The sequence below is a fragment of the Lathyrus oleraceus genome, chromosome 7 (assembly GCF_024323335.1).
Source record: "Lathyrus oleraceus cultivar Zhongwan6 chromosome 7, CAAS_Psat_ZW6_1.0, whole genome shotgun sequence".
NCBI lineage: Eukaryota > Viridiplantae > Streptophyta > Magnoliopsida > Fabales > Fabaceae > Lathyrus > Lathyrus oleraceus.
This window is the reverse complement of record NC_066585.1, coordinates 244,373,928-244,446,016: the sequence shown is the minus strand read 5'-3', so window position 1 is coordinate 244,446,016 and position 72,089 is coordinate 244,373,928. Positions and strand designations below refer to the sequence as shown.

Below are 72,089 nucleotides of genomic sequence, written 5' to 3'. Positions count from 1 at the left end.
CCTCTCCGTTGGTGTCGATAAACGTCGAGTTTTTCCCGATCATCCGTTGATGATTTGGTTGTGTTCACTCTCCCCAGTAGAGTTTCCTCCTCTCCGTTGGTGTCGATAAACGTCGAGTTTTTCCTATTCGTCCTATGACGTCTAGTTGTACCTGTCCCCACGTGGATTTACCTCTCCGTTGGTCTTGGTAAACGTTGAGTTTTTCCCATTTCGTCCGTTGATGTATGGTTGTATCCCTTCCATTCATTCATTAATGTCTGGTTACCTCTCCGTTGGTCTTGGTAAACGTTGAGTTTTTCCTAGTTGTCCGTTGGCATCTAGTTGTGATTTCTATTCCCATTCGTCATCATTGTGATGTCTGGATGTGGCCGTACCCTTTGAAAAAACAAAACAAAAATACCCAGTAATAAGTAAGTCCCAGTGGACGTTTCCATTGGTGGATCCCTGTTGTGCAAATTCTACGGTTCTTGGTATTCAATCCCTGTTTACCCTGAAAGTCTGACAGCCGTTGCTCTCATCCATCCGGGTTCCCAGCTGATTGAATAGGGGCAGCTGTAGCACCTCAAATTTGCACCCATCATTGTACATACATTTTCATATTAGGTCATAGCATATCATGGTCCACTGCATAACATTGCATTGTCCCATTTACCTCAAGTGCAAGCCAATCAAGAAATTAGGTCAAACTGGTCAGGAGATCAGTCAGTCAAGCAAGCAAGCACAATTCTCAAGGAGCCAAGGCCCTAGGGTTGGTCCAACATGTTCACATGACTTGGGGATCCATTTGAAGTGTTTTGGTCAAGGATTGGATGTTCAGAAGTCAGCAGTCAATGCACAGTCAGTCAGAAACCCTAAAAGTCAACTGTTGGTCAATTGTCCATTTAATCAGTGATTTGATGATGGAAATTGGTTTGAGAGGTCTCATTCATGTCCAAATAGTCTTCATATATCATGTCAAACACCATCATGGAAGAATTTGAAGCCAAATCATAAATTTCCAAAAATGGAAATTGGACCTGTAACTGAAACTTACCAAAAATGGAAAGTCTTGATCCTCAAACTTACATCATGATACAAGCTTCAAATGATTTTTTGCCCAACATGAAAGTTGAAGATCTTGTTCTCCCATTTCCAAAAAGTCCAAGAACACTCAATTCCCATGTATGGTTGGCAAGTTATGATCAATTCATTTTCAAAAATTCTTGAACTTCAAAAGGCCATATCTCTCAAACCATTTGGCCAATTTTGGTGGGGTTTTTTCCTACAAGTCACATTTGATCCCCTCTTTCCAAAAATATAACTTTCATGTACCAAAACTTCACCAATCAAAATGCCATTTTTGAACTTGCCTTAATTAATTTCAAGTGAGTGAAATGTTGACTTTTCAAAATAAACCTTTTCCATCATTTTGGCCATTGGGAATTGATCTGAAAATGCATTTATGACATGTTACCAAGTCCTTTTTGTGCAGTACATGTTGCCATGCCTAACTTGCTTGAATTTTGGGAAGAAAGTACAAGTTTCACCAAACCTATCCCACATATCCATGGACCATGCTTTGTACCAAAAGACAGCAAATCTTTTCCTCATTTTCTGTCATTGTGAACACTACTAGCAGCCATCAATTGCAGCCTCTAACCACAGAAAATCCTCACTCTCTCTCATTTTTGCATTTTGACCAAATTGCAAATTCTATTCAAAACAACAAGCAACACAAAACAGAAGATCAAAACATCATTTCCTGTCAAAAATGAAACCAGAAGCAGCCATCAAACACATCTAACACAGAAAAAAACTCATTCTCTCAAAAATCACACTTTTGGCCATTTCTCAAAATCTGTCCAAAACTTCCAAAGAACAAAACTTTTCCTGGCTTGAAACATCATCCAAACTACATTGTAAACCTGTTGCAACCATATTTCTCCACCTGTAGAAGCTTCTTGCAGCACTGTTTTTGCAGAGCATTCATCCATGGCAGTCCCAGTTTGAAGCTATCCCAAGCCATCTCAAGCCAAGTTCCTTGCATCATTCAACTGTGGGAAGCTTCTAGCTCATCTGTTTCACCATTAAACCACCAAACAACAACTGTTTCGTGGATTTTTTCAAAAATAAGTAAGATTTCGAATCCTCCTTTTTCCAAAATCATGGTATGTAATGCGTAGATCTCTTTATCCTGATCATTATGAGCCTTGAACCACTAAAAATGGTTGGTTATTTTGGATGTTATGCCATGTTTAAGTTTGATGATGATTTATGTTTGTGCTCGATTCATGAGCTTGGTTGTGTTTTAATGGAAGTTGCTGTTGGATTCTTGTTTGCCTTGCCGTGCTGGTCATGTCTGTATATTTAATTGCCATTTCTGGAAAAAATTTGGAGGAACTCGAATTGGGGATGAAGATGGTCCACTGTTCCCAGAAACCCTAGAACCTGTTCTTGCCTGGCCCAGATTTCGCGTGTGCATGGCCAGTAATTCCATCAACCAATAGGAACATTTCGTTCCTTGGCCCAAAACGGCAGCGTTCCAATAAGTGGCCCAAAAAATTACAGCTTTGCCATTCTCCATTTAATAAATCCATTTCAATTCATTTAATTTTAATTTTTATTTCATTTGTGATCTTCAACTTGCAAAAATCATAACTTGCTCATTTTAAATCCAAAATTCATGGGGTTTTTTGCATCATGTCCATCTTGATCTCTAGTTTTTTGTCATATATTTTCCAGAAATTTTACATGGTCGAATTTTAAATAGTGCTAGGGTTTGTGACATGTATGCATTTTTTGTACACTTGGCCAAAACATTTGTGAAATGGTGATACTTTATCCAATGGCTCCCAAATTTTTTGTGCTTAAACTAGACACACTCATGGTGATTTTGGTGTAGAGTTTGTGAATTTATCATTGCTGGTTTGTGAGTTATGAATTTTTGAATTAGGGTGTGACAATTTGTGTCACACCATTGATGTCCAACTTCATGATTTTCATTACCATGCTTCTTGACCTCCAATTGATCTGATTTTTTGCATGAACCTACTCTTGTATGTCTAGTTTACATGTGAATTTGCTTGGATTTATTTGTGGCATTTCCTAATTGTTTGAGATTTTCTCCCCTGTCTAGTCAAATGTTGACTTTGTGTGACACATGTTCCCATTTCATTTGTGAAATTCTCATACTTTATTAGATGGACATGAAATTTTACATGAGATAACTAGACATCCTCATCTTTGCCATGGTTTTAGTCCCATTCATTTATCATACACCATCTCTGATTTATGATTTTTCTAAGTTGATGCATGTTTGTTTGACTTCTTTGAGCATGTTCAAAATTGCTTTGACTTTCTGATTTTTATTGACTGCCTTCCACTTGTCCAAATGGGATGAAATTTGACATGCTTACCATGCTGTGGGTTGTGATTGATCATGATTTATTTGGTGATTTTTGGAAATGTTTGAGATTGGTTTTGATGCAAGTCTTGCTGTTGACTTCTATGAGCTTCTGTTTGCTATACCTTGACCTAATTTGTTCATGAAATGATGATGATGATTGATATGAATGTGAACCCAATTGAGTTTGTTTCTTGAATGTTTAAACTTGACTTTGATTGGATATCCCTTGCTGTTTTGACTTTCTTATTCTCTTTTGACCCTAGGCTTGCCCTAGTGGTCCTGTTACTCACCTTTGAGCTCATGTTTCAGGTTGATCAGCAAATGACCAATGAGACCAATTCTTTTTGATTGAGCTTGCTTAAATATCATTGTCTAACTTGTTTGTTTTGTAGGTGGCTTGGCTCACATGCCTTGAGCCCTGTGCCTTGCATATTCACTTGCTTGTGTTGACTGGTTGACATCTGTTTCATTTTGATTTAACTTTGACTTGTATACTGATCTGTTTGACCATTTCAGGTACCTTTAGTTGCTTAGTTCTTTGAACTTGCTTTGCTTTGCTTGTATAAGCAATTTGCATTGAGGTATGCTTTCCATCTTCATGTAGTCTGGAAGACCTGGTCTGTTACTTGGCCAGGCAACTGTCTGAAGTCCTCCTTAAGAGGCAATGTTTGTGGATGTTTAATTTTGTCCTTGCATAGAGTCAAAGACCTCCTAAGTGAAGAGGCAATTGGCAGAACCCAAGGGATATGCAACCTATCCCCTGCTATTCAGTGTGTCATCTGCCTTGCTCACACCACTGTGTTGATGCATTACAGATAAAACCCAAGATCTTGTGCAATTGCACAGTTGAGTCAGTTTTAAATGTGTAGAAGGGTTCCCACTTTCTGAACCCACACATTCTTGTCTTAAGCTCTCCCAGGCCAGGGATAAGAGCTATGAAGTCCTATCTTCACTCACCTTTCATCAGCTTCACCTTAGCCCCTCAATGGCAAGGTTAAGAGCTAACTTTACCCAGTTCCAGAGGTTTGTTTGTTGAGGTTGATATGACCCCTCGACTAAAACCTAACCCTTGTGTGAGCCACTTGCTTGTGTATATTGTGTGCTATCTGTGCTTGTATGTTTGACTTGCTTCCTGTGCAAGTTAGGATTGTTTGACTTGCTTCCTGTGCAAGTTAGGATTGTTTGACTTGCTTCCTGTGCAAGTTAGGATTGTTTGACTCGCTTCCTGTGCAAGTTAGGATTGTTTGACTTGCTTCCTGTGCAAGTTAGGATTGTTTGACTTGCTTCCTGTGCAAGTTAGGATTGTTTGACTTGCTTCCTGTGCAAGTTAGGATTGTTTGACTTGCTTCCTGTGCAAGCTAGGATTGTTTGACTTGCTTCCTGTGCAAGTTAGGGTTAGTTTAGACTTGCTTCCTGTGCAAGTTAGGTTTTGCTTGGCTTGCTTCCTGTGCAAGTTAAGTGTGTGTGTGGCTTGCTTCCTGTGCAAGTCATGATTAGGATAGGCTGGCTCCCTGTGCCAGTTAGCTAGAAACCTTAACTTAGGGACGATTTTGCATGACAACATCTAGGCTCGAGTCGTAGTCTCCCTAGAGTTGTGTCTCCCTCTGTTATCTGGTTAGGCTAGTCCTTTATCCCTCCGTAGGGGAACTACATCGCCCTGATCTTCATACCAGATGAAGTATGTAGGCAGGAGATTGAGCTGATCTCTCCGGGCGCCTTTTTTCTTTTTGTGTGTGTTGTTTAACAGTTGCTAGGCTTGAGTGCCTGACTCCTTAGCAACTTGTTGTCTGGGTGTGTGCTTGACAGTTATAGGCTCGAGTCCCCGACTCCCTATCAACTTGTTGTGTCGTTGTGTGCTTGGAAGCTGATGTAAGTCCATCGAGTGGCAGTTAGGTTCCAGTGTGCGTGTGTTTGGTTCGGATACTGATGTAAGTCCAGTGATTGGCATTCAGGCTCCACGTTTGCCTTTGCCTGTGTTTGTTTGTGTGCGTGTCAGCCGAGCTACGAATGCTCTGATTCTTCTCTCGTCCGAGAAGATACGTATGCATAGGATGCGATATCCTAGCGAGCATGTGTCGTTTCCCCAGTCCGAACTACTTCGACTCTGATGTCTATGCCTGATAGACTAAGTAGGCCCAGGATGCGACATCCTGCCGAGTCAGTTTCAGTCTGTTTTCTTGTGTCTTTTTCAGCCAGTGTGTGTGTGAGTTTGAGCAGTGTTTAGCAACCAATATTCCTTCCTTTTGTGCATGGATCCCGTAGAGTACTACGGATGCGTAGGGGTGCTAATACCTTCCCTTCGCATAACCGACTCCCGAACCCATTCTCTTTGGTCGCGAGACCATGTTCTTTCCAGGTTTACTCTGAGCGTTTCCTTTCCCCCTTTTGGGATAAATAACGCACGGTGGCGGCTCTGTTGTTCTTGTTTTCCCGCCGGTTTTTCGCGTGATGCGACAGTACCCAGCTGCAGGGTATGTCTCAGAAGTCTAGCGAAGGGTTTAAAGAGTATGCTTAAAGGTGGAGGGAGTTGGCTGCCAGAGTTCAACCTCCATTAGTGGACAGGGAGATGTCAAATTTGTTCATGGGTACCCTGCAGGGGGCATTTGCTGAGAGGATGGTCGGTTGTCCAGTGACCAACTTAGCTGATATTGTGGTGGCTGGTGAAAGGATTGAGAGTTGGTTGAAGCTCGGAAAAATCCAGGGGGGTAATGCTTCGTCATCAGGATCGAAGAAGCCCTTCGGAAATGGCCAGAGAAAGAAGGAGGGTGATACAAGTGTTGTGTATACTCAGAGAGGACAGAGTAGGGATCATTACTTTCAGCACACCGCTGCAGTAACTATTCCTGCTGACAATCAGCCTGCACAACAGCAACAGCAACAACCACAACAACAAAGACAACCATTTCAGCAGAGGCCACAGAGGGATGGATACCAAGTCAGGGGGAGAATGAACGATCGGCAGTTCGACAGGCCGCATGTGACTTATTCCTTCCTGTTGAAGAAGCTGAAAGACTTGGGGTTGGTTCAACTGAGAACTCTGGCACCTTTGAGACCTGATCAGAGGCCAGCCAGTTTCGATGAAAATGCTAAGTGTGAATTCTATTCAGGTGCTCCCGGGCATAATGTAGAAGACTGCAAAGCTTTTAAGCATGTAGTTCAAGACCTGGTGGATTCAAAGGCGATTAACTTTGCTCCGTCTCTGAATGTGAATGCTAATCCCATGCCTACGCATGGTCAAAGGGGGGTGAATGCCATCTCTGAGGAGGGCAGAATCGGGCTGTTGAATGTTGATCAGTTGAAGACTCCTTTGGCTGAGGTCAAGAGGCAGTTGTTGTTGAATGGGGTCTTTCCGGGCTGTGATAATTCTTGTGTTGCGTGCATTGTCGCCCCTGATGGGTGTATACTCTTGAGAGGGGCTGTCCAGAGGCTGATGGACGAGGGAAGTATCCGGTTTGAGAAGGCTGGTTTGGGGAGAGATGATGTCTCCACCATAACGATTTACTTCGACCCGATTGATTTGTCAACTCTGGATGAGGCGACTCCAGTTACTATCACGGTACCTGGGCCAATTCCCTATGATAAAGATGATGCCGTGCCGTGGCATTATGGTGGGGAAGTATATTGCAATGGAGAGAAAGTGGAGGACCAAGCTGCAAGTGAAACCACCGTTTCAAAGGTGGATAATGCCGGACCTAGTGGTTTCACTCGCAGTGGAAGATTGTTTGCTCCTGATGCTTTGAGGGGAGGAGAAGGAGAAAAAGAAAAGAAAGAAAAGGCTGAGGCTTTAGCCAGGGCGAAAGGAAAACAAGCAGTGGTGAATGATGGTACTCCCGTAGTGACACCGGCGCCTGGTGGGCCGGAAAAAGAACTTGATGATGATGCGGAGGAATTTCTAAGAATCATCAAGAAGTCTGAGTACAAGCTTGTGGATCATCTGCAGCAGACTCCATCTAAGATCTCAATTCTGTCATTGCTGTTAAGCTTTGAAGGGCATAGAGAGGCTTTGCTGAAAATTTTGAAGAAGGCCTATGTTCCTCAAGAGATAATGATCAATCAATTGGAGACGGTGGTGTCTAATGTTCATGCCAGCAATGGGTTGGGTTTCACCGATATGGATTTGACTGTGGATGGAAGGAATCATAATCGGGCTTTACACATTGCAATGGAATGTAAAGGGGTTGTGCTTTCACATGTGCTGGTTGATACTAGCTCCTCATTAAATGTGTTGCCAAAGAAAGCCCTGGCAAAGCTGAATTGTGAAGGGTTGATCCTGACGCCCACTGATCTGATAGTAAGGGCTTTCGACGGGTCGAAACGGGTTGTGTTTGGAGAGGTTGAGCTCCCGGTGAAGATTGGACCTGAGGTGTTCAAGTCTGTTTTCTATGTCATGGACATTCAGCCGGCATACAGTTGCCTGTTGGGTCGCCCATGGATTCATGCTGCTGGGGCAGTGACCTCGACTTTGCACCAAAAATTGAAATATATCTGGGATGGACAGGTCGTCACCGTTTGTGGAGAAGAAGATATCTTTGTCAGCCACCTTTCATCTTTCAAATACGTGGAGATGGACGGTGAGATATGGGAGACGCCAAGTCAAGCATTTGAAACCGTTAAGGTGGAGAATGCTCTTTTTGCAAAGGAAGAGGAGAAACCGTCCATTTCTTCGTATAAGCAGGCCGCTGAGGTGGTGAAGAGTGGGGAAGCTCCTGGTTGGGGGAAGATGATGGACATCTCCGCCAAGAAAGACCGCTTTGGAGTGGGTTATCATCCGGGCCGAGGCTCGTCAGGACAAGGCAGAGGACGTCGTCCGTCAGTCACGTTCACCAGTGCTGGAATGTTGGATCCAGATCACATCTGTATGGTGGATGGAGAAGTCGACAGTGACTGCGAGATGGATCGGTGGATAAAGCCGTGCGCGCCAGGGATGGGAGTCCAGAACTGGAAGGCTGAAAAGATCATCAGGGTCACTCTACTTGAAGAGTAATAATTTCTGTTTTTCAATTTTATCTGCATGAAAGCCATACGTGTTGCCCGACACGTAATGGTTCATTGTAAGGGCCACCTCATGTTTCATTTTGCAAATTTGCATCATAAATAAAAGGATGTTTTTCAATTAAAAGTGGTGTTCCCTGTTTTTCATTTATTTTTGCAGTTTAAAAATAAAAACAAAATAAAAATGGCAATGTTTTCATTTTTCTTTTTTCAATTTGTCTCGCTCCGGTTCTAAAGCAATGCATGAATCAACATTCATGCAGATGCGATTTCTCTCCGGATCTCATTGATAACAATCCTGTTACACCCTCATATGACTTCGACAATCCAATCTATCATGCTGAAGAACAAGGCGAAGAAGATTGTGAACTGCCAGGGGAATTAGCCAGGTTGTTAAAACAAGAGGAGAAGGTGATTCAGCCGCACAAGGAGCAAGTCGAGATTGTGAATCTGGGTACCGCCGAGGTCAAGAAAGAAGTGAAAATCGGGGCTGCTTTGGAGGAAAGTGTCAAGAGCAGAATGGTGGCATTGTTGAAAGAGTATGTCGACATCTTTTCCTGGTCTTATCAAGATATGCCAGGGTTGGATACCGATATTGTTGTGCACAAGCTACCGTTGAGAGCAGATTGTCCTCCAGTGAAGCAGAAGTTGCGCAGAACTCGACCTGACATGGCAATGAAAATTAAAGAGGAAGTGCAGAAGCAGTGGGATGCTGGGTTCCTTGCTGTCACTAATTATCCGCCTTGGGTCGCAAATATTGTGCCAGTCCCGAAGAAAGATGGGAAGGTGAGAATGTGTGTGGACTATCGGGATTTGAACAGAGCTAGCCCAAAGGATGATTTCCCATTACCTCACATTGATGTGTTGGTAGACAATACAACTCAGTTCTCGGTGTTTTCCTTCATGGATTGCTTTTCTGGCTATAATCGAATCAAAATGTCGCCAGATGATATGGAGAAAACAACGTTCATCACACCATGGGGCACTTTTTGTTACAAGGTGATGCCATTTGGTCTCAAGAACGCCGGTGCTACTTATCAGAGAGCCATGATGACTTTGTTTCATGATATGATTCATCATGAAATTGAATGCTATGTTGATGACATGATAGCAAAGTCCCAAACAGAAGAGGGGCATTTGGTAGATCTGGCCAAGTTGTTCGACCGACTGAGACAGTTCAGACTGAGGTTGAATCCGAACAAATGCACTTTCGGAGTGTGGTCCGGTAAATTGCTGGGGTTCATTGTAAGCGAAAAAGGAATCGAGGTTGATCCTGCTAAAGTAAAAGCGATAAGAGAAATGCCTGAACCGAGAACAGAGAAGGAGGTTCGTGGTTTCTTAGGTAGATTGAACTACATTTCACGGTTCATATCTCATCTAACAGCCACGTGCGAACCGATTTTCAAGTTGTTGAGAAAAGATCAGACAGTCAGGTGGAATAATGATTGCCAAGCGGCATTTGAAAAGATAAAAGAGTATTTGCAGGAGCCTCCGATTCTGATGCCTCCTGTGGAGGGACGACCGTTAATCTTGTACTTGGCAGTCCTCGAGGGGTCTATGGGGTGTGTATTGGGGCAGCATGACGAGTCTGGTCGAAAAGAGCATGCCATATACTACCTTAGCAAAAAGTTTACCGACTGTGAAACAAGATATTCACTGCTCGAGAAAACTTGTTGTGCTTTGGTCTGGGCTGCTCGCCGACTGAGACAGTATATGCTGGTTCATACCACTTTATTGATTTCCAAGATGGATCCAATCAAGTATATTTTTGAGAAGCCAGCATTGACCGAACGGGTTGCAAGGTGGCAAATGATTTTGACAGAATATGTTATACAGTATACCTCTCAGAAAGCAATCAAGGGGAGTGTATTGTCTGATTACCTCGCTCAGCAACCCATTGAGGATTATCAACCGATGAAGTTTGATTTCCCTGATGAGGACATCATGTTTCTCAAATCAAAAGATTGCGAGGAACCAATCCCGGAGGAGGGGCCTGACCCTGAATCTGAATGGATTCTGATGTTTGATGGGGCCGTTAACGTGAATGGAAGCGGTGTTGGTGCTGTTTTGGTTACGCCGAAAGGATCCCACATTCCTTTTGCTGCCCGGCTAACATTTGAATGCACCAACAACGTGGCTGAATACGAAGCTTGCATATTGGGGATTGAAGAGGCGATTGATTTGAGGATCAAGAACCTTGTCATATATGGAGATTCAGCTCTGGTTGTGAATCAGGTTAACGGAAAATGGTATACGCATCAATCTCATTTAGTTCCATACCGGGATTATACGAGGAGATTGTTAACGTTTTTCACCAAGGTGAAGATGCATCATGTGCCTAGAGAGGAGAATCCTTTGGCAGATGCTTTGGCTACTCTGGCCGCCTTGATTAAGGTACAGTGGTGGAATCAGTTCCCCAGTGTGGAAGTGGGACGTCTGGATAGACCGGCTTATGTGTTTGCTGTTGATACAGCGCCTGATGATGAGAAGCCGTGGTATTATGATATCAAGCGCTATCTGGAAACTCAAGAGTATCCTGAGGGAGCATCTAAGAAGGACCGAAAGACTCTACGAAGATTGGCCATGGTGTTCTACTTGAATAAGGATGGGGTTCTGTACAAGCGAAATTTTGATTGGGTCTTGCTCAGATGTGTTGATGATAAAGAAGCAAGCCAATTGATGAAAGAGGTTCACGAAGGATCGTTCGGTACCCATGCCAGTGGGAATGCAATGGTGAAAAAGCTGCTGAGAGCAGGTTATTATTGGATGACAATGGAGGCCCAATGTTTCAATTTCGTGCGGAAGTGTCATAAATGCCAGATTTATGCTGACAAGGTGCACGTGCCTCCAAATCCGTTGAGTTTGATGTCGTCTCCGTGACCGTTTGCTATGTGGGGCATTGATATGATTGGGAAGATTGAGCCTACGACTTCAAATGGGCATCGGTTCATATTAGTAGCTATTGATTATTTCACCAAGTGGGTGGAAGCAGCCTCTTATACGAACGTGACGAAGCAGGTCGTCGCCCGATTTCTCAAGAGAGACATCATTTGCAGATATGGGGTTCCCGAAAGAATCATTACGGATAATGGTTCTAATTTGAACAACAAAATGATGGCAGAACTGTGCCGGGAATTCAAGATCGAACATCACAATTCTTCTCCTTATCGTCCGAAGATGAATGGGGCGGTTGAGGCAGCCAATAAGAATATAAAGAAGATTGTGCAGAAGATGGTTGTAACCTATAAGGATTGGCATGAGATGTTGCCGTTTGCAATGCATGGGTATCGAACGTCGGTGCGTACATCTACTGGGGCAACGCCTTTCTCTTTGGTGTATGGAATGGAAGCGGTGCTACCAGTTGAGGTCCAGATTCCCTCTTTGAGAGTCCTGATGGACGTGAAATTGTAAGAGGCTGAGTGGGTAAGGACCCGGTACGAAGAGTTGAGCCTGATTGAGGAAAAGAGGTTGGCAGCCATTTGTCATGGGCAGTTATACCAGCAACGGATGAAGCGTGCTTTTGACCGAAAGGTGCGACCTCGTGTATATCACGTAGGTGATATGGTGCTGAAAAGGATCCTCCCTCCTCAAAACGATCGTAGGGGCAAGTGGACACCCAATTATGAAGGTCCATTCGTGGTCAAGAAGGTTTTCTCTGGCGGAGCCTTGTTGTTAATGACCATGGATGGTGAGGGTTTTCCATCCCCTGTGAATGCGGACGCAGTTAAAAAATACGTCGTATAAAGAGACCCGCTGGACGAAAAGAATAAAATAGTCCAGGCAAAAATGGGCATCCCGGCGAACCAAAAAAACAGAAAGAAAAGGTTCGGGCAAAAATTAGTGATAAAAAAAAATGTACACCCGGCAAGTTGAAAACCTGAAAAGGCGACTTGGGCAAGAAAGGGTATCCCGGTGGATTGAAAACCCGAAAGAGCGGTCCAGGCAAAAGAGAGATTGAAACGAACAACTGCGTCTGGCATGATCGTTTGTACTTTGGATATGATATGGATAATACCCGGTAGGGATCAGTCGGAAACGTCTTGTTCAGAAGGCAGAAGCACGGAGAGTCTGAGGACATATGGGGTGTAACCGAGTTGGAACTCGATGAGATCACGGTTTCACGTTGCCATTAGGATAGATTTTTCCTTTTGTGTGCAATTACCTCTTTTCAGGAATTGCTTCCTTTGTATTGCTCATTTGAGCCACACTTTTCAATCAATAAAATGCATATTCAGTCAAATAATTTTGTTTTTGTTTTCATTACCGCTTTGATTGCAAAAAAACATCCGATTATTCTTGATAAAGAATCTTGCATTTTAAGACATACAGGTCTCTTCCAATGCATGCTTATAAGATTGCAAACTTGAAATCTTATTCGGAAGGTTGAGTGACCCAAGTGTTGAAATCTTGACACGCCTGGGGCACGATTTTATCTAACAATCTCTTTTGCAGGTGCTGTTAGGTATTTTCACTCACTTGCAGGTTGTGATGTGGAAGCTTTAACGAGGAATCCCCACGGAGTCCAATCAGGGACGAACAAATTAAGGAACGGTGAAAAGACGGCGATAGACAAACGAAGATCCTGGATTTTAATCAAGAAGACTCTTCAAAGTTTGAAGATTAAAAAGGTTGTATAAATCCCAGGAGTTCACTCTCCGTCGAGTACGAAGCGGTTGGGAATACAAGGTGATGAATCAGAAAAGTCCAGACGAGTCTGGGAGTTCTCAAAATTGGAAAGCTGACAGTGGATTTGGATGATGAATGCCATGGTTCGACGAGTCGACGGGTGTTCAGTACAAAAATTTCCTCATCTCCCCAAACAGAGTCGTGAGGATTAATTCCCCAGCAGATTCAAGGTCTGTGGCTTCCATAGCAGGGTCATGACGGTTATCTTCCCCGACGGGTTTGAGATTGATAGTTCCTCAGCAGCCAGGCCTGAAGGTTGCTGTTTCCCAGCGGAGGTATCTATTGGTAGTGGTTTTTCCAAGCAGAGTTGGGATTGTTGTATCCCCAGCAAGTCAGAGACCGTTGTTTCCCCACAGAGTGTGTTGGTGGTTCTTTCCCCAGCGAGGTCCCCAAGCAGATCGGGTGCAGAGGAGGTTTCCCCAGCAAGGGTTGCCTTTTCCCAGCAGCAGCGCTATTCCCCAGCAGGGTGGAGGTCGGAGTGTTGTCGAGTTCCTCAGCAGAGTGCCTCGAGCTCCCCAGAAGAGTCCCTTGAGGGGGATACTTTTTTATGCATTCATCATGTAGATAAGCATAGCATATTGCATAAATCGCGTAGCATTTCCATGATTATGGAGCATTACGCTGAAAAAATATCATGCATCATTATTGCAAGCATAAGCTAGTCTCAAGCCGTGGTTACTGTTTGAGAGGTGGTTTCGCCCGAAGGTGAAGGTGTTACTCCGAGGAGTTTGGCGTCATGATTTTAATCAACAGTGTTCCCCAGTAGTGCGATATTGGAGGAAGAGTTTCTGTCGAGCCGAGATGGGAATGTTAATCAAGAAAGTTTCGGGGTTCAAAAAAAAACAAGAGAAGGAATAATCCCCCAGCTAAACGGACATTGTTCGTCTGTTTGGGATTGAATAGAGAATAGCCGGCTCGTGGATTGTTATCCCCAGCATGGGTCGTTGGCACGCGTGCTGACTCACTTGTCACTGTTTTGTTATCTCTGTCGATGCTGATAGGCATGAACAGTTTCCGGTATCCAGACCAAGGTGGTGTTCAGGCCAGTTGTTGTGGTATTCAGACCAGTTATCCGGTGTTCAGACCGAGGTGGTATTCAGACCAGTTATCCGGTGGTCAGACCGAGGCGGGTGATCAGACCGATGTGGTATTCAGACCGAGTTACCGATTTTCAGATCGAAGAAGTTTCCAACAATCAGGTTGAAGAACTTGTGGTGCTCAGGCCAGTTACCGATTTTCAGATAGAAGAGGTTTCCAACAATTAGGTTGAAGAGCTTGTGGTATTCAGACCAGTTTTCCGGTGCTCAGGCCGAGGGTGGTATTCAGGCCAGTTTTCCGGTGTTCAGACCGAGGCAGGTATTCAGACCGGTACGGCACTCAGGCCAATTTTCCGATACTCAGGTCGAAGAAGCTTCCGAAGTTCATATCGATGCAGCTTGTGGCACTCAGGCCAGTTTTTCGGTATCCAGGCCGAAGTGGTGATCAGACCAAAGTGGCGTTCAGGCCAATCTCTCGGTGTTCAGACCAATATCAATACTCTCATACTAGGATGTGCAGTATGCAGACTGATGAGTGGTGTTCAGGCCATGGTTATCCCTGTGTTACCCTTTATTTTGGTATACAAGTCAACATTTTTTCTATTTCGGTATTCAGGCCGATGTTCTCCGTACCAGACGGATTTTTCTTCAGAGATTGCTTCTTCGCCGATTCTGACAGACACTGTTAATTATTTTCCCATCAGAGTGCAAATTGTTCATTTGTTCTTGGTATTCAATCACTCTTCACCCTGATCATCTGAAAGCCGAGGCTATTCATATCGACAGGTTCACAGTGGATTGAATAGGGGCAGCTGTAACACCTCAAAATTTGCCCTCCTCTCTTGGGACTAGCTTAACATATTGCATTTCATTTTTTAGGTCATTAGGCATTGCATATTTGCATATCATGTGGCAACATTGAGCAAGCCATCCTCCTAAGTCTTGTTCAGAAGATAAAGAGGTTAAGATATTCAGGCTGAAGGTCTCATTGGATTGATCACTAGCCATCTGAGGGTTTGTGCTTCAAATTAGGGTTTCTTGGTTCCTCAAGGAGATTGATCTTTATCTTGGTTGAAGTGGTACATCATCATCATCATGGTCTTATCATCACCAAGAGGTTCATTGTGCTTGATCAGCTTCCTTGGGATTAGGGTTTTGACCTCTGGTCAACCCTAATCATCTGCATTATGCCAATCATAGCTTATCAAGAAGATGAGGTCTTTCATTAAGATGGGGATCATCCTATGATTATATGGAGCTTGTGGAAGCTAGGGTTTCATGTTTGAGCCATTTCATCAGGAGATTGGGGCTCAAATTCATCTATGCATAGCCCAGTCATCTGTCAGTCAACAAAAGTCAACCAAAAGTCAACTGATGGATTTGGAGGTGGGAGAGGGTTAGAGACACTTCATTCATGTCCAAACAAGTTTCATTTGACATTTCAAACATCAACAATGAAGAAAATAAAGTCAGATGAAAACTTTCCAAAAATAGAAAGTGACTTGTAATTCAAAATTGCCAAAAATGGAAAGGTTTTCTCCTCAAGATTACATGTCCAAATATGCTTCAAATGAAACTTTGTCAAACATGAAAGTTGTAGATCTTGTTCTCCCATTTCCAAAAAGTCCAAGAACATGAATTTCTCATGTGTGGTTGAGAAATTATGGTCAAATCATGGTCAAGCAAATTTGAACTTCAAAAGTGCATAACTTTTGAACCAAAAGGCCAAATGGAGTGGGATTTTTTGCCACATTCTTGTTTTGACATGCTCTATCCAATTCAAGCATCACATATCATGAATTTTGATCACAAAAAATTTGGACTTTTCATTTGAAATTTGGAGGGAAAAGTCAAGTTCAAAAATAATTCATTGAATTCACTTCCAATCACTTGCCTTGGCTTAGAAACAACATTTTGAGGTGAATTGGAGTGAAAAACGAGTACTGTTCCATTGGTATATGCACATGAGGGTGAATTGCAAAGTTGGTCATAAAACTTGCATTTCCTTAATCCACTTGTATTTTGGCTAATTGTGATTAGCAACCTTATTAACAGAACATATAAAAGCTAAATCATAACTGTTTTTGGGATTAACATAACAGAATTCAGATCTAGATCTAGTTTTCCAAAATCTTCACAAATTTCTCTCTCAACTTTTCTCCAAAATTCTTGACAAGCCTTGCATTGTTCTTGATCCAAGCATCATCCATAAGCATAATTGAAGCCATTGGAAGCAAGAATCCTTCATTTTCGAGCAGCTTTTGGAACTGTTGAAGCATGTGTTCATCAATGGAAAATGGAGATTTAAGCTAGATCGTGCACAGTTAACAATCAAGCCTTCATCCATTCATTCACATGAACACTGGAGATCATCTGTTTTTGCTTACCAAGGCCTGAATACACGTGTTTCACTTCTGCCATTCAATTGAGGTTAGAATTCGACCATCATGATTCATGAAATTGATTGATGTATCTTGTAGATCTTTCTTAGGTGGTTAATCTGCAATTTGAATCACTGAAATCCATGGAGAAATGAGGTAGTTACATTGATTAGAAGATTGATGCATGAAAATGTTTTGCTTCGAAACTTTGAACCTAGGTCAAATTAGGTTAAAATAAGCTTGGATTGATGATGTACGTTGAAAGAGGATTCCAATGGTATAGGTTTCATGAATTTCTGAGCACAATTGTTCTTGAGCACATGAATGTTGATGAACACATGAAGAACCCTAGGTTTTCTTCTCCAGAATCGTGTTTAATCTGTTTTTGCGCTTGCTGCATGTGTTATGGTGTTAATTGGCCATGCATTGGACCACGTGTTCTGGCCTTTAAATGAAACAGAGTGTTTCATCCCCTGTAGCGCGCACAATTTCAAAACCATACTCCCTTCGATTCTGGCCGAGGACAACTTCATTAGGCCATGTGCATTTTTAGTTCATTATTTCAATCATGTTCCATGTATGCTTCCATGTGTTTTTTAATTTTTTCTCTTCATTCCAAAAATCATATCTCTATGATTATTAATCCAAATGAGCTGGGATTTTTTGCATGATGATCCTCAAGATTTCTAGTATTTTATGATGATTTTTCCAGAAATTGTGCACGCATGGATTTTAACTTTGGCTAGGGATTGTGTGTACATGTGTTTTCTTGACATGCCTTGCCACTTTGATTGTAAAATGATGATATTTTATCCAACATTCTTGAAATTTTGCATGCTTAAAATAGACACCTTAATGGACATTTTGGTATAGAGTTTTCATTTTTCTCATTTCTGGTTGATGAGTTATGATATGATTAATGGAGGTGTGACAATGTGTGTCACACCATTGCTTGCTCAACTTGTGGATTTTATTTACCATGCCAATTCAATGCCAAATGATGTGAATTTTTGCATGATGCTACTTCTAGATGTTAGGATTGCTTGTGAATTTATGTGGAGTTTTTGAGTACATTTCCAATTTGTTTGAGATTTTCCTTGCTGATTGGTCATGTTTGGACGTTTGATGAGTCATGAATTTAAAATATTTGTGAAATGCTGGTTGTGTATCCTATGAGCTTGAAATTTTGCACATTGATTTTAGACACTTTGAAGTTTGTTTTGGCTTTGGTTTGATACATTTATCATGTGTAGATTCTGTTTTAGGCTTGTGTGAAGTTGATGCATCTATTTGTGCCCTAATTGAGCTTGTTTGTGCATACCTTGACTTATGGATTTTATTTGACATGCTTCCACTTATCCAAATGACTTGAATTTTGGTATGATGATCATGTGATGAATGCTGTTTAGACATGATTTTTCTTGGGATTTATTGAGTTATTTTTGAGTTGATGTGGATTGATTCATTCTGTTTGCTTCAATGAGCTTTGAACTTGCATGTTTTGCACTATTTGTTTTGTGAAATGAAATTGGTGTATGATATGAATGTGAGACCACTTGGACATTGTTCTTATATGATTGAAATTGATTATTACCAATTTTCATGTTCTGTTTTGAATTATTTCTCCCTCTTTGACCCTAGGCCTTGTCCTAGGGGTTTGCTTCTCATGTTTGAGCTTGGTTTGCAGGTTAAGAAGCATATGGCTATGAGGGAAATGATTCACTTGCTTGAGTTGACTAATTGGTCAATGTTGAAATAATCTTGAGTTTGTTTTGTAGGTGGCTTCTAAGTCATTTGAGTTGAGCTTGTGCTTTGCCTTGATGCATTGCTTGTTGCTTGTGTACAGTTAACTGTTGACTTTTAGTTTGTCTGTTTGACTGTTTGAGTTGTATACTGACTGAGTTAGATTGTTTTCAGGTACATTAGTTGCTATAGTTCATTGTGAACTTGCTTTTGCTGTTGCTTGGTTGCTTAACCAATTGAGGTATAACTCACTGACTCCATGTAGTCTGGAAGACCTGGCCTGTTACTTGGTCAGGCACCTGTCTGAAGTCCTCCTTAAGAGGCAATGCTTGTGATTGTTTATCTTTGTGCCAAGCAGGAAAAGACCTTTGATAAGGCAATTGGCAGAACACAAGAGATGTGCAATCCATCTCCTGCTATTCAGTTGAGTCATCCCTTTGCTCACACAACTGGTGTTGATGCATTGTGGATATTAACCCAAGATCCATGTTGAGTCAGTCATAAGTGTAGAAGGGTTCCCACTTTCTAAACCCACACTTCCTTTGTCTAAAGCTCTCCCTGGCCAGGGATAAAAGTTGTGAGGCACACCCCTCACTTCCTATTTCATCTGCTTCACCCTAACTCTCAATGTTAGGGTTAAGAGCTAACATCACCCTGATACAGTTGACTTGCTTTTGCAGCCTAACCCTTGTGTGAGCCCACTTTGTGTGTATATAGTGTGTGCTAATTGTGTGTATGTTTGCTTTGTTTTGATTGTGCTTGCATGCTTTGCTTTGCCTGTTTAGGATAGCTTGTTGCTTGTGCAAGATTGTCATACGGTGAACTGGACCTTATTGGATTTGTAATCGCAATGTCGCGGTTAGCAAGAGTCGCCATCGACTTTTCTTTTATCCCATAAGGAAAGGCGGAAAAGAACAGGAAAGACCTTAATTTTAGATTCTTAGGTTCGGGAGGTACTTTATACAAAGGGAAGGTATTAGCACCCTTTATATCCATGGTTATCCATGGGCTCTTAATTGCTCAATCATTTATGTTTTTCTAGTTTGAAAAAGGTGGTTGAGAAGTGTGTGAAAATGTTTTGAACATGAGAATTTAACTTTGTAATGATCCTTGCATGAATGTATACAAAGTGGTTATCTCGTTTAGTTTTTTTGAAAATAGTTTAGAAAAATATAACTCAGCAATGATCCTAGTACGGATGTATGCTAAGTGGTGATTTTCCAAAAGAAGATGTTTGAAAGGTGTGAGGTGTGAAAAGCATTTTTTGTTGTGAATGAGCAATTAAGGTTATACCTGTCCGAGGTCTTTACCGTCATTTTCTATCCTTGTGAGGGTAAAACTGTCCTTACTATTGAGAAGTAAGTAGTTTATCCTTGGGATGTATAAGGGTCATCGTAGGGTCATCGGCTGGTCATTGAAGGCAACAGTTGTGAGGATACCTTAGCATTCGAAGGGACTATCATCATTTAACCGTAGGCTACACCGAAGGGTCATCGAGGGACAAAATCATATTTTCGAGGGCAACATCCGAGGGACTATGATGATTTTACCGAAGGGTCTTTGCTAAGGATATCCCCATATTCGCGGGACATGACCGTAATATTGTAATCGTGGGGTAATAAAGAGAGGTCCGATATCATTTATTTAAAGTCCGGATTTTAACAATTAATTAAATAGCCGTAATCAGTTAGATAATTAGGCCCACAGGAAATCAATGAAATCAATACATTAAAAATCAAGCTTGGTGATTCAAGATGAATCTATTAAACTTAGGTCATCCAAGAGCCATCTCCTCAAGAATGTCCGCACCTAAAGCGGCATGCCTAGCCGGTTATTTCTTTGGAAGTATGCTAGCCTTTACACCATGAACACACAGATTAAAGCATAAAATACAATTGGAAATTGCATCATAAGATAAATATAGCAGCCAAGAATTTAGGCCAAATAATGCAGAATCATCATTAGGTAAACATGAAATAGGCAGCAAAAAGCAAAGCAGCCCCTGGCCCGGTCGCCTCTGCTTCGCCTAGCGAAGGCTCAGCGAAGGCTCGCTGCGGGCTCGCCTAGCGATGAGCTAGCGAGCGGCCACGGGTTTGAAACTTGAGAACATTATGACCTCAACCTGCAGCATGGCTTATGGCATCCAACATACAATTATATGGTTCAGTTTCACAATAGGCAAACACAGTTAAATTCTCATGCAAGACTTCAAAATGTTTATGAATCCAATTATAATCCACAAATTAAGAACATGAAGTGGTACCATATGCCAAATGAAAATACAAAACGATATCACATGCAAATTACGATACTAAAGTGGTACCACATGCAAAATAAGGACACCAAATGATAATCATATGCCAATTAATCATATGCCAATTAAGAAGTTAAAGCGAATAATAGTGAGGCTAACCTGTTTGCAAATCAAGTTGTAACCTTGAATTGGCGAGCCGGATTGAGTTGGACGGCGGTAGCTTCGGAGCGAGTAAACGGCCTTCAGGGTTTCCGCCTTCTGAATTCTTTGGATCAGCAGGGTTTCTGTGTTTCTCCCTCTGGATGCGTGTTTCCGTCCGTCTTCGTCTGTCTGTGTGTGTCCCTTTTCGTGGCAGAGGAGCAGGTATTTATAGTAGAGGTAGTGGTGACCTAATGGGCTTAAGATGAGGTCCAAAAATCTCAAACTTCGCAAGCTTCGCTAGGCGAAGGAATTGCTCGCCTAGCGAGCAAACTAGGTCTGGGCCTTTTCCTGGATCTGACGCTTCGCTGGGCGAGCGTCATGACGAAGCGTTCGCTAGGCGAAGGGATTGCTCGCCTAGCGAGCAAGCTATTTTGGGCCACTTTGGATTAGGCCTGTTGTGAGCTGGGCTTTTGTCCATTTGATATCAGTGCCTTGCAGATCAAGTCAGAGGGTCTTGGAAAATGCTTTGTAGTATCAATGGGCAAATTTTGGGGTATGACAGCTGCCCCTGTTCAATATTCTTGAACCGAGAGAGTAGAATGGTAGGTGCCGCTCGTGGTCTGGAGGTGAAAGATTATTGAACACTTAGAATGCCCCAAAAATTTGCACTTGTTCATTTGTCTTGACGGAGATGGGCTTAAAGATGCCACCCAAGAAACTTGCTGAGGAGATTTCCAGATTGTGTCGTACGTTAGACGATATCTAGAGACATGGGTGTCACACCGGATCGTACATCAGACCGTATAGTGAATTATCCATCATGCTGTTGACTTCGCTGGGGAGTCAGAGTATGCTATATACTGCTGAGGATATGGGATCAGCATGGATCATATGTTAGACCGTGTCTGAATACCAGAGTGAGCTGTTCATTAGGCGGATGACTTTGATGGGGATGAAAGATCAGAATGGATCGTACGCTAGATCGTATCTGAGTTGCAGAAGGGGCCGTCTGCTAGGCGGACTCTGCCGAAGAGGGAATAGTCGTGTACCAGCCCACCATTCAGGAATGTACCTGTCCGAAGGTAGCATCTGAGTAAGGGAGTAGCCATATACTAAACTATCATTCAGGAATGTACCTGTCCGAAGGTAGCACCTGAGAAAGGGAGTAGCCATATACTAGACTACCATTCAGGAATGTACCTGTCCGAAGGTAGCACCTGAGCAAGGGAGTAGTCGTATACTAGACTACCATTCAGGAATGTACCTGTCCGAAGGTAGCACCTGAGAAAGGGAGTAGCCGTATACTAGACTACCATTCAGGAATGTACCTGTCCGAAGGTAGCACCTGAGAAAGAGAGTAGCCGTATACCAGACTACCATTCAGGAATGTACCTGTCCGAAGGTAGCACCTGAGAAAGGGAGTAGCCGTATACTAGACTACCATTCAGGAATGTACCTGTCCGAAGGTAGCACCTGAGAAAGGGAGTAGCCATATACTAGACTACCATTCAGGAATGTACCTGTCCGAAGGTAGCACCTGAGCAAGGGAGTAGTCGTATACTAGACTACCATTCAGGAATGTACCTGTCCGAAGGTAGCACCTGAGAAAGGGAGTAGCCATATACTAAACTATCATTCAGGAATGTACCTGTCCGAAGGTAGCACCTGAGAAAGGGAGTAGCCATATACTAGACTACCATTCAGGAATGTACCTGTCCGAAGGTAGCACCTGAGAAAGGGAGTAGCCATATACTAGACTACCATTCAGGAATGTACCTGTCCGAAGGTAGCACCTGAGAAAGGGAGTAGTCGTATACTAGACTACCATTCAGGAATGTACCTGTCCGAAGGTAGCACCTGAGAAAGGGAGTAGTCGTATACCAGACTACCATTCAGGAATGTACCTGTCCGAAGGTAGCACCTGAGAAAGGGAGTAGCCGTATACCAGACTACCATTCAGGAATGTACCTGTCCGAAGGTAGCACCTGAGAAAGGGAGTAGCCGTATACTCGACTACCATTCAGGAATGTACCTGTCCGAAGGTAGCACCTGAGAAAGGGAGTAGCCGTATACTCGACTACCATTCAGGAATGTACCTGTCCGAAGGTAGCACCTGAGAAAGGGAGTAGCCGTATACCAGACTACCATTCAGGAATGTACCTATCCGAAGGTAGCACCTGAGAAAGGGAGTAGCCGTATACTCGACTACCATTCAGGAATGTACCTGTCCGAAGGTAGCACCTGAGAAAGGGAGTAGTCGTATACTAGACTACCATTCAGGAATGTACCTGTCCGAAGGTAGCACCTGAGAAAGGGAGTAGCCGTATACCAGACTACCATTCAGGAATGTACCTGTCCGAAGGTAGCACCTGAGAAAGGGAGTAGCCGTATACTCGACTACCATTCAGGAATGTACCTGTCCGAAGGTAACTTGGTCGTACATTAGACTGTATCTGGGCAGAATCCGAGGACTTGACGGTCTAACTTGGTCGTACATTGGACTGTATTTGAGTGGTATTTGAAGATTTGAAGGAGTCATGTGTTGAGATGAATCAGGATGGACCATATACTAGGCAGTACCTGAGAAGTGAAGATCCAACTGGGTCGTACATTAGACCGTGTTGGAGTAGTTGAAGATCAGAATGGATCGTCCGTTAGATCGTATCTGAGTGGAAGGAGTTATATGTTGAGCTGAATCAGAATGAACCGTAGGCTAGGCTATATCTGATAGTATTTGTATATGTTGTATTTGCAATAAATGTCTGGGATGGGCTTATAGATGCCATCGTTGGGAGGATGTCAGAATGGATGTTGACATGGAGCAGATCTGGAAGACGTATCTGAAGAAGAAAGTAGTCGTACGCTAGACTACACCTCGGAATGTACCATATGCTAGGCAGTATCTGAGGGATATAGTTGAATCTTGAATGTAATTGATAAAGATGTCCGTCTGAACGGACCTTTGTGTTGGTTGTATCAAGAGGATAATTAACCTGAAAAATGAAGTTAGCTTCATGCCATGTCATGATGCATGAGATGCAAATGTTGTATGCATGCATGTGTTGTGAAGTGATGTAATGAGTGAATTATGCGTCTGGAATGAATGCGAGCTTTGTATGCATGTATATGTTATGAAATGATGTAATGTATATGATGCGGAATGAAAACTGTATGTAGGTATGCGATGTGAAATGATGTAATGAGTGCACTATGCGTCTGAAATGTTCTTCCAGGGGACTCTACTGGGGGAATAAATCTCAGTCTTCTGGTCGGAGATATTTGTATTGATGACCCTTCCTTAGCTGGGGGATACTCGATTGCCGTCTGATGGTAGAAATGTTCAACAGAAGCCTGGCTGGGGGTGGAAGAGATGACTAGTCTGTCTGGTGATGCCAAGTTCTTCTGGGGAATAACTGGCTTAGCTGGGGAATAGAATTAGCAACGGATTCATTGGGAGGCGTGATTAGACCTTCTCCTCGATCCTGAAGTCGTGTAGTAATTGTCATTGTCATTTTATGCATGTATTTTGATAAACATTGATCATATTCAAATGCGTATATCAATTCAAGTTAAATCAATGGACGTTTACGCAAACAAAACAGAGAAAGTAAAACAAAAGCATCCTTTTAGAAATGAAATTGTATTGATTTTGAAAGAGGGCCTATAAATAGGCAATTTGAGTACAAGGAGACAGAAATCCTAGTAAGAGGAAATTGTCAGGCAAACAAAGAGAAGCTATGAGGAAAAATCCTGTTGATTTTAACTCCACTACTGTCATTATGTCTTCAAGCATCTCATCTCCTGCTGTCGGATAGAAGTGATTGGCTTGTTCAGTCCCTTGAACTTGGTTGAGGCAGACAGAGAATGAGGCATAGTCATACGCTTTAATCCCTAATTTTTGCCTGGACCGCCTTTGCAGGTTTTCAGTCCACCGGGATACCCTTTTTTGCTCAAGCCGCCTTTTCAGGTTTTCGACTTGCCGGGTGTACGTCTTTATATGTTTATCCCTAATTTTTGCCCGAACCCTTTTGGTTCGCCGGGATGCCCTTACTTTTGCCTAGGTACGTCGACCTAGCGGGTGCGTAGTATTTTTTAACTATGTCCGCGTTCACAGGATGCGGGAAATCTTCGCCGTCCATTGTAGCAAGTATCATGGCTCCACCAGGGAATACCTTCTTAACTACAAGTGGCCCTTCGTATGTGGGAGTCCATTTGCCCCTGGGATCACCTTGTGGTAGAATGATACGCTTTATTACCAAGTCGCCATTTTGATACACCTGTCTCTTGACTCTTTTGTTAAATACCTGGGTCATGCGTTTCTGACATATCTGCCCATGACAAACAGCCGCAAGTCTCTTTTCATCAATCAGATTTATCTGATCGAGTCGAGTTTGAATCCATTCATCCTCATCTAAGCCTGCATCTTTCGCCATTCTTAGAGAGGGAATCTGAACTTCCACTGGTAAAACGGCTTCCATTCCATAGACTAAAGAGAAAGGGGTTGCCCCTGTCGAAGTGCGGTAACCATGAAGAGCAAAAGGTAACATCTCCTGCCGGTCTTTGTATGTTACTGTTATATTCTTGATATTGTTAGCAGCCTCCACGGCGCCGTTCGTCTTTGGCCGGTACGGAGAAGAGTTATGGTGCTTTATTTTGAACTGCGTGTAGAGTTCAGTTTAGTACCATTATCAGTGATAACTCTCTCGGGAGACAGCAGGTTTCTCAAGTAGATATTTGATAGAATCCATCTTAGAAATCAATAAAGTGGTATGATTCAACATATACTGTCTTAGTCGGCGAGCAGCCTAGGCCAAAGCGTAGCAAGCTTTCTCGAGCTGTGAGTATCTTGTTTCACAGTCGGTACCTTTTGCTAAGGCAGTGTATGACATGCTCTTTTCGACCAGACTCGTCATGTTGCCCCAGCACACCCTATTGAATTTTCTAACACGGTCAAATACATGATTAGAGGTCTTCCTTCAACTGGTAGCATTAGAATTGGAGGTTCTTGGAGATATTTCTTGATTTTGTCATTCATCATTCCATACCATCTCTTGATTTTGTCATAAGCTTCTTGGCATTCATCATTCCATACCATCTCTTGATTTTTCTTCTTTAGTAATTTGAAGATGGGTTTGCAGGTAGCAGTCAAGTGTGGAACGAATCGGGCAATGTAATTCGAGTGCCCCAAGAAACTTCTGACTTCTCTCTTGTTTATTTCAGTACCCAGATTTACAATTTCAATTGATTCCTCATGCGGCTGTATAGTCTTTTGTAGTACCAGTCTGGCAAGTTCTCTAGGGACTTCACAATCTTCCTCACTTCCATCCTCGGCTTGGTAGATCGGATTTTCAAAGTCATAATGAACAATAGCAGAGTCATTACCAACAGGATCCAGAGTGGATATGGATCGGCAAATTGTTACGTGAGTGTGTGCAAGAAAACATAGCTTGTTTGAAAAATGACAGGAAAGATAAAGAGCGCAATATTTGAATGCAAAAAGTCCATTGATTTATTGAATATGAATATGCTTATGAAAATGACAAACCCTTAAAATTAGCTATTATGCCCCGGGTATAGACATAATGCTTTTGAAATACTAAAATAGCAATAACAATTACTCTCGACTAAAGGAAATCGGGATAGTGTCTTCAGCCTTCCAATTGTCGAGTCCGTCACCAATTGTTGGGGAAAATCCAGCTATCCAAGTCATAATCGTCATCAGTATCTTCCACAGCATTGACAGTCTCATCTTGATTAGGCAGAGGGGCAGTGATGACATTAGGAGTCTCAGGCGGATCAAATTCGAATTCTCCGGCGTCGATCATATCCTGAATTTTGTTCTTCAACGACCAACAATTGTTTGTATCATGCCCGGGCTATCGGAGTGATATGCACACCTGGCATTGGGATTATAACGAGGAGAAGTAGTGTTGGGTTTTGCAGGAGGATCTCTGAGGGTAATTAAATTTGCTTTTAGCATACCCTGCAGTGCCTGTGCTAAAGTCATATTGATCTTCGTAAACTGCCTTCTTCCCGGGTTAGTGTGCCTCACAGATTTCTTGTCTTTTTTCTTCTCGAGCAAGAGAGCCTTCAGTTCCTTCTGCCCCCTGGATAAGTTCAAGATTATCTTCTGGAGTTGAGCATTCTGAGCCTGGAGGTCTTTGACAATTTGTTCGAGGTCCATTTTTCTGTTTGGAGGAAAACCGTGAGAACATTGATCCCTTTAGAGTACCTGTTATGCTATGTTATGCTATGCATGAAATGTTTTCAAGGCCTTTTGGAATTTAACTTTGCATAAACTACCGAAAAGGGAAACTTTTTTTTTGTTTTTTTTGTTTTTTTTTTTCATACAAAACAGAGCAAAGTTAAATCCCTAAGTCCTTGAAATGGTTAGTTCAATGTTATGATGTCATGATGTTATGATGTTATGATGTTATGAGGTTAAATAAATAACAAGCACAAGCAAGTCACACAACCATCATTCCTAGGTTTTAAGGCTTGCATGAGTTCCATAGGTAAGTACCCTCCCCACTGAAGTTTGGTTGGTTCAACCTGTCCTAGAATAGTAACCGGGTTCTAGAAGGATCTCAGATCATCGACCTTTCTTTAAGTCCACTTCAGTGCAACGCCAAGTGGTTGACCGAAGCTTCCCTAAAGTCCAATCTCAAAGAGTGTAGTATCGAGTATCAACCAACCTCAGTCGGAACCGAAGCCAGTTATCTCACTACTTTCTAATGGCTAGGATGAGTCAATTAGGGTTCTAAAGGTCTGGTTAATGCTTTGATGACACCACGCGGAAGCCAAATTTTTCCTCAAGTAACATGAGGAACATCAGGACAACCAAAGTGTCACATTAACCGTAGCCATCATTTTAACCATTCCAGTATACGCCGGATAGTCGTGATGATCTATTGCTACTTACCTAAGGTACACTAGATCCGGGTGTAGGATCTTCCACTCAAACAATCCCTTAAACGAAGGAACAATTTAAAACATAAATGATTTTTTTTTTTAAGATGGACCTCTCTTTAATCGTCCCCAGCAGAGTCGCCAGTTCTGTCATACGGTGAACTGGACCTTATTGGATTTGTAATCGCAATGTCGCGGTTAGCAAGAGTCGCCACCGACTTTTCTTTTATCCCATAAGGAAAGGCGGAAAAGAACAGGAAAGACCTTAATTTTAGATTCTTAGGTTCGGGAGGTACTTTATACAAAGGGAAGGTATTAGCACCCTTTATATCCATGGTTATCCATGGGCTCTTAATTGCTCAATCATTTATGTTTTTCTAGTTTGAAAAAGGTGGTTGAGAAGTGTGTGAAAATGTTTTGAACATGAGAATTTAACTTTGTAATGATCCTTGCATGAATGTATACAAAGTGGTTATCTCGTTTAGTTTTTTTTAAAATAGTTTAGAAAAATATAACTCAGCAATGATCCTAGTACGGATGTATGCTAAGTGGTGATTTTCCAAAAGAAGATGTTTGAAAGGTGTGAGGTGTGAAAAGCATTTTTTGTTGTGAATGAGCAATTAAGGTTATACCTGTCCGAGGTCTTTACCGTCATTTTCTATCCTTGTGAGGGTAAAACTGTCCTTACTATTGAGAAGTAAGTAGTTTATCCTTGGGATGTATAAGGGTCATCGTAGGGTCATCGGCTGGTCATTGAAGGCAACAGTTGTGAGGATACCTTAGCATTCGAAGGGACTATCATCATTTAACCGTAGGCTACACCGAAGGGTCATCGAGGGACAAAATCATATTTTCGAGGGCAACATCCGAGGGACTATGATGATTTTACCGAAGGGTCTTTGCTAAGGATATCCCCATATTCGCGGGACATGACCGTAATATTGTAATCGTGGGGTAATAAAGAGAGGTCCGATATCATTTATTTAAAGTCCGGATTTTAACAATTAATTAAATAGCCGTAATCAGTTAGATAATTAGGCCCACAGGAAATCAATGAAATCAATACATTAAAAATCAAGCTTGGTGATTCAAGATGAATCTATTAAACTTAGGTCATCCAAGAGCCATCTCCTCAAGAATGTCCGCACCTAAAGCGGCATGCCTAGCCGGTTATTTCTTTGGAAGTATGCTAGCCTTTACACCATGAACACACAGATTAAAGCATAAAATACAATTGGAAATTGCATCATAAGATAAATATAGCAGCCAAGAATTTAGGCCAAATAATGCAGAATCATCATTAGGTAAACATGAAATAGGCAGCAAAAAGCAAAGCAGCCCCTGGCCCGGTCGCCTCTGCTTCGCCTAGCGAAGGCTCAGCGAAGGCTCGCTGCGGGCTCGCCTAGCGATGAGCTAGCGAGCGGCCACGGGTTTGAAACTTGAGAACATTATGACCTCAACCTGCAGCATGGCTTATGGCATCCAACATACAATTATATGGTTCAGTTTCACAATAGGCAAACACAGTTAAATTCTCATGCAAGACTTCAAAATGTTTATTAATCCAATTATAATCCACAAATTAAGAACATGAAGTGGTACCATATGCCAAATGAAAATACAAAACGATATCACATGCAAATTACGATACTAAAGTGGTACCACATGCAAAATAAGGACACCAAATGATAATCATATGCCAATTAATCATATGCCAATTAAGAAGCTAAAGCGAATAATAGTGAGGCTAACCTGTTTGCAAATCAAGTTGTAACCTTGAATTGGCGAGCCGGATTGAGTTGGACGGCGGTAGCTTCGGAGCAAGTAAACGGCCTTCAGGGTTTCCGCCTTCTGAATTCTTTGGATCAGCAGGGTTTCTGTGTTTCTCCCTCTGGATGCGTGTTTCCGTCCGTCTTCGTCTGTCTGTGTGTGTCCCTTTTCGTGGCAGAGGAGCAGGTATTTATAGTAGAGGTAGTGGTGACCTAATGGGCTTAAAATGAGGTCCAAAAATCTCAAACTTCGCAAGCTTCGCTAGGCGAAGGAATTGCTCGCCTAGCGAGCAAACTAGGTCTGGGCCTTTTCCTGGATCTGACGCTTCGCTGGGCGAGCGTCATGACGAAGCGTTCGCTAGGCGAAGGGATTGCTCGCCTAGCGAGCAAGCTATTTTGGGCCACTTTGGATTAGGCCTGTTGTGAGCTGGGCTTTTGTCCATTTGATATCAGTGCCTTGCAGATCAAGTCAGAGGGTCTTGGAAAATGCTTTGTAGTATCAATGGGCAAATTTTGGGGTATGACAAAGATAGATAGAAAACTCAACCTAGGACCATTGTGGATTACATGATAACTATTAGGCTCGAGTCAGTCTCCCTTCTAGTTGGTCATTTCCCAGTCTCTGGTTAGGAGAAAGTTTCTCCCTTGTTTAGGGGAACTACGTTGCCCTGATCCTCATACCAGATGAGGTACGTAGGCAGGAGGTCGTACGAGATCTCTCCGGGCACCCTTTTTCTTTTTGTGTGTGTTTGTTTGACAGTTGCTAGGCTCGAGTGCCAGACTCCTTAGTAACTTGTTGTGTGTTATCCTTCTTGTGTGTGTTAGAAGATGGATGTAAGCCCAACGATTGGCATTCAGTATCCTCTTGTTGTGTGCTTGGAGTCCGATATAAGTCCATCAAGTGGCGTTTGGTTTCCAGTGTGGGTTTGTTTGGTTCGGAGTCTGATGTAAGTCCAGCGATTGGCATTCGGATTCCATGTTTGCCTGTTTGTGTGTTTGTTTTGATGCCTCAGCGTCTGCGCGTGTGTTTTGTTTCGGCGTGCGTGAGCCGAACTACGGTAGCTCTGATTCTCATTCCAGATGAGATACGTAGGCATAGGATGCGATGTCCTAGCGAGCCCTTTCCCCTCTTTCTCCACCTGTGTTATTTCCAGTGTGTGTGTGATGTTTGTGAGCAGTTTTAGCAACCTTATTCTTTCCTTTTGAGCGTGGATCCCGTCGAGTACGACGGATGCGTAGGGGTGCTAATACCTTCCCTTCGCATAACCGACTCCCGATCCCATCTCTCTTTGGTCGCGAGACCATGTCTTTCCCAGGTTTACTTCGAGCGTTTCCTTTCCCTCTTTTGGGATAAATAACGCACGGTGGCGGCTCTGTGTTGTTTTGTTTTAGCCCGCCGGTTGTTTTTCGCAGATGCGACAATCATGATGGCTAACTGAGCATGAAAAGCTTCCCAATTCCCCTTCTCTGCTTCCTCTCTAGCTACCTTCAACAGAAACTTCAAAGGCAACCCTACAACATCCCCACTGGACTTCCAATTATCACTGACTTCTTTGATACCCAAATGGAGAGCTCTGGCAACAACTCTAAAATCAACCTCCTTAGGCACGTCCAAGAAAGGAACCTGATACCGGATCGGAACATTCAACAGAATGGAGTACTCCTCAAGAGTAGGCGCCAACTGATAATCCTGAAGGGTGAAGCAATGAAGCTCTGGGTCGTAGAACTGTAGAAGAGTCTGCAACGGCACTGGATCGACTATCATCTTCAACAGTGTCAGAATATCCCCATACTGGTCAACAAACCCCTTCTGATTACCACTGGTCACAAGGTTGCTCAACTCTATCAGCGACGTCAAAGGCTCACGGTGAAAGCTGTAGGAACAAGTCTTCTGCTTCAACTCTGGGATTGTTGCCATCTCTATCAGCGAATCGAACTCCGGAATGAACCTGAGAAATGATATGCATGCAGAGATTAGCTTTTTCTTTTTTTCTCTTTTTTTTCAATTTTTTTCAATTCTTTTTTTTTTGCGTATTTTTTTTGAAAATAAACATGCTATGATGCAAATGATGCAGACAAGACTGACAGGCTGTGCATCTCGGAACACAGGTTCAAAGCTTCGGCTTGAACTTGGAACCACAATTCATCTGAAACCCAAAGTCATCTGATAAACTGTCATCTGAACCCAATCTGAGGAACCAAGTCACCAACAGGATCACAAGTCACCAACAAAGTCACCAACAAGTCACCAACTGTACCTGTAATAATGATCATTCCCTCCCCACTCACGGGTGTCATCTAGGCCAGGGTAAGGTCGAAAGAAACGCAGCATAAATAACCCTTTCATAGAATACCATCATATACACACCCGAAGTATGTAACGACGATACCCCATCAGAGTCTAAACTGCTCGCGATATCAATGTTCCGCTAAGTGGCGCAATACCACCCGCTTCCCATGAATCACTCTATTCCTAGGTTTCCTAGATTTCACTCATAGCCTGGGTATTGAGCCTTTTACCTCGAGTAACTCCCACCCCAACAGAGAAACACAGTACAGCCAACACAGATGAATATGAATGAATGCAAACATAAATGCAAACATAAATGCAAACAATAAATAAATGAATGCAATAAATGAAATAGCAAAAGCAACCGAACCCTAACCTAGAGAGCGCTAGGAGAGACTAGCTTAGGTAAGATGGACCAGCAAGAGGTCAACTTCTCTATTGTCCCCAGCAGAGTCGCCAGCTGTCGCATTACGCGAAAAACCGGCGGGAAAACAAAACAATAGAGCCGCCACCGTGCGTTATTTATCCCAAAAGAGGGAAAGGAAACGCTCGAAGTAAATCTGGAAAAGACATGGTCTCGCGACCAGAAAGAGATGGGATCGGGAGTCGGTTATGCGAAGGGAAGGTATTAGCACCCCTACGCATCCGTCGTACTCGACGGGATCCACGCACAAAAGGAAGGATAAAGGTTGCTAAAACACTGCTCAAATAAACAAACACACTGGCTGAAAAGAGACACAGAAAACAAAAGAAACTAACTCGGTAGGATATCGCATCCTGGGCCTACGTAGTCTGTCAGGCACAGACATCAGAGTCGACGTAGTTCGGGACAGGGGGAAACGTGCTCGCTAGGATGTCGCATCCTATGCATACGTATCTTCTCGGACTAGAGAAGAATCAGAGCACTCCTAGCTCGGCTAACGCACGCCAAACAAAACCACACAAGAAACCGACTGCCAATCGCTGGACTTACGTCAGACTCCACACAAAACAGGCAAACATGGAAACCGAATGCCAATCGCTGGACTTACATCAGACTCCGAACCAAACACACACACACTAGAAACCAAATGTCAATCGCTGGACTTACATCAGACTCCAAGCACACAACAATAGGATACGGAATGCCAATCGCTGGTCTTACATCCATCTCCTAACACACACAAGAGACAAAAGCAAAAAGGGCGCCCAGAAAGATCAGCTCATCTCCTGCCTACGTACCTCATCTGGTATGAGGATCAGGGCGACGTAGTTCCCCTACGCAGGGAAAAAGGACTAGCCTAACCAGATACAAAGGGAGACACAAACTACTAGGGAGACTACGACTCGAGCTTAGAAGTTATCATGCATACGATCCCTAAGTTAAGGTTACTATCTAACTTGCACAGGGAGCAAGCTATCCTAAACAGCACAAGCAAAGCAAACATTCACACAAATAGCACACACTATATACAAACAAAGTGGGCTCACACAAGGTTAGGCTGTGAAACACAAGCCAACTGGAATCGGGTGATGTTAGCTCTTAACCCTAACATTGAGAGTTAGGGTGAAGCAGATGAAATGGGAAGTGAGGGGTGTGCCTCACAGCTCTTATCCCTAGCCTGGGAGAGCTTCAGACAAATGAAAGTGTGGGAGTTCAGAAAGTTGGAACTCTTCTCCACATATGACTGACTCAACAAAGATCTTGGGTTAATATCCACAATGCATCAACACAAGGTGTGTGAGCAAAGTGGATGACATACTGAATAGCAGGAGATGGATTGCACATCTCTTGTATCTGCCAATTGCCTCTTAGAGGTCTTTTCCTGCTTGGCACAAAGATAAACAAACACAAGCATTGCCTCTTAAGGAGGGCTTCAGACAGGTGCCTGCCTAAGTAACAGGACAGGTCTTCCAGACTACATGAAGTCAGAGAAATTATACCTCAATGCTTAAGCAACCAAGCAAAGCAAAAGCAAGTTCACAATGAACTTAAGCAACTAATGTACCTGAAAACAATCCAACTCAATCAGTATACAACTCAAAAAGTCAAACAGACAATCCAATAGTCAACAGTCAACAGACATAGTCAAACAGACAAACAAGCAATGCACCAATGTGCAAGGCACAAGCTCAACTCAAAGGAGCTAAAAGCCACCTACAAAACAAGTCAAGATTATTCAACCTCAACCAAATAATCCAACTCAAGCAAATGAATCAATCCCCTCATGGCCATATGCTTCTTATCCTGAAAACAAAGCTCAAACATAAGCACAAACCACTAGGACAAGGCCTAGGGTCAAAGATAGAGAAAGAATTCAAAACAGAACATGAAAATTGGCATGAATCAACCTCAATCCAATAAGAACCTAATCCAAAAGGTCTCATGTCAATAGCATCAACCAAATTCATTTCATAAATCAAATAAGGCAAGGCATGCAAGTTGGAAGCACATTGAAGCAACATAATGAACAAATGCACATTAATTCCAAAATGGTTCAATTAATCTCAAGAAAAATCATGGCTAAACAGAATACATAACATGATCAACACACCAAAAATCAAGGCATTTGGACAAGTTTAAGCATGGTAATCAAATTCATCAAGTCAAGGCAATCAAAACAAGCTCAATTGAGTCTCCAAATGGTTCATCAACTTAGCACAAGCCTAAAACAGAATTGACAAATGGTAAAGACCTCAAACCAAAGCCACAATAAACTTCAATATGTCTAGAAACAATGTGCAAAATTTCACATCCATATGATAAAGCATAAGCATTTCACAAATCATGGAAGTTCAAGACTATTCAAAAGCTCACAAATGGAAATCCAGAAAGAAAAATCCCAAACAAATCAGAAATGATTCCAGAAATTCCACATGATCAATCACAACATCTATAGGAAGCATCATACAAAAAATCACATCATTTGGCATTTATTTGGCATGGCAAAGAAACTCATCAAGTTGAGCAAGCAAATGTGTGACACACATTGTCGCACCTACATTCAAAGGATCATAACTCAGCAACCACAAATGATAAAAATGCAAACTCAACACCAAAATGTCCAGCAAGATGTCTAGTTTAAGCATACCAAATTTCAAAAGCATTGGATTAAAACTCATCATTTCTCAAAGCATATGGAAAGCAAGGTCAAGAAAACATACATGTGCACAATCCCTAGGCTAAACAATTTTACAACCATGCACAATTTCTGGAAAAATTCTCATAAAAAACTAGACACAATGAGGAGCAAGATGCAAAAATTCCCACATTATTTGGATGAATATTTATTTAGTTATGATTTTTTAAAGTGGAAGAAAAATTAAAAAAACATGAAAGAGCATAGTATGAATGGCATGGAGAAAATGAAATAAAATGTGGAAAAGATGCATCAGCCAGGATTCGAAGGGAAGTAATATTTGAAATGAAGCGCTAGTTAGTGAAACGCGCCGTTTCACTTAACTGATGTGGCAAGGCAGATCAATAGCAACCAATCAATATGCCATGCCAATGCCACGCGGACCAATACATGTCCAGATATCCACAAACACATGCAAAACAACCAAAACACGCTGGGAAAGATCTAACGAGTTCTGGAAACGCAAACCCTAACAATCTTCATCGTGTTCATCATGGATGATGAACAAATTTCTCAGAATCATAAAACAAGCACATCATTAGGTTCATCTTTCAACATACATCAAGGATCCATGCCTAATTTGTTCTAATTCCACACATATTCAAAGAATCGAAGCATTTAAGTTTCATATGTCAAACTTCAAATCACCATAACTAACACAATATTGCATGGAATTTAGTGATCTAAAGCTCAGTTTGCTCAGTGTTCAAAGATCTATCATAATCACACAACAATTTCATGAATTAAGACATTCGAATTCTGACCTTGTTGAAGATGCAGAAGTGGAACAGGTTGATTCAGGCCTTGCTAAGCACAAACAGATGATCCTTAGTGCTGGTATGGATGAATGGATGAATGTTTGATGCTTACTCGAGCTTGATTCCAACAGAATTCTCAACTGCCATGGATGAATGTAAACTTCAGCTGCTACAAATCTGCACGAAATCCTCTAGATCTTGCTTCAACAATGCTCTACAATGCTTCTAGGTGAAGAATCAATCCAGAACGAGGCAATGTGTTTGCAGAATTTTGATGAAAATTGAGAGAGAAAATTTGAAGAAATTTTTCAGATCTGGAAATTGTGATGTGTTAATGCCATTTTCTGTTATGTTTAGCTATATATATGAGCTCCTAATCATGTTGTTAATCACACTTAAACCAATTGCCAATGGATTAGTGAAAACAAGGTGTGGATGCAAATTTGAATAATGCACCTTATGCATGGAAAGGCAATGTAACAGTACACGAAATTGGCCTTGGAATCATTTCAAATTCTGTTTGGAGCCAAGTGCAAGTGGTAAAATGTGAAAACAATGCCTAATTTTCAAATTTGGAATTTCCCTCCAAAATTCAAATGAAAATGCAAATGTTTATGTGATGGAAATGCATGGCTTATGATGCATGATTTGGATAGTAGAGATCAAGAGAAAAATGTTGCAAAAAGAGCCACTCCATTTGGACATTTGGTGTGAAAGTTATGCATGCTTGAAGTTCAAATTCACTTGGCCATGATTGATCCATATCTCTTCAACCATACATGAGAAATTCATGATCTTGGACTTTTTGGAAATGGTAGAACAAGATCTACAACTTTCATGTTGGACAAAACTTCATTTGAAGCTTTCTTGATGATGTAATCTTGAGGAGAAAACCATTCCATTTTTGGCAATTTCAAATTACATGTCACTTACTATTTTTGGAAAGTTTTCATCTGACCTCAAATTCTTCAAAGTTGATGTTTGAAATGTCAAATGAGACTTGTATGGACATGAATGAGGCCTCTCTAATCATCTCCCACCTTCAAATCCATGGTTGAATTGACAGTTGACTTTGGTTGACTTTCTAGGGTTTCAGATGAATTGCATCTTGACTGATGATCTCTGAACATCCAACCTTTGGCCAAACCACTTCAAAATGACCCCTAGGTCATATGAACTTATTGAACCAACCCTAGGGCTTGGCTTCCATGGAGAATGCACTTGCTTGCTTGCACAACTGGATCTCCTGACCAGTCTTGACTGATGACTTGCACTAGGCAATGGACAATGCAATGCTATGCAGTGGACAATGCAATGCTAATGACCTAAGATGAAAATGTATATACAAAATGGGAGGTGCAAATTTTAGGTGCTACACTAATATCTGGATATACCCAACACATTGTTTGGGCCCATTACAATGGGTTTAATTCAGATATCAAAATTCAAAAGTTGTTACTCTTGTCTGGTTGTTTATTTAATAATAATAATAATAATAATAATAATAATAATAATAATAATAATAATAATAATAATAATAATAATAATAATAATAATGTGAATTCAAATTTTAAAATTTGGACAAATTTCATGACAATATTTTCACATGACAATATCTCCACCACTTGATAGTAAAACTTGGGGGAAAAATTCATATTAATAAATCATACATTATAAGTCACTTATATATCATTATCACAATAAAACATACATATTAATCATTCACTAATAAAATTATCAAATAAAATAATAAACCATACATCATTGTTCATAAAATACATCTGTTTTGTTAGGGAATCAGAAATGATTGGAGATTAGAGATTGTGAAATGCAACGGTGGACTTGAATTTTTGAAAGAGGGGTTGACCGACAAAGTTAGCATTTCAATGCTTAAGTTAATATGTGACTAAGATGGATGAATGAAGTTTGAATTTGAATTGTATTTATGAAAAATGGCACGCTCCCTTTATATAGTGGGTTCATAATAACAACTCGTTAAACTTCATAATTAGTATGCGGAGAGTCGTTGGATAAATCTTAGATCTGGATTTCATGTGTTCTAACCTAGGATAACACTCTATGGGTCACGACTGTCGGATCCTTTGATCAGTCTAAAGTAGTTATCTCCTAAACCAATTCATCTATTATTTGTAGTGTGAAGGATTTGTAGCATTTGTTCTTTCCCCCTGGATTCTACCTGTTTGAGTGGAAAGCCAAGAGGTATCATTGACATCGTTGGGAACTTGTTGAAGGTTTAGGAAACAAAGGATAGTACGCCAAAAAGGTTATTTAATAGCATTTTTTTATATTTTAATAGCGCTTTTAAGAGCTATTAAATTTGTAGCTATTCTATGTTCGGCACTTATAATAGCGCTTTAAAAGCGCTATTAAATTCTCTTTTTAATAGCTTTTTTTCTAAAAGCGCTAATATAATAATTTAATTCCAACACTTAATAGCACTTTTGCATCAAGCGTGATGTTATATGCTATATTATAATAATGTTTTTTGATAAAAAAAAAGTTATGTTATATGTTAGTACTACTACATATAACATTTTTTTATGATAAAACTTTCACCTCGAAATGCTAATAACCAAAAGTATAGTAAAGGTGTGAAAAACACAAGAAATGAGAGTTTGAATTGGGTTTTACAAGTAAAAGCTTTTTCCAAAACAAGAACACCACTAACAAGTTAATAACAAAGAGATAAAAACATAAGTATTTTCATCCTGGTTCGCTTAAAACTCAAAGTTTCTTCAGTCCATCCGCCAAGATAACTTTGCCTTATACACAAGGACTTAATCTACTATAATCAACAGATTACAAATAATCACAAATAATAACCTTCTTTGTCTTCTTAAAGATCCAACTATACTCTAGTCTCCGTAAGGACTCACAAAGAACAACATTTTTTGTCTTCTCAAGGATAATCTCCTTAAGGAATCAAACAAACAGTTTGAATAATATTTTTCTGTGTCTACAAGATGCTTCTATGCAAGCAGATTTTACACAAATGATAAACAAATACTTAAAGAAAAATTGTATAGAAAAATGATAGATTTTCAAGTAAAGATTAGTACAATTCTCCTTTAAAATCTGTATATGTCATTTTCTGCGATTTATTTTGACATTGTGGATAAGAAAGTACAAAATATGCTTGTCATCTGAAGCAAGCGTTTCTCTCTTGGACAGAGATTTCACACTAGAAGTTAAGGTCAAACTTTTTCAATTCGGATGAGAGTAACATGATCGGTGAGGTTATTGTAGTTGACATAAATTAAAAGAAGGTGGTTTGAGAAGACATTGTTAAATTTATATTGTTCAACACAACTACCTCTCTCTTCACACTTTATTGTCTGAGAAATAAGTGATGGAGTAACGGTGATAGGAAAACCATATACATTGGACTATATTGACTTGGAATTCTCACCAGATTGCCTAATAGAGGCATTTAACCAGAACTTTGTTACAAGATTAGTGTAAATGGATCCATGAAGCATGTCAAAATAAACTTTCAACTTATGTTTGGAAATAGTTTTCATTAGATCAAAACCCTGGTCTTTCAACTCATTGAAATCAATAAACTTTTCATTGATAACGAATAAAAGATTTTCATCTCCGTTGAAGGGTTTTTTAGACATTTTTTGAATAAAAAGATAAGACTTTTAAATTAGATTTGAAGATACAAAGAAATGGAAATGAAATGAGACCTGAATAATCGATAAATAAATTGAAAAAGAGGAAATTAACCAATAAGAGAAGCTCAAACCAATGTTTTAAAAACCGGACCGGAAATCGAACCAGTGAAACTTACGGTTTAAGGTCCAAGTGGTTCAACCTAAGGTCGAACCGTTTATTAAATAAACTAATAATATAAAATTAAACTTCATAAATATGTCACACATAATCATATGATCACAACTTAATGAAATAAATATTTCAAAAATTCATTACAAATTTAATACAACAATATCGATAATACATATAATAACATAACATAGTTCTACACTTCATTTTTCAACATTCATTTAAGAACAACTTGACCAAATTAAAGAATTGCAATAAAATAAGTTAAGCTAATTCAAATCAAAATTAAAATAATATAATATAATAACTAAAATAAAGTTCAAATAGTTAAGAATATCTAAATTAAATAAGATAAAATACCAAAAATAAATAATATAATATACTTTATTAAACAAAAAAATAAATTTAAATTTAATTATGACAAATAAATCTTAATTGACAACAACAAACAATATTGATTTGAATGACAATTAATATTGAGTTAGATATCGTGACTATGTTTGAAAGAGACGGCGTAATGATGATGGAGTGTGGTTGAAAGAAAAACTATAATTGAGTGATAAAACTTAGAAGTTTGTTTGATTGTAAAAAATTATGGATTTTTTTTTGTGATTGGGAATGTATTTTAAGTTTTGATATTGACATATTAAAACTTATATTTTTTTTTAAAATGACCAATTTGATGAATTTTTTTGAACCGGACGGTTTTACAATAGCGGCTCCGGTTCTTTGTTTCGAATGGTTTTGGATGGTTCAATCCGATTTTTTCGGTTTTATTCCGGTTTTAATCCCCTAACGGTTTTGAAAGGTTAATTCAACCAGATTCATCTCCGGTTCCTGGTTCAACCGGTTGAACCGGCCGATTCGGTCCAGTTTTTAAAACATTTGCTCAAACACATCCTTAAAAATTCAAAAGATACGTTATGTTTTGAATAGAGATGGTCATTATTATTCTATGATTCCAATGCGCGATGATCCTTAATTTTTTTTTTAATATAAAAACAACATATTACCTCAGTTTTTTCATATAATCAAGGAAAAAACAGGAAAAAACTAGGAACCAACAATAATGAAACCTTTCTATTTTATTATATTTTTCTTTTGAAAATATTCTTTGTGATCAATAGAATATAAAAAAATTAAAGATTATTTATCTCATTTTTCAATCTAGTTTTTAAATATCCACCGGCCTCCTCTAAATTTATATACCAACAGAACTTTTAAGTGACAGACAAAAAAAAATTGTAGGTAAATGTTCCTTATACTTTATACTATTACTAAAAATTAGATAGGTGGCAGTAATATTTGAATAGACCTCATGATAGAGTATTGTATATTTTAAAACTAAAGCCGATGAATGTAAGTTTTCTAATTAATTATTATATAAATCAAAACTCAACTATAACAATATAATATTTATTAAAATCAAAATTCATAATACAAATAACTATCTCCAAATAAGCAATCAACTACGCAACATGTTCTTCAATGTAAATATCATGGTTATGTGTAGAACCTCAAATTTATTAAAATTAAATTATATTTAAATAAAATTATATAAAATATTTCTTAAATTAAATATAAATAAATATTATCTTCACTTATTTTGTGATGATTAAACTATAGTTAATTAAGACATTTAAATTTGGGTAATGCTAACTTGTGTCCCAAGGACATAAGTTAAGAGATGAATAAAGAATTAAATTTTTGAAAATTGTGTATTAAATTTATTAAAAACTTATATTAATAATTTTATTTATTTTTTTAAAATAAATTTTTTATTTATGGGTTTCTTAACGTGTGCCCTTGGGGCACAAGTTAGCATTACCCTTCAAATTTTCAAATTTTAATATGGCTCTAATAAATATACCATTATCAAATTTTAATATGGCTCTAATAAATATATCACTGTTACCAAACTTTAATTGATAATAAATGTCATTCTCAAATGTTAATGTAAAAATAATTGATAGTAATAAAGAAAATGTAAAATAATTAGTAGCTAATTTTTTTATAACCATGAATTTTGGTTAAATACAGTGCCTAAATTAAGTTAAATATTTTTTTAAAAAAACTTAAATAGTATTAAAATGTAATATAACACTGAATAACACTTTTAATTGGATGATGAATAACTGCTAAGCTAAATTTAAGGGAACTCAAACGTTCACCAAATAATTATTACTTTTTCAACTTATATTTAATTATCACAAAAAATTAGGTATCAATGTGACCCCTGCATTATCGTCATACACTCTCTTTCACCTCTTGCGTTGCTCTCTTCATTGGTAAGGTAATTGCTTTATTATGAAAATTTTGCAGGGAATTGAAATTGAAATTAATAAAAGGTTCTTCCACCGACTAATTTGGTAATTATAAGGGAATCTCTATTTCATACAACACAGTCCCAAGTGTTAGAATATCCGCTACAAATATTGAAACAATTAACATCTAATTCACTTATGTCCCTCAGCATGCTTCGTTAAGTACTCATCAATTGTCTTTATAGTCATTCAGTTATGGACGATGTTTGATCAACAATAAGGCACTCGACTCTACATCTAGGGTCCATAGTGGTTTCAGGTCGAAGGATGATATACACCAATATCACCATGAGAATAACTTATGACACCTTGCATAACATTCTATATAGTATTCTTATAGCGGGTCAATCCAGTATAAATTTTACTCTTAATATTCATATTTATGTTTAAGACTTGATAACTCTTTATCCATGATTCATTAGATGTGATCATCAGTCTATATACATAACAGTCTTAATACTTTAATGTTATCCCACTTAATAACAAAACTCTGACTACGGATACTTTAAGAATAGTGTTCTTATGTTTAATGGAATCTCATGATTAAGTCACACTTGATACATTAAACGGACTATCTATTCTAGGGACTTTATTAAACAAACATAATAAAGAAAAAACCTTTTATTATTAATAAATAATTCGATACAAGTACCAAAAGTATTGACCTCTAGGGCTTACACCAACACTTTTTAGGCACCATATTACTCGTCATGGTATAAGTAGGGGGAACTTCAATGACATGATTTACAAGAGTAACATGCCCAATAAATGACAGTTGATTGCGCTTCTAGTGGCTAAGCTTAGTTCTGACTTTATCCACCAGATAATGACATAATTTACAAGAGTAACATGCCCAACAAAAGATATGTATGATTAACCTCGGTAAGCTTCTCAGGTTGCTTCTATAAAATATTTATGTAATTTCACACTCCACTTCCAACAATCTCCCAAGCATCTTGGAAAAAATCTAAAGGAAATCCGTCTGGGCCGAGAGATTTCCATATAGCCATCTCGAAAGTAGCTAGCTTGATTTCTTCTGAACTAAGCTCAGTAGAAACTCTAAGAATAGTAGACGCATCAAGTTAGGGGAAAGAGTGATTGGTCGAATACTAATCAGTAACCTCTATATTAGTGGTATATAAATATGAAATTTATCCTTAAAGGCATTATTAATATCAATAACATCATGTATACACTTCCCTTTGATAGTCTGAATATGCTTCCTTCTTCTCCTTTGGATGACTTTCACGTGATCGAAGCACGTATTTTTATCACTATCAGCTAAACATTTATCCTTGATTCTCTGAAACCAAGTGAGTTCTTCTTGACACAAAATCCTATGAAGATCCAGTTGCAGATTGGGTTCCAGCGCTCTAAGCCCAACATAGCTGTAACCTTCATGAGTTTTTCTTTGAATACCTTCAAGTCTTAGCATAATAGTCTTTTTGGATTTGAGAAAGCTTTGGATAGTATGCATATTCCAACTCTTGGCTTTAACTCCGATATCCTCCCGATTATGAAGAATTCCTTTATATCATTCTAGGAAGACAAGATCATGTCTTTATAAGTCTCTTCCAGTATCCAAACACACTCAGACCTGAAAGCTTTGATCATAACCCTTCTTGTTCTATCCTTAATAGAAATAGGGATAGGATGATTATCAGAATAATCAAGCCTTGTCAACACTCTAACTTATGCATTAGGGTATTGCAACTTCTGCTCTTCATTGCTAAGAGCACTGTCCAATCTTTCATACATACGCAGCCCATCATGACCTATAGCACTGCGCCATGTCAATTTATGGCTTGTGGCACCAAGGTCCAATACGTTGCAGACATTTAATCTATCTTGGAACAAGGAAAATTTCCTATCAGATGTAGCAGATCCACCGTGTTTTTCGGACCCTTACCTTATGTCATTGAAGTCTTTACCCAAGAGCTAACCAATTTCAGCTTTAACATCTATCTTTTTAAGTTACTGTCACAATTCGTTTTTACCATTTTCACGAGGGCTGGCATAGACAAAAAAACATATTCCATTCAACTTCTTACTTAATTTTGACTATATCATGTAAAAACTGAAAGTGCTTTTGAAAAAGTTGAATTTTCTCTCTTTTCGATCCCATTACAATTCCCCCGACGAAGCCCTTGTTTTGTGCATATTAATAACCATCAAATCCCAATTGGCTGAAATTCTTACTAAGAGTAGTAGGGTTGATTCTAGTCTCCATGAAGATGAGTATCACAAGTTGATTATCCCTTAAAAGAAATAGAAGATTACGCAAGGGGAATGTATTTGCACCACTCACGTTGTTGTACTCAACGGGAACCATTTAGTTAGATGTATGATTGAATGTTATCTCATGTTATTTGTTTTCTTCTAGTGATAGAAAGTAAAAAGGAAAAGAAAACGGGTCGCAAAAAGGTATTTATTAGAATACTTGACGAGATTGCGGGTCTCGCTCCTACGTATCCTCAAGTACAATGAGGAATTCAAAGCTACATAGTTCTGCTTAGAAAACTACATATTGGTTGGTGTGTGTTTTTTGAAAAAGTGTTTAGATCGTGCTATAACGGTTAAACGTTGACTTGTATGCTCGTGGGAGAGGCTTTAGCGCTTGTTTGTATTTGCGGAAACCAAGTGCATGAATTTATCTCAAGCATCAACAAAACAAGCAATATTCACTGATTCAACAGTTATCTACGTTAAAAGAATAAGCAACAAAGGTGAAACTAGACATGAGAGTTCTATAAAAAGCCTTGTCGGAGTTTTGTAACTCCTGCGAGGTTCTGGCAAGAGCAAAAAAGTATACCTCATGTGCCTCTTAATACTCTTCTCTTTCTGCTTTTGGTTGCTTGCCTACTCCTCCTTGTCTACTCCTCTCTTCTTTGTATGTTACTGGTATTTATTATGGTATGGAAGCACAGTGGTTTAGCTCAAACGCTTTAAAGATTTAATGCACGACTTCAAAGGCCCAGATTCAGAGCTTTGATGTAAGGCGTTGAGGGGATTTTGGCAGGGTAACAGTGATTTTGTGGTTGATCATTTTGAGATAGTCAGTAGGTGTATTTATAGGAAGATATTTGAGGGTGAGGTGAGAAGGAAACAAATGTGTGGGATTGAGATATATTTTATTGTGAGTGTGTGAGTTTGTTATTGAGATATTAAAAGGAAATACCATATATCGTGGTGAGTGGATTGGGAAAAAGTTGCAACTTTGTGGGGAAAAAATTGTTATGATGGAATTTTTTGTATGTGTATTTTTGATTGAAAGTCACACGCTTTTACTCACTACATTTTGTATTCAATTTTTGTTCTTTTTTCACTTAATTCAAGTTATGATGTATGTGATGATATTGGTGATGATGAATGGTGTAATGTTTATGAACTCAGTCACACTTATTATGAATATTGTTTTTGTTTTGCTTTACAATTCCACTTACAATCATGCATATGTATGTTGGTACAATATGTTGTATGTATGGTTTGATGCTAATTCATTCTAAGTTTGGCAGGGTCTGTGTAGTAAGACGGTATGTGAAGCTGGAGCCTGCTATCTAAATGAGGATGAAGTTATTAAAGGATGTTACGTGGCATGTGGAGGGATTACGCGTGGGACCTCCCACCAAGTTGGAGACTCTCTCTTATATACAATAGATGAATCTTGTAAATAATGTAAATTATCTTTCTTTTTTTTTGTATTTTTGATTCGTTTGTAAAATGGATGTAATAGAAAGTACTCTTTTTTTCATTAATATATTATGTCTACTAAAATATCATTATACTATGATGATGTCAAAAAAGTAAAGACAATTCAAATAATACTATAAAAACCTACTTTCATACTTTATTCAAACAGAAACAACTAAACTTCAATTGTCTCTAATGCAAGCAATATGTGATAAGTAACAATATATATCTTCCCTAAATTGAAAGAAAGTTTAATAAACAAAGAGTTATTTCTAGAACTAATCTTCTAAAATAAAAATTATTATATGATGAATGGCGTATCCTATTAATCTATGAAAACACATAAGTGAAAATGGTAGCATGCACAAATCATGATGAAGTGCGTCTTACTAAAGAAGTGCCCTTCAAACTCAAGAGAATGGCTAGCCATATTATTCATGGCCATAAATATGGTGCGTTCTTTTAGTTTATCATTTTCTCCACTAATTGAATATTTATTCTAAAAAGTTGAGCATAAGATGATTTTACACCTAGAATAATATCTCTCTCGTAGGATGTCTTTAAGCATATTTCATATTCTTCATTGAAAGAAGATTCTTTCATGTTTCTTTTTGAGGTTGATGTCTCACCTCCTCTTATTTGTTCAAGTATTGAAGAAAATTCTTCTTCTTCTACTTTGTCATTCCTTGAACAAGAGGGACCTTAAATTGATGTTGAATCTACTTAGAATCATTCAACTACTGAGTATGTTCTTTTGAAGAATTCTATCGGAGTTGTATGATAGGAGTATAATGAAGTTGACGATTCTTCGGTTTTTACTTCTTTATCCTTGAGTAATTGAATTAGTTCGTTCAACTTCTCTAATATTTCTTTCTTTCTTGATTTTCTTGAAATTCATGAAGGCTCTTATCTTTTGATTTAAGAGTTTGATTAAACTTCTGATTCTTAATTCTTAGATATTTGTTAGTGATACAATTTCCAACATACTTTCCAATATTCCCAAGTTTTGAAAAATATTGGAAAGTAGTATCTTTAGATTTTCCTCCTCGTGCGCCAATCTTCTCTTGTTTGATACTTAGAGAACTTCATATATTATTTCTAGAGACATTGTTATAAAGGTCTTAGTTTTAAATTCTATTTCAAATTTTCTCTTTTCCTCTTCAATTCAAAAGGAGTTAGGTTTATCTACTAGTTCATCATTTATTTGATGAGTAGGTATAAATGGACAATTGACTATTGTTTACCAAATATCAAATCTACTACTATTGAAAAATGGCAGTGTGTTTAGAAATTCATCATTTACTCGATGAGTAGGGATAATCTGACCATTGACTATTGTTTCCCACAATTCATGATTTATATTTTGAAGAAAAATTCTAAACCTAACTTGCCAAATATCAAATCTACTATTATTGAAAAATGGTGGTGTGTTTAGAAAAGATATCTTGTCAGAAGTCATCTTCATCCTAAGACGATTAGTCCTTAAATAGGAGTTAAGCTCTGATGTCACTAGTTGGACATGTGAATTCATACACAAGAGAGGGAGGGGGGGGGGGGGGGGGGGGGGGGGGGGGGGGGGGGATGGGGTGAATTGTGTGATTTTGAAAATCTTTTTGAATTATAATCAGAGTTTAAAAAAATTTGTAAATAGTTGAAGTATTAGGTAGTGGAAAAATAAATTGCATAAATTAAAGAGTTAGGGATAATAGAGAACACCAATGATTATATAGGTTTGGTCAAACAAGAAAATGACATACTCTTCTCCCCAATAATTGATCTTTAGATTATCCAATAAACTTTGAGAGCTTTTAGTAGGTAATACTCACGAACCCCTTATACAAGGAAAACAATTAACTTTCAACCAAAACAACAAGACTTGGAATTTAGCAGTTTGAGTCTTCTCTTCCAAACGAAAGATTCAAGCGGTTAGTTCTCTTTCCGCAAACAATAGATATAAGCGGTTAGTTTTCTTTCCATGAGAATCTTGAAGTGGTTAGTATTCAAGCTTCTAAACAAACACTGTAAGCTTTTACCACGGACTGAGCTCACGAACCTTAAACCTTGGTTTTATACGTGCTCACCATTAACACGAGATATTTTAATATTGGGCTAATATAGAATCTTATCTAATCTTTTAATATCATGCTAAGCTTTAACCTATCCTTGTTTTTACCTTGGTTGAATAATTTATCCATTTAGAGATTGGTTATTTGGGTTGGAAGTTAAACCTTTTAAAGTTATGGTTTGGGGATTTAGTTACAAAGTCATTGGTTTGGTTCGAAGGCTCAACCCGTTTAAAATCTTTCATCGGTTCATGATCAACCCGATATTAAAATTTCAAGTTAGTTCGTGGTTATCCAGTGTAAAACCTTGATTTGGTTCTTAAGCGCAGTCCAATATTAAAGCTTGATAATATCGGGATAATTGTGTGATTTTGAAAATCTTTTCGAATTATAATCAGAGTTTAAAAAAATTGTAAATAGTTGAAGTATTAGGTAGTGGAAAAATAAATTGCATAAATTAAAGAGTTAGGGATAATAGAGAACACCAATGATTATATAGGTTTGGTCAAACAAGAAAATGACATACTCTTCTCCCCAAGAATTGATCTTGAGATTATCCAATAAACTTTGAGAGTTTTTAGTAGGTAATACTCATGAACCCCTTATACAAGGAAAACAATTGACTTTCAACCAAAACAACAAGACTTGGAATTTAGCAGTTTGAGTCTTCTCTTCCAAACGAAAGATTCAAGCGGTTAGTTCTCTTTCCGCAAACAGTAGATATAAGCGGTTAGTTTTCTTTCCATGAGAATCTTGAAGTGGTTAGTATTCAAGCTTCTAAACAAACACGGTAAGCTTTTACCACGGACTGAGCTCACGAACCTTAAACCTTGGTTTTATACGTGCTCACCATTAACATGAGATATTTTAATATTGGGCTAATCTAGAATCTTATCTAATCTTTTAATATCAAGCTAAGCTTTAACCTATCCTTGTTTTTACCTCGGTTGAATAATTTATCCATTTAGAGATTGGTTATTTGGGTTGGAAGTTAAACCTTTTAAAGCTATGGTTTGGGGATTTAGTTACAAAGTCATTGATTTGGTTCGAAGGCTCAACCCGTTTAAAAGCTTTCATCGGTTCATGATCAACCCGATATTAAAATTTCAAGTTAGTTCGTGGTTATCCTGTGTAAAACCTTGATTTGGTTCTTAAGCGCAGTCCGATATTAAAGCTTGATAAAATTGGATATAAGTCCAGTATAAAATCTGATAGGTTTGTGGGAATCCCGTCAAAACCTCGGTTCTGTTCGTGTGGTCAGACCAGTGTTAAAAGCTCTCAAAGGTTCGAGATAAGTCCGTGTAAAATCTGGGTTCAGCTCGGGGACTAAACACTTCAAGTTGGTGTTTGGAAATAAGATCAGCCGCTTCAATCTGTTATTTGGAAGGAATACTAATTGCTTCTCTCCTCAGTTTGTTGTTTGGTTGGAAATTAGGCAAAAACTTTATTTTTCATGTATAAAGAAATTCGAGAGTTCAACCTACTAAAACCTTATACGTTTATTATATACTCTCAAGATCAAATCTCGGGGACAAATTTACGTCTTCTTGACCGAACATGTATAATTCCTGGTGTTCTCTCTCTTCCCTTAGCTTTTACATTCTTCACTTTATTATTTATTTTCATTGCTAATTTCTAAAATCTTTTAAAATATTAAAATGTTCCTAAAAGTTTTTCAAACTACTAATTTTCTAAAACACACAATTCACCCTCTCTCTCTGTGAAGACATATATCCAACAAGAAAAACTAAAAAAAAATCAAACTAGGATCCTTAGGAAGTGTCGACTGCACCCTTAGCCACTTAAAAATCTTATACCTGACACTAAAAGTTAGATTACAGTTAACAAATAGGTGCAAGGTAAATTCAAGGGAATCCCCACGCATGAGACAAGAAAGACCCTCTGGAATTAAGGTTCCTGACAATAATATTCCTAAAAATAATATTTTCGGTATTATAATTTTAATTCATCAAACAAACACACCCATAATATTATTATTATTATTTCTTTTATTGAGTGATTATATTTTTTTTATGATGTTCATGTTTTTTTTAATGATAAAATAACATATTATTAAAATGGCTAAAGTCAGCATGCAGAAGAAGTGTCAAGCCAGCAAGACACCAAGAAAAAAAAACCCGAACTAAATAAAAAGAAAACAAACAAAAATTTCCATTATTAATTGCCCCAACCAAAATAACAATCAAATATAGAAAGAAGAGATCTCCAACTCCCACAACTCCCACCATCCAAATTGTATCAAACTAGAACTCGGATAACAAAACCACCAAAAACAAACCACAATCTCAAAGAAACATCATCGAACAACATAGAACCCGGGGGCTAATTGATCCGACCAAAGTATAATTCTAAAGCCAATTAAAAAACATAGAGAATTTCAACTGCTTTTTATGATGTACTCAAACATGTTTCATAATGATGATGCCCTCAACATAGTCTTAACTTTTCACTATATTATCTCTAAAGAAAACACTATGGAGGATAGAAAACTGATCGATTTTGTTGAGTAGGATATGAGTTCAATTTCGTAAAGATAGGTAGCTTTAAAATGTTGATAGGATTTAGATTTTTTGACTTTATATAATCAAATTCATATTCATATTTAAATTTTTTAGGTTATTTTCTTAAAACTTGAACTTATTTGTTTGAATTATAAGATAACTATTTTTAAAAAATTACATCAATTTTTGTCTTCTAATCTCAACCATATATCCTAAAAAAACTGTTTTTTTTTTGAGTTAGGGCTTATTTGGATGAATAAAATCATATATAAACAGTATAAAAAGGCTAAAATCCTTTTCTATTTTTGATTTTAAAAATATATATTTTTAAATGAATAGAATTATCTTTCTAATCCAAATGATGCATACACGTAAGAACATGCTAATATATACATATATACGAGAAAACATATCTAGTTTCTGCGGAAAAAACAAATAATCTATTTAATTTTAATTAAATTTTATTATATTTTTAAATAAAAACAAAAGATATAGTTGTGGAAGGAACAGCCGAATACATAATTTTTTTTTAGAAATGATATCTTTACACCAATGTTTGTACACCTACACTGTTTACGGTACCATTTCAATTTTTTATTATTAATTTCTCTCTCCTATTATAAATAAAAAAACATGTTTATATATATATATATATATATATATATATAATATATATATATATATATATATATATATATATATATATATATATATTTAAAATATTTAAAAAAAATCTTTTATTTTTTAAATTAAAAAACTATTAATATAAAAATATATGATTAACCAACTTTATAGCTTTATTAATCTATATTTTATATTTTATTAATCAACTTTATTTTACTAATAAAAGATATTTTTAATATCTGAAAGTTTATTAACCAACTTCATTACTTCATTAACCAATATTTTACATTTTATTAATCAATTTTATTTTATTATTAAAAATTTACTGTTCACGAATATTGTTTGTGGTTATTGGTCACGAATAAAGTATTGAAGTTGGTTAATAACTTATATATCTTCGGTTAATATTATAATGAAGTTGGTTATTGACTCAATTTTATATTTGTACTATAAAATAAATTTATAATTTCTTTTTTGAAAAAAAAATATTATTTTGTAAATAATATATTTTTATTTTTATAAAAAAACACTATTCACCGTATAAATACGGTGAACAGTGTATGATATAAGTATTAGTGTCAAATTTTAGTATATGAATAACATTGCTGTTTTTTTTTTTACATTAATGCCTTGTCAATTAAAATATGAATAAGAGATAAATTAATTATTTTTAGTTAGTTCTTTTCTTTAGGAAGTTTGTTAAACTTTTCCGTACCAAAGCTACATTCTAGTTACCTATAAAGACTTGACTATTTATATTGTTATCTCCAATCATAATGCTGGCACATCTACCGTCTTTTGAATGAATTTACATAATAAGCTCCAAACATATGATATTTCCGGTAAAAAAGATTTCATCGGAAATTTATCTGATCACATTCTTCATCATATTCTTAAAATATTATTTTAGGTATTTCATCATTTTATCGAAAAAAAATTTGGATATCAAATTTTTAAAAAATCACTTAATTTTGAAGCTATTTCAAATAGATTTTTATAAAAATCATTTTTAAAATACAATTTTTTGAAAAAATTGTGATTTTAACTATGTTTTGATCTTCAATAATGTATATTTGTGTTATAGAATGAACAACTCAATCTTTTAATTTATAAAAAACAAATTTAAAAAAACTTGTAATATTTTGAAAAATATTTTTATAGAATCCATTTTCAAAAATAAAAAAAAAAATCCATTTTTTTAAAGTTAAAACAAACTGGTCCATTATCTCTAAAGAAAACACTATGGAGGATAGAAAACTAATCGATTTTGTTGGGTAGTATATGATTTCAATTTCGTAAAGATACGTAGCTTTAAAATGTTGATAGGCTTTAGATTTTTTGACTTTATCTAATCAAATTCATATTCAATATTTAAATTTTTTAGGTTATTTTCTTAAAATTTGAATTTATTTGTTTGAATTATAAGATAACTATTTTTAAAAAATTACATCAATTTTTTTCTTCTAATCTCAACCATATGTCCTAAAAAAACTGTTTTTTTTTTTAAGTTAGGATGAATAAAATCATATATAAACCGTATAAAAAGGCTAAAATCTATTTTTGATTTTAAAAAAATATATTTTTAAATGAATAGTATTATCTTCCTAATCCAAATGATGCATACACGTAAGAACATGCTAATATATACGAGAAAACATATCTAGTTTCTGCGAAAAAAAATCTATTTAATTTTAATTAAATTTTATCATATTTTAAATAAAAATAAAAATGTAGTTGTGGAAGGAACAGCCGAATACATTTTTTTTTACATTAATGCCTTGTCAATTAAAATATGAAAAAGAGATAAATTAATTATTTTTTGTTAGTTGTTTTTTTTAGGAAGTTTGTTAAACTTTTCCGTACCAAAGCTACAGTCTTGTTACCTATAAAGACTTGAATACTTATATTGTTATCTCCAATGATATTGCTGGTACATCTACCGTCTTTTCAATGAATTTACATAATAAGCTCCAAATATATGATATTTTCGGTAAAAAAGATTTCATCGGAAATTTACCTGATCACATTCTTCATCATATTCTTTCGTTAATGCCTACTAAAAATGCTGTTGCAACTTCCATATTATCCAAAAGGTGGAAGTATTTGTGGATGGATTTATTTGCATTTAACTTTGCAATTTATCGCAACCAAAGTGACAGCGGAATTTGCAATCCAACAAATCATCTCTTAGATCTTGTTCATAGATTACTTCACAGATCTAATAGTCGTCCAATTAGTCTCACCATTGCAATGTATGGTAGCGGAATTACCGTTGATCCAGTCAAGCTTCATTGTTTTTTATCTGATCCAAACATGTACAAAGTTGAAGAACTCGATATTTCTCTAAATTTAAAGTCTAATCCGTTTATATTACCACAAAGCTTCTCAACTTGTGCATCATTCAACAATTTATATTTACAACTTGAATGTGTTCTAAATGTTCCGAGTTGCATTTGTTTTTCTAATTTGAAGATGTTAAATATTTCATCGGTTACATTTTCAAACGATAATTCTCTTCAAAAACTTCTCTCCGGATGTGTTGTCCTCCAAGAATTAATCATGTTTGGTTGTGGTTGGAATAACATAAAGCAGGTCAATATTGCAATGTCAACATTAAGGAAATTAAGCATGGACTTCAACTATCCAACGGATGATGAGCTTTTCGGTTCTAAAATTGAGATTGATGCGGTGAATCTTTTATCTTTCACATGCTCAGGCTTTTTAACGGTTGAAGTTTCCCTTGTTAACCTAGCCTCTATAGTTGATGCATATATTGATCTTCAGATTTACTTTCCATTAAATCAACCATATATTGCTGCTCATGAAATTAAACTATTGACTGGACTTCATCATGTCAAATCTCTTCGGCTATCAAATGATACTCTCCAGGTGTGTATCAATGTCAATTGTCATTCTCTCTTTTAACTATGTTTTTCTTCTTTATCACTTAACATTGATTTCTTTTTTTGTATTTTTTCATAGTGTCTTTTCATTGCACAAGATAATTTCCATGTTCTTCCTTCATTCTATGATTTGAAACGTCTTGATGTGAATTTTGGAACTGTTACTGGTTATACAAATGCATTTCTAATGGATTTTCTCAAAAAGACTCCAAAACTTGAAGAGCTTGAGATTCCTAATGTAAGTGAACATATCATGTTTCAATGCTTGCATTTGCCGTGTGTTTTAAGGCAGGTTAATTAGAAGTATTATTTTCGTTCATTGACTTGTTTATTGATATTTATATAGGGATTTCATCCAAACACTTGCATGCATGGTGAAGAGTGGATAATGGATTCAGTGCCTTGGTGTTTCAAAACTTGTCTCAATTTATTTTGCTTTTCTAATTTTGATGGAGATGAAGCTGAAATCCAGTTCCTGAAGTTTATATTAGAAAATGCCCCATTTTTAAAAAATATTTATATATACGGTTCAAACAATTTACAGGCCGATTTGAAGAAGCAGACTGATATTTATGACCGATTGGAATCTATGGGTCTGCAAAATTGGATCATAAAGTGAGTAACGCGATTCAATTTATATACAAATGTGAAGACTTCAAACATCTCTTGCCTTTTTTCTAGTTAGTCCATAAATTCTATTAGGTTTTTCAACCGGATCGAATATTTTGATCTACTTTCTAAGTCTTAAATTACCAAGACTCCCTTTCAAGTTGATTCTATTTCAATTGATAGTGATTTCGAAGTGCAGAATTCTAGTTGATCTTCTCATGGTGAAGAATGGGGACTTTGTTTAGAGTTGTTTTGTTCTTTTATTTTCGACGCATCCATTCTAGTGCTCTTAGTTTTAATAATAGCTTTTGGTTTCTAGTGTCGAAGTTTTTTTTTAAATATCCAGTTTTTTTATAAAAAAAATTAAAAAAAATTATTAAAAAAAAAAATTAAAAAAAAATTAAGATAAAAATAAGGTAGGTGCCACTCCTAGTGGCGACTTGCCCTACCCTTAAGGGTAGACGCCAACTAGGGTGGCGCCTAAGGCCAATTTAGGGCAAAAATTGGCCATTTTCATAATATTTTTGAAAAAATTTGTATTTTTGAATTTTTTTTTAAAAAATTGGATATTTAGAAAAGAAAATTCCCGTATTTCTAGTGCTATTAGTTTCAATTTTAGTTTTTGGTTGTTTTGGTTTCTAGTGTCACAAATATATGTGCTTTTTGCACGGGTGTTTTGCACGGTTTGTTATATGTATCAATATTAAATTAATTGTTATTAAAATATATAAGAATAATATATTTGATTAAGAAAATAATTGTAGAATACAATGTAATCTATACAATTAATATTTTATTAAATAATTTAAACACTTTTAACATAATGGAATAAAATTGTAAGGGTTATTGTGATTTAATTTTTAATACATGTACTAAATTATCGTGATTATTTTTTTGAAATGGGTAGAAGATTTGATTTAGAGATGAAATATTGTCTAGTATTTTTTTTTCTTTTGATTTTTTTCTTTTTGTTTTGTTGGGTCACTTGGATCCTATCATTATTATAAGAGGTGCATCTTGTCAATGCATGAAGCATTTGTGTGAGAGAAGAGTTTGTGTCGAAGAAGAGTGAGGCGAAAGAATAGAGAAAATAAAATTATTATTGAATAAATATAATGGTGTACAATTGAATTACAAGCTATATCTATTTATATACATGTTCAATCCTAATTAACTTTTGGATTTGAGCCTAACCAAGTAACTAACTTGGATTATATTCACAACATACCCCCTTATAATCCAAATTGTTGAACGCACAAGCTTGTTAAACACGAACGTACAAACTTGTCGAACACACTAGTTAGTCGATCTGAACTATTCCTAATTTCTTTCTCGGCGTTAGAAATTTGTCGATCTTCAAACCTTTGGTAAAAATATCGGTCAACTGTGTTTCACTAGAGAAATGTCTCGCTTCAAGTTCACCTCGACTCATCTTCTCCCTTAAGAAGTAAAATCTAGCTTCGATGTGCTTGCTTCTCCCATGTAGAACTAGATTCTTTGCGAGATTTATGGCTCACTTGTTGTCGATCTGTAGCACCAGGGATTTCTTCACTTCGACCTTCATTTCTTTTAACACATATCTGATCCAAATTGCTTGACAAGCTGCGTAGGATCCAACTATATATTCAGCCTCACATGACGACAATACAACCACATGTTACTTTCTCGAGCACCATGAGATTAGTGCACCAAATACTTGAAAGAAATATCCAGTCATGCTTCTTCGATCTTCCTTATCTCCACACCAACCAACACCTGAATAGCAATTAACAACAACTTCTTTGCTTTCAAAATCTCGTGGAAACATAATTCCACAATTTATTGATCTTTTCAGATATCTCGGGATTCTTCTTACAACCTTCATGTGTGACACTCTTTGTTTACTCATGTATCTGCTGACTAATCCGGCTGAGAAATATATATCAGATCGACTGTTGCATACATACCTTAGAGATCTGACTATTTGTTTGAACAAAGTTGCGTCGACTCTGTTTTCTTTTCCATGTTTTTCCAGTTTCAAATTTGTTTCGACAGGCGAGGATGCGAGATTCGACTCATCCATCATGAATCTCTTGAGTATTTCTTTGACATACTTTCTTTCATGCAACATCATCCCTTGCTTGGTATTTTGAAATTCCATGCCTAGTAAATATGACAAATTTCCCATATCCGACATTTTAAATTCTCTCTTCATCAACTCTTTGAACTTCGACAAGTTCTCCATGCTATTTCCTATTACTAGCAAGTCATCGACATACAAATAGATGATGGTTATATTTTGTGCCTCGACCTGTACGTAGACACCATCTCTGACCTGCATTTAACAAATCCCAATTTGACTAAGTAAGAGTCGATCTTCTTGTTACATAATTGGAGTTATTAATTAAGCAGTTGGATAAGAAGAATCCATGGCAATGCCACACAAGCCTTCCTTAGCAGCTATACCTCTTTGCATCCTAATGTATCCTTTCTCACCCCACACTGTTCCCCATGAATTCTTAACCAACCAATAATCACTTCCATTTGCACTTCCATAACCAACTGCACTAACACCATGATCTAACTCGGTTCCACATTCTCCTGTATAAATTCCATGCGAGTAAAACATGAAACTTGAATCACTAGCATCAATAGAAACTGATATTGGTTGATTAGCCACAGCTTTGAGAAGTGCATCTTCACTATTAACTGGAACTTTCTCGTATCCTTTAATCTTAGCAACAGGAACGGTTGTTGCAGTGTTACAACTTCCATCAGTTGCTTTATAAGGGTAATTTGTCTCACTTGTGATTCCACCATTTTTAATGATAAACTCGAATCCATCTTCCATTAAACCTCCTTCACAACCTTGGTCTTCACCCTTTGTGTCACAATCAACTAGCTCTTGTTCTGAGAGAGATACTAGTTTACCTGTTGTTATTTGGTTGATACCTTCAGTTGCAGCAACAGTTGAAAATGCCCAGCAACTCCCTTGATTCATTTTCAAAACAAACATTAATTATTCGAAACAAATAATATCTAGTAAAATATTGTTCATTGTTTATGTTACTTACCACATTGACCTTGGTCCTTGATTGGAGTAACAGCTCCTTTTACCCTCCAATCTACAGATGCTGGAATAGAAGTAACATCTTCATACATAAATGAAGTTGAAGTTAACTGAGTAGTAGAAGACCTCTTTTTGTAACCATTACGGGAAGCTTTAAACTCTTCTAGTGTCAAATCAGCAAGGTGATTAACACTTAGTTTGTAAGGTTTGTTGTTAGCAGCATTGAATGATTCAATGAATTCAACATTGTCCTTGAATATCATGAAACGTTTTTCCTTCTCAGCACCATCATTATATCTTTTGCCATATTCTGTCATCCATTGCTCGTGTCTTTCTTCTAAGGATGGTGATGATTGTTGCAGCTTTCGGGACAATACATTGGTAATACCACCAAGTGCAAGGATGAGGAACAGAACAAATATGTATTGTTTTTGGCTGCTGGAAACCACTTTTTGCTATCAAAGAAAGCCTTGTTGAGGGGTATGTGTGTTTGTTTGAGAGAGAAATGTAATTTGGTATGAATTGAAATAAAATGGAAGTGGTGGTTTATATAGAGATAAAAAACTTAAAATTAATCTGTACGTTGCTTCTTTCTTATTCAAGATTTCTGTCACGGCATATTGCATTTGATTTAGATTATTTATTTATTTATTTTATATTATTTTATTTATCGAAGATAGTAGCTTGTTTTCTGTTTTGTCTAAGGGGCATGCAACTTGGTCAAAATTCATTAAACTATATGATTAAAGTGTGTTTATCTACCTAAGAAAACATAATAGCGAACAACTTACACAAAATTAATATAATTCAAGCTACTATGATGAATTAAAGTATAACTTAAGTTTTAGATATGATGAACTACCGAGACTTCAATTCCGATTTAATATTGTGGTTAGTTAGTTTTCAAACAATGGTTTTACCTTTCTTTTGGATTAGATGATATTAAATAAGATCTCACCTTTGATCATTCGCATTGTGCTTAATTCTTTTTCGGACCATGGATTTACCTTTCTTCTCGATCAGATGAACTAAAGTAAAGTTTCAATTGTGATTAGTAGAACTGTCGTTATTTAGATTTTCAATCATCTTTCTTCTGGATATGATGGTTAGGGTACACTCTTAATCGGTTAAACGATGGTTAGAACATTTTACATGAATGGTTCTACATTTCTTTTGGATCTAATGAACTAAAGTGAGATTTTTTTTAAATAATCATATTTTTTAAATTAAATCTTTAAATAACTACTTTTTCAAAAAAATATCAAAATAACCATCTTTCCTAATTCGCATCCATTTAACTTTCAAAGGAGGCCTCAACTCCAATTGCGCATGCTCCTATTGGCATTGCATGTAGACGTCATGGTAGTTGGCGCATGCATGTGTAGTTTAGCACATGCGCTCATGCATCTGACGCATGCATGTGTGCTTGTGCCATGTGTGTGTGGCGCCTAGGGCTATGGCGCATGTATTTCATGGTTCATCTATAAATAAGACGTGCATCTCCCATATTTTTGCAGACTACTTCTTACCCTCCAATCTCATTTTCTTTCATTCTACTTCAATCTCCTTCAATTTTTTGTTCTTTAACTATGTCTGAATACATTCACAAGAGAAATATTGATTTAATTTTTCCAGTCGTCACACCATCGATAAAGATTCAACTTTGGAATATAGATTCGTTTGAACGTCTTAATCGGACGTTGAACCGTTGGTTAGATAGAGAAATTGAAGATGGTGAAAGGATTAGAAGGATTCAATGACTTGAGTCCACGTTCAACCAAAATGGAGAAGTGTGTGAATGAGTGGATATTAAGATTGGCAGAGACGTTCACAAGATGATGCATAATATGTTCAAAATTATTTTGATGGTTGTAATCGCTTAGTTATAGTAATGGTATTTTAATTTTTTTAGTTGTTTATGTTTGCTTGTATGTTGTATTTGTTTGTGATGGTTTTCTTCACAAAGTTATCATATGAAATAAATTTTGTTTTTTATATATTGCAAAAGAGGTACATGTAAATTTATCTTGTTGTACTCGTTCCAACACTAGGACAGTTAGTACGATTGTGACCTCATGAGCTACATAATCGAACCATTTTGTTCGTCGTATCCATTTCGGTTCGAATACGGGTGCTGTTTGGGTGACCCTTTTTCTTTCTTCGCATAACTTCATTGTTCCAGAGAATGTCTGATTGATATTCTGGCCAGTAATCCTCTTTTGCAACAACTGAAAAACTAATTTTGTAAACATTGGATAGGCTTATGACTTTGTAAACGTCAGATAGTAAGTAGGATTGATCCCTTCGAACCTTTGAACATGCTACAATGACATGGGAGCAGGGCGTACGAAAGGCTTGGAACTTTTCGCAGTCGCACCAACCTCTATCTAGTTCCACTTTGTATTGTCCCATCGACATGCCTTCATTGTGATCCATGGACTCAGCAACATTGTACCAACCTTTAGTACGGTCAAACACCGTGACCACATGTGTGTTTGCTTTGGCAGCTTCGTGTCTAATGAATTTCATTGAAGCATCACTGAACAACTGCTCAGATTGCAACACTGAACTCCATTTGGAATGTATGGTCTTAAACAACGCCTCTAGCCTGAAATATGTTGCCTGCACTAAAGCGGTTATAGGTAGGTTTCAGATGCCTTTGAAGACAGAGTTCATTGATTCCACAAGATTTATTATCATGTGGCCCCAATGTTGACCGTTGTTGTATGCCCTAGTCAACTTCTCAAATGGAATACTGCCAATCCATTGTACTGCATCTGCGTTTGACAATCTGATGTCTTCACGGTAGTGTTCGAAAGAAGGTTCTAGTAATTCGTAACCTGCATTGACAACCTTCTTCCGCAACGTTTTGTCTTTGTTCTCCCGTATAAAATCACGAGCGATATGTCTAATGCAGAAGACATGCGTCGACGGAGGATCCTTCCAGTCATTATCAATGTTTTTGTATGCACTGACTATTGAAGGGTGTCGGTCAGAGATCAAACATAAGTTAGGTTGAGGAGAAACGTGCAATCGGAGATTTCTTAGAAAAAAACGACATCCCTCAACAGTCTCCCCTACAACTAGGGCAAAGACGATTGGAAAAATGTTGTTGTTGCCATCTTGTGTCACTGCCATCAGTAACGTTCCTTTATATTTCTAGTACAACCATGTACCATCAATTTGTATAATAGGTTTATAGAAAGCAAAACCTTTGATGCATGGCTGGTACGCCCAGAACAGACGTTGGAATATTCCATTTCCAATAGCACAAGTCCCGTGTGGGGTTTATGTCGGCAACGTTTCCAACTTGACAATAGTCCCTGGAGCATATTGTTTAAAAGCCACCAAGTATTTTGGAAGTTGTTTGTAAGACTCCTCCCAATTGTCATACACTTTTCAACCGCATTTGTCCTAGTTATCCAAGGCTTCCTGTATGATTGAGTATATTTGTATTGTGCTACAATATGCGAGATTATTATACTCACCTTTAACGACTGATTGTCGCTAATGACGGACAAAAGTTCATTGCATATTAACTGAGAGCTAAGTTTTTGATGGTCTTGCATTGGGTTCGTGAGCATGCATGTGTGAACTGGACCCATGGATCCAATCTCCCAAGAATCACTCATCTTCCAGTACGAAGTTGACAACCTGAAAAATCGAATAATTAATGCTCAAATATTCCACCTTCGATATGGGCACTGATCATGTAATATGGTGAGGAAGACATTTTTAAAATGTAACGTTAGTGTTTCTACTTATATGTATGGATATTGATGGTGAATGCATTGATTTGTTATTCACATGCAGTTAAATAGGGTAGACGGTGTATGCATTGATCACGCAATTCATCTGCAAAGACAAGACAATGCAATGCAAAGAATCCATGCAGAGACAAGTCGTGGTTGAAGATGACATGAAAGATAAAGAGCGCAATATTTGAATGCAAAAAGTCCATTGATTTATTGAATGTGAATATGCTTATGAAAATGACAAAACCCTTAACAAATTAGCTATTGTGCCCCGGGCATAGACACAATGCTTTAAGAAGTTCAATTGTTCATGATAAAAATTACAAAATTTGAAACACTAAAATAAGCAATAACAATTACTCCTGACTAAAGGAAATCGGGATAGTGTCTTCAGCCTTCCAATTATTGAGTCTGTCACCAATTGTTGGGAAAATCCAGCTATCCAAGTCGCAATCGCTATCAGCATCTTCTACAGCATTAATCTGATCTTTGACTATCTTTTCAGAGCTAAACCCCAGGCCAAATTTATCAGACTTGTACAGTACATCGATCAGTTGACCCCAGCCAGTACGACCACCATCTTCAACCACGGCTTGAGCATCTTTCAGAGAAATCATAGCAGGAGGAGCACGAATAACTTTGGGCACACGGGAAGTTGGCTTAAGGACAGGACTGGTCGGAGGAACTACTTCAAATGACTGAGAAGGAGTCTCAAAGAATTCACCATCCATCTCGACGTATCTGAAGGTATGCACACTACTGACAATATACTCTTCTTCTCCACACACAGTGGCAAATTTTAGGGTATGACACTTTGTGACTTGTAATCCTTGAATAAAAAGTGGAAGAGTTAGTTGTGAACTTTATTGACTTATGAGTTGACCATGTTGAATGCTTAGGATTGTGTAGTGCTATTTTTATCCTGTTTGTGAGTATTATTTAGTAATTATATAATTATATATATTGTATTGTGTTGATTTGTAATTATATATATCATTGTTGAGTTATGTTGAGATGTGTGGTTCAGAGGCTTGCAACTGTTGTGGCCTTATATTTGCGATGTTTATATATTATGTTGAATTATGTCGAGGTGCTTGGTTCATATAAGAACCATTCGTCATGACCTTGTATTGACGACGTACGAACTTCGGTCTAGTGACGAGTTACTAGTTCAAAGAGGGGGAAAATGAAGATTCTAGAGCTTTGGTCCAATAACGAGTCTTCGGTGAGAATAGGCTGGAACAAGTTTGGTTTTTCCAAGCCTAAGTCTAGTCTGCTAAAAATATCAAAGTCTATGGTTGGTCTGTAGTCTGTCATAGGCTTCTTTTTAGGCATGAGCATGGACTTTTTGAAGGTCTGATTGACTTGTTAGGCTACTTAAAAGGATATTTAATTTGAACATATGTAAATAAGTAATTCAATTAATATTTATATAGACTAAAACAAAACTAAAAGATCAATGATAATAAAAATTTGTTTGCATTGACTTATCTAAGCTTAACTAGTAGCATAATTTTTGTGAGCCGATTTGTTTAGGAAATCTAACAAAAAAAATTATGACATTGTTCATAAGGTATACTCAATCTATTTTCATAAGTTCTCCACTAAACTGAAAATGGTATTGTCACTTCTTCGTAGCATCCTTCTTATCTGATTTAATTCAGATTGTTATTGTTATTCATTTTATTGAGTGATTCTATTTTTCTATGACGTTCATGTTTTCTTTAATGGTCAAATAATATATTACTAAATGACAGAAGAATAAAAGGATACAACAGGCACAAGAAGTGTCACGCCATCAAGGCATTAAGAAAAAAACAAACTGATCTGAACAAAAGGAAACCGACAAAAAAATCACTACAAATAGCCACAACAAACACAAAGAGAAAGAATAGATCTCTTCTCCAACTCCAACAACAATCCACTATCCAAACATGCTAAAACTCAGACAACAAAACCATAAAAAGAAAACTAGAGCCTCAAGAAAACATCAATGAATTAACCACATAGAACATGGGCCAAACTAGAAATCTCGATGTGCTATTGGGAAAAACACATAATAGGATTCTAAAGTAGAAAAGGATAGAGAATTCAACTGAGTTTTATGATAAACTCAACCGATTTCATGATGATCATGTCATCGGTAGAGTTGTAATTTGTGACTATATTTTCTCCAAAGAAAACATTATGGGAGGATAGAAAATTGATGGGTAGGATATGAATTTAAATTCTTAAAGATAAGGAGTTTTAAAATGTTTATAGGATTTAGATCTTCTCGATTTATCTAATCCAGGGTTATTTTCTATAAAATTGATTTTTTTTGTGAATTAGGTCCTACGCCTATTTGGATGAATAAAATCATATATAAGTAGAATAAAAAATTAAAATTCTTTTATTTTTAATAAAAAAAATCTTATTTTTTTTAAATTAATAGTTTATCTTCTAATCCTAATATAATTTTATTTATGGTTCGGTTTGATTTTAGATAATTGATTAAAAAATCTATTTTGATCCAATTCAATTTTATGCAATTTATTTTAGATCATTTTTTGAATATTAAATTATAAAATATATTTTTTTATTAAGATTAAAAAATGCTAATAAAGGTTAATAAATAGATTTGATATAATATATAATGTATAGTATATTAAAAATTAATATTATAAAATGATATTTAAATTAAACTGATAAATAATATTAAAAAAATAAATATCACTAAATAATAAATTCACACAAAATATCATACTAATAAATAAATAGATAAATATAAATATACATACAAAAGATTTTGAAAAATTAATTTAAAATTCAATTAAATTTCTGTAAAAACACAATTAATAATGAAAGATAAAATAGTTATTTTTTTTTACTTTTTAAAATAGGTTTGTTAGTTTTTTCCGCATCAAAGAGGATTTCTATTTAATAGTTAGCCTACTTTTTAGTCTCTTTTAATTAGTATCATCTTGTTACCTATAAATGTCTCTATATAAAGACTTGACTACTAATGTTGTTATTCGCTAATGTGCAAGCGGAGATAGGATTGCTGCTAAAGCTACAATCTTTTCAATGAATTTAGATAAGCTCCAAAGATATCATATCCCCATTGGAAATTTACCTGATCACATTCTTCTCCATATTCTTTCATTAATGCGTATTAAAGATGCTGTCACAACTTCCATATTATCCAAAAGGTGGAACTACTTGTGGATGGATTTGTTTGCATTTAACTTTGCAATTTATCGCAACCAAAGTGACAGCGGAATTTGCAATCCAACAAATCATCTCTTAGATTTTGTTCATAGATTACTTCACAGATCTAATAGTCGTCCAATTAGTCTCACCATTGCAATGTATGGTAGCGGAATTACCGTTGATCCAGTCAAGCTTCATTGTTTTTTATCTGATACAAACATGTACAAAGTTGAAGAACTCGATATTTCTCTAAATTTAAAGTCTAATCCGTTTATATTACCACAAAGTTTCTCAACTTGTGCATCATTCAATAATTTATATTTACAACTTGACTGTGTTCTAAATGTTCTGAGTTGCATTTATTTTTCTAATTTGAAGATGTTAAATATTTCATCGGTTACATTTTCAAACGATAATTCTTTTCAAAAACTTCTCTCCGGATATGTTGTCCTCCAAGAATTAATCATGTTTGGTTGTGGTTGGAATAACATAAAGCAGGTCAATATTGCAATGTCACACTCTTCTCCCCAAGAATTGATCTTGAGATTATCCAAAAAAACTTTGAGAGCTTTTAGTAGGTAATACTCACGAACCCCTTATACAAGGAAAACAATTGACTTTCAACCAAAACAACAAGACTTGGAATTTAGCAGTTTGAGTCTTCTCTTCCAAACGAAAGATTCAAGCGGTTAGTTCTCTTTCCGCAAACAGTAGATATAAGCGGTTAGTTTTCTTTCCATGAGAATCTTGAAGTGGTTAGTATTCAAGCTTCTAAACAAACACTGTAAGCTTTTACCACGGACTGAGCTCACGAACCTTAAACCTTGGTTTTATACGTGCTCACCATTAACATGAGATATTTTAATATTGGGCTAATCTAGAATCTTATCTAATCTTTTAATATCATGCTAAGCTTTAACCTATCCTTGTTTTTACCTTGGTTGAATAATTTATCCATTTAGAGATTGGTTATTTGGGTTGGAAGTTAAACCTTTTAAAGCTATGGTTTGGGGATTTAGTTACAAAGTCATTGGTTTGGTTCGAAGGCTCAACCCGTTTAAAAGCTTTCATCGGTTCATGATCAACCCGATATTAAAATTTCAAGTTAGTTCGTGGTTATCCTGTGTAAAACCTTGATTTGGTTCTTAAGCGCAGTCCGATATTAAAGCTTGATAAAATTGGATATAAGTCCAGTATAAAACCTGATAGGTTTGTGGGAATCCCGTCAAAACCTCGGTTCTGTTCGTGTGGTCAGACCAGTGTTAAAAGCTCTCAAAGGTTCGAGATAAGTCCGTGTAAAATCTAGGTTCAGTTCGGGGACTAAACACTTCAAGTTGGTGTTTGTAAATAAGATCAGCCGCTTCAATCTGTTATTTGGAAGGAATACTAATCGCTTCTCTCCTCAGTTTGTTGTTTGGTTGGAAATTAGCCAAAAACTTTATTTTTCCTGTATAAAGAAATTCGAGAGTTCAACCTACTAAAACCTTATACGTTTATTAGATACTCTCAAGATCAAATCTCGGGGACAAATTTACGTCTTCTTGACCGAACATGTATAATTCCTGGTGTTCTCTCTCTTCCCTTAGCTTTTACATTCTTCACTTTATTATTTATTTTCATTGCTAATTTCTAAAATCTTTTAAAATATTAAAATGATCCTAAAAGTTTTTCAAACTACTAATTTTCTAAAACACACAATTCACCCACGATCTCTGTGAAGTCATATATCCAACAAGAAAAACTAAAAAAAAATCAAACTAGGATCCTTAGGAAGTGTCGACTGCACCCTTAGCCACTTAAAAATCTTATACCTGACACTAAAAGTTAGATTACAGTTAACAAATAGGTGCAAGGTAAATTCAAGGGAATCCCCACGCATGAGACAAGAAAGACCCTCTGGGATTAAAGTTCCTGACAATAATATTCCTAAAAATAATATTTTCGGTATTATAATTTTAATTCATCAAACAAACACACCCATATTATTATTATTATTTCTTTTATTGAGTGATTATATTTTTTTTATGATGTTCATGTTTTTTTTAATGATAAAATAACATATTATTAAAATGGCTAAAGTCAGCATGCAGAAGAAGTTTCAAGCCAGCAAAACACCAAGAAAAAAAAACCCAAACTAAACAAAAAGAAAACAAACAAAAATATCCATTATTAATTGCCCCAACCAAAATAACAAGCAAATATAGAAAGAAGAGATCTCCAACTCCCACCACTCCCACCACCCAAATTGTATCAAACTAGAACTCGGATAACAAAACCACCAAAAGCAAACCACAACCTCAAAGAAACATCATCGAACAACATAGAACCAGGGGGCTAATTGATCCGACCAAAGTATAATTCTAAAGTCAATTAAAAAATATAGAGAATTTCAACTGCGTTTTATGATGTACTCAAACATGTTTCATAATGATGATGCCCTCAATAGAGTCTTAACTTTTCACTATATTATCTTTGAAGAAAACACTATGGAGGATAGAAAACTAATCGATTTTCTTGGGAAGGATATGATTTCAATTTCGTAAAGATAGGTAGCTTTAAAATGTTGATAGGATTTAGATTTTTTGACTTTATCTAATCAAATTCATATTCATATTTAAATTTTTTAGGTTATTTTCTTAAAACTTGAACTTATTTGTTTGAATTATAAGATAACTATTTTTAAAAAATTACATCAATTTTTTTCTTCTAATCTCAACCATATATCCTAAAAAAACTGTTTTTTTTGAGTTAGGGCTTATTTGGATGAATAAAATCATATATAAACAGTATAAAAAGGCTAAAATCCTTTTCTATTTTTGATTCAAAAAATATATATTTTTAAATGAATAGTATTATCTTTCTAATCCAAATGATGCATACACGTAAGAACATGCTAATATATATGAGAAAATATATCTAGTTTCTGCGAAAAAACAAATAATCTATTTAATTTTAATTAAATTTTATTATATTTTTAAATAAAAACAAAACATATAGTTGTGGAAGGAACAGCCGAATACATAATATTTTTTTTAGAAATGATATTTTTACACCAATGTTTGTACACCTACACCGTTTACGGTACCATTTCAATTTTTTATTATTAATTTCTCTCTCCTATTATAAATAAAAAAACATGTTTATATATATATATATATATATATATATATATATATATATATATATATATATATATATATATATATATATATATATTTAAAATATTTAAAAAAAATCTTTTATTTTTAAATTAAAAAACTATTAATATAAAAATATATGATTAACCAACTTTATAGCTTTATTAATCTATATTTTATATTTTATTAATCAACTTTATTTTACTAATAAAAGATATTTTTAATATCTGAAAGTTTATTAACCAACTTCATTACTTCATTAACCAATATTTTACATTTTATTAATCAATTTTATTTTATTATTAAAAATTTACTGTTCACGAATATTGTTTGTGGTTATTGGTCACGAATAAAGTATTGAAGTTGGTTAATAACTTATATATCTTTGGTTAATATTATAATGAAGTTGGTTATTGACTCAATTTTATATTTGTACTATAAAATAAATTTATAATTTTTTTTTTAAAAATATATATTTTTTTTTTAAAAAAAATATTATTTTGTAAATAATATATTTTTACTTTTATAAAAAAACACTATTCACCGTATAAATACGGTGAACAGTGTATGATATAAGTATTGGTGTCAAATTTTAGTATATGAATAACATTGCTGTTTTTTTTTTACATTAATGCCTTGTCAATTAAAATATGAATAAGAGATAAATTAATTATTTTTAGTTAGTTCTTTTCTTTAGGAAGTTTGTTAGACTTTTCCGTACCAAAGCTACATTCTAGTTACCTATATTGTTATCTCCAATCATATTGCTGGTACATCTACAGTCTTTTGAATGAATTTACATAATAAGCTCCAAATATATGATATCTCCGGTAAAAAAGATTTCATCGGAAATTTATCTGATCACATTCTTCATCATATTCTTAAAATGTTATTTTAGGTATTTCATCATTTTATCGAAATTTTTTTTGGATATCAATTTTTTAAAAAATCACTTAATTTTGAAGCTATTTCAAATAGATTTTTATAAAAATCATTTTTAAAATACAATTTTTTGAAAAAAATTGTGATTTTAACTATGTTTTGATCTTCAATAATGTATATTTGTGTTATAGAATGAACAACTCAATCTTTTAATTTATAAAAAACAAATTTAAAAAAACTTGTAATATTTTGAAAAATATTTTTATAGAATCCATTTTCAAAAATAAAAAGAAAAAATCCATTTTTTTAAAGTTAAAACAAACTGGTCCATTATCTCTAAACAAAACACTATGGAGGATAGAAAACTAATCGATTTTGTTGGGTAGTATATGATTTCAATTTCGTAAAGATACGTAGCTTTAAAATGTTGATAGGCTTTAGATTTTTTGACTTTATCTAATCAAATTCATATTCAATATTTAAATTTTTTAGGTTATTTTCTTAAAATTTGAATTTATTTGTTTGAATTATAAGATAACTATTTTTAAAAAATTACATCAATTTTTTTCTTCTAATCTCAACCATATGTTCTAAAAAAACTGTTTTTTTTTTTTTAAGTTAGGATGAATAAAATCATATATAAACCGTATAAAAAGGCTAAAATCTATTTTTGATTTTAAAAAAATATATTTTTAAATGAATAGTATTATCTTCCTAATCCAAATGATGCATACACGTAAGAACATGCTAATATATACGAGAAAACATATCTAGTTTCTGCGAAAAAAAGTCTATTTAATTTTAATTAAATTTTATCATATTTTAAATAAAAATAAAAATGTAGTTGTGGAAGGAACAGCCGAATACATTTTTTTTTACATTAATGCCTTGTCAATTAAAATATGAAAAAGAGATAAATTAATTATTTTTTGTTAGTTCTTTTTTTTAGGAAGTTTGTTAAACTTTTCCGTACCAAAGCTACAGTCTTGTTACCTATAAAGACTTGACTACTTATATTGTTATCTCCAATCATATTACTGTTACATCTACCGTCTTTTCAATGAATTTACATAATAAGCTCCAAATATATGATATCTCCGGTAAAAAAGATTCCATCGGAAATTTACCTGATCACATTCTTCATCATATTCTTTCGTTAATGCCTACTAAAGATGCTATCGCAACTTCCATATTATCCAAAAGGTGGAACTACTTGTGGATGGATTTGTTTGCATTTAACTTTGCAATTTATCGCAACCAAAGTGACAGCAGAATTTGCAATCCAACAAATCATCTCTTAGATCTTGTTCATAGATTACTTCACAGATCTAATAGTCGTCCAATTAGTCTCACCATTGCAATGTATGGTAGCGGAATTACCGTTGATCCAGTCAAGCTTCATTGTTTTTTATCTGATCCAAACATGTACAAAGTTGAAGAACTCGATATTTCTCTAAATTTAAAGTCTAATCCGTTTATATTACCACAAAGATTCTCAACTTGTGCATCATTCAACAATTTACATTTACAACTTGAGTGTGTTCTAAATGTTCCGAGTTGCATTTGTTTTTCTAATTTGAAGACGTTAAATATTTCAACGGTTACATTTTCAAACGATAATTCTCTTCAAAAACTTCTCTCCGGATGTGTTGTCCTCCAAGAATTAATCATGTATGGTTGTGGTTGGAATAACATAAAGCATGTCAATATTGCAATGTCAACATTAAGGAAATTAAGCATGGACTTCAACTATCCAACGGATGATGAGCTTTTCGGTTCTAAAATTGAGATTGATGCGGTGAATCTCTTATCTTTCACATGCTCAGGCTTTTTAACGGTTGAAGTTTCCCTTGTTAACCTAGCCTCTATAGTTGATGCATACATTGATCTTCAAATTTACTTTCCATTAAACCAACCATATATTGCTGCTCATGAAATTAAACTATTGACTGGACTTCATCATGTCAAATCTCTTCGGCTATCAAATGATACTCTCCAGGTGTGTATCAATGTCAATTGTCATTCTCTCTTTTAACTATGTTTTTCTTCTTTATCACTTAACATTGATTTCTTTTTTTTGTATTTTTTCATAGTGTCTTTTCATTGCACAAGATAATTTCCATGTTCTTCCTTCATTCTATGATTTGAAACGTCTTGATGTGAATTTTGGAACGGTTACTGGTTATACAAATGCATTTCTAATGGATTTTCTCAAAAAGACTCCAAAACTTGAAGAGCTTGAGATTCCTAATGTAAGTTTATACATCATGTTTCAATGCTTGCATTTGCCGTGTGTTTTAAGGCAGGTCAATTAGAAGTATTATTTTTGTTCATTGACTTGTTTATTGATATTTATATAGGGATTTCATCCAAACACTTGCATGCATGGTGAAGAGTGGATAATGAACTCAGTGCCTTGGTGTTTCAAAACGTGTCTCAATTTATTTTGCTTTTCTAATTTCGATGGAGATGAAGCTGAACTCCAGTTCCTGAAGTTTATATTAGAAAATGCCCCATTTTTAAAAAATATTTATATATACGGTTCAAACAATTTACAGGCCGATTTGAAGAAGCAGACTGATATTTATGACCGATTGGAATCTATGGGTCTGCAAAATTGGATCATAAAGTGAGTAATGCGATTCAATTTATATACAAATGCGAAGAATTCAAACATCTCTTGCCTTTTTTTTAGTTAGTCCATAAATTCTATTATGTTTCTGAGCCAATAGTAGATTGAATGTTTTGATCTACTTTCAATGTCTTAAATTACCTAGACTCCCTTTCAAGTTGATTCTATTTCAATTGATAGTGATTTCGAAGTGCAGAGTTCTATTTGATCTTCTCATGGTGAAGAATGGGGACTTTGTTTAGAGTTGTTTTGTTCTTTTATTTTCGACGCATCCATTCTAGTGCTCTTAGTTTTAATAATAGCTTTTGGTTTCTAGTGTGACCGTAGTTTTAGTTTTTGGTTGTTTTGGTGTAATAAGGTACTAGACAAATATCTGTGCTTTTTGCATGGGTTTTGCACGGTTTGTTATATGTATCAATATTAAATTAATTGTTATTAAAATATATAATGAATAATATATTTGATTAAGAAAATAATTTTAGAATACAATGTAGTCTATACAATTAATATTTTATTAAATAATTCAAACACTTTTAACATAACGGAATAAAATTATAAGGGTTATTGTGATTTAATTTTTAATACATATACTAAATTATCGTGATTTTTTTTTTCAAATGGGTAGAAGATTTGAGGCTTTACTATAGTTGTCTTTCACAAATTATTTTTTAAGGCTTCACTATAATTGATTGGTTAAGCAGATGCAAGTAAAGCAAAATGAACTAATTCGCCATCTGTTGTGACTTCATCATCCCTAGCAACTTCATAGTCTTGAAGCCTTGCTGGAAGAAATCTAGTTCTTTTTGGTCTTTGTCTTGTCCTAGCCACACCCTCTCGACTGTTTTCTTTGATGTCGACTATATTTGGAATTTCAGCAACGTCTTCGACTTCAACCTCATTAGTTTCTTCGTCGACGCCATAACCCATCAGTGGCTTCTTAGTTGCTTCACCAGAATTTCAATTCCAAGAAGAATTTTCATCAATCACAATATCTCAACTCATTAAGATCTTCTCATTTATTAGATTGAATAACATGTATGCTTCAGTCTTATGATATCCTATCAGAATTATAGGTTCACTTTTGTCATTAAGCTTTCTTCTTCTTGCATCAAGAATATGTTTGTAACACGTAGAGCCAAACACCTTCAGATGACTCACTGATGGTCGAAAACTTTATTTCTATCCAAGTGTTTCTCAATCTCTCCAACTCTCAGTATACGAATCACACAAGACGAATATATTTAGAAGTGACTCCCGATAACCTTAGAGAGGGGTGTCTTGTCAATTTCTAACTTCATTGATTATGGTCGGACTCCTCATATCGATGATGGATTTACACTTATGTGGGTTCTCTTCTATCCACTTCTTTCTCATCATGAAAGCCAATAATTTCCTAGTGTTACTCAGGCGAACACTTGGTCAGGTTCATGCATATT

General features: G+C 36.5%; 2 protein-coding genes across 2 annotated transcripts; one reads left to right on the top strand and one right to left on the bottom strand.

Moving 5' to 3' along the window:
- The first annotated feature begins 52,444 nt into the window (after positions 1–52,444).
- Positions 52,445–54,016, top strand: LOC127103221 (F-box/LRR-repeat protein At4g14103). The gene is made up of 3 exons (XM_051040490.1): positions 52,445–53,383; positions 53,477–53,635; positions 53,744–54,016. The coding sequence occupies exons 1-3, from the start codon at positions 52,445–52,447 to the stop codon at positions 54,014–54,016; spliced, it is 1,371 nt and encodes a 456-aa protein (XP_050896447.1).
- Positions 54,017–56,389: 2,373 nt separating this feature from the next.
- Positions 56,390–63,955, bottom strand: LOC127103220 (senescence-specific cysteine protease SAG39). Its single transcript, XM_051040489.1, has 3 exons — positions 63,926–63,955; positions 57,060–57,510; positions 56,390–56,976 (listed from the first exon to the last, which is right to left on the bottom strand). The coding sequence occupies exons 1-3, from the start codon at positions 63,953–63,955 to the stop codon at positions 56,390–56,392; spliced, it is 1,068 nt and encodes a 355-aa protein (XP_050896446.1).
- Between the last annotated feature and the right edge of the window lie 8,134 nt (positions 63,956–72,089).

Bases quoted from the DNA above. Each gene is read 5' to 3' on its own strand.
- LOC127103220 (XM_051040489.1), bottom strand. From the start codon at position 63,955: ATGAAAGAATATGGAGAAGAATGTGATCAG. The intron at 57,511-63,925 runs GTAAATTTCCAA...TTTCTTTGATAG, and splicing joins ATGGAGAAGAATGTGATCAG to CAAAAAGTGGTTTCCAGCAG. The intron at 56,977-57,059 runs GTAAGTAACATA...AAATGAATCAAG, and splicing joins CAAGGACCAAGGTCAATGTG to GGAGTTGCTGGGCATTTTCA.
- LOC127103221 (XM_051040490.1), top strand. From the start codon at position 52,445: ATGAATTTACATAATAAGCTCCAAATATATGATATTTTCGGTAAAAAA. The intron at 53,384-53,476 runs GTGTGTATCAAT...ATTTTTTCATAG, and splicing joins TATCAAATGATACTCTCCAG to TGTCTTTTCATTGCACAAGA. The intron at 53,636-53,743 runs GTAAGTGAACAT...ATATTTATATAG, and splicing joins AAGAGCTTGAGATTCCTAAT to GGATTTCATCCAAACACTTG.